Below are 72089 nucleotides of genomic sequence, written 5' to 3'. Positions count from 1 at the left end.
TCCCGATTATGAAAATAATATCCTTTTGTTTCCTTAGGATACCCCATAAAGAAGCATTTATCTGATTTAGGTGTGAGTTTGTCCGATTGCAAATGTTTTACATAGACCTCACAGCCCCAAATCTTTAGGAAAGACAAACTGGGACGCTTCCTAGTTCATATCTCATATGGTGTCTTATCCACTGATTTTGATGGAACCCTATTTAGTGTGAACGCAACTGTCTCTAGAGCATAACCCCAAAAGCTTAGCGGCAGATCAGTTTGGCTCATCATTGATCGCACCATGTCCATCAATGTACGATTCCTCCGTTCAGACACCCCATTCCACTGAGGCGCTCCTGGTAGAGTGAGTTGTGGAACAATTCCATACTCCTTTAGATGATTGCCAAATTCAAGGCTCAAGTACTCTCCACCACGATCAGATCGTAGATACTTGATTGTCTTGCCCAAATAATTTTGTACCTCATTCTGAAATTCCTTGAACTTTTCAAAGGACTTAGACTTATGCCTCATTAAGTAGACATAACCATATTTACTAAAGTCATCGGTAAAGGTAATAAAGTACCCAAAACCACCTCTGGCAGTTGAGCTCATTGGTCCACATACATCAGTATGTACTAGTCCCAATAGTTCACTTGCCCTTTCACTTTGACCCGTGAAAGGTGCCTTTGTCATTTTGCCAAGTAAACAAGATTTACATGTCTCAAATGATTCAAAATCAAAAGAGTATAGAAGTCCATCTCTATGAAGCTTCTCCATGCGTTTCTCATTTATATGACCCAAGCGACAATGCCAAATAAAAGTGGGATTCAAATCATTAGGACGTTGCCTTTTTGCATTAATGTTATAGACTGAACATCCATCAAGATTCACAATGTATAAGCCATTCATCATGGGTGCATGGAAATAGAAAATGTCATTATAATAGACTGAACAACCATTGTCCACAGATCTAAAACCATAACCCTCTGCTTGCAAACAAGAAGCAGAGATAACGTTCTTACACAAAGTGGAATGCAATAACAATTATTTAACTCTAAAACTAATCCTGACGGTAAAGATAATGGCATAGTGCCGACCGCAACAGCAACAACTCTTGCTCCATTGCCCACGCGAATGTCCACTTCGCCTCTTGCTAAGCTCCTACTTCTTTTCAGCCCCTGCAACGATTTGCATATGTGAGCAACTGACCCGGTATCAAATACCCAAGAATCAGTAGAGGAAGTAGCAAGATTAATTTCTATAACATTAATACCTGAGGTGGAACTCTTTCCATCCTGCTGCTTCTGCTTCAGCTGCTCTAGGTATTTCTTACAGTTTCTCTTCCAATGACCTGCCTCCTTGCAAAAGAAGCACTCTGCATCCTTAGCGGGCCCTGTCTTTTGAACCTTGGTCTTAGAGTTGCTAGTACTCGTGATCTCATCAGAGTTTAGCTTTCTCTTTTGACCACTTCTCTTGTTGTTGGGCTTGCGCTTATGCATAACCATCACATGGTTGGAGTTTTTCTTAATGCTTTCCTTGGTAGTCTTTAGCATCCCATGCAATTCTGCCAAGGTCCTGTTCAGGTTGTTCATGTTGAAATTCATTATTAACGGCTCAAAGCTGGGAGGGAGCGACTGGAGAATCAAATCAGTAGCCAACTCTCGGCTAAGGCGAAAGCCAAGCTTATCCAGACTCTCGGTATAACCAATCATTTTGATCACATGTGGGCTCACTGGATTACCTTCTGCAAGCCTGCACGCAAACAACGACTTTGAGGTATTAAACCTCTTAGCTTTTGCTTGGTCCTCAAACATGTTACGTAGTCCCGTGATTATCGTATGAGCATCCAATGCCTCATATTGCCTTTGAAGCTCAGGGGACATAGTAGCAAGCAAGAACAGCTTATATCAAGATAATCATTGCATCGCTTTTCATGTTCCCTACGTTGAGCAGCAGGAGCATTGTTCGGCAAGTTAGCTGGAAAAGGCTCTGTAAGCACAAACTCTTTGTGCTCTTGCCTGAGAACAATTCTCAGGTTGCATACCAGTCCATGAAGTTTGTTCCAGTCAACTTCTCTTTCTCAAGAATAGACCACAAGTTAAAACTGGATGGTGCAGGAGCTGCCATGATCTACAATAGAAATACATGTATGCAAAATCAGCACCATGTTTACATTTAACCTTTCATTAAACAATTTAACAAAAGATACTCCCACTATGTATTGTGAAACAAAATTCCCTCTAGTATCATAGTGAGTCAAGATCCTCATTTTATTAGTGTCTAGTGAGCTTTGGCATCATAGCTAGACAACTATCAAAATAGGTAAGCAACACCTTGCTAATCACATCATATGTGACTCTTGTGCTGTTGGGGTGACATCTCCATGTCCAACCCAACCTATGCCCAAGGTCTAAAACCGTTTTGATAACCTTGTCAAATAAACCAATAATCTCCGCATATAGATGTCCAACATCTATCGTATTTTATCATGATAAAAAGTGACACTTTGCTATGGCAAACCCATCACTTATGATCACAACCGTAATAGGTGCAATTATTGGAAGAGCATAAATTACACTTAATTTTTCTGAGGGAATCTATCCTACCATGTCATATCAAATATACAACAATAATAAAGTAAAATGGATATAAAACCCTAAGCGAAATCTAAGGGGCAACGCACTCGGCGGTCCCGGGGTACATAGATCTCATCTACGATTCGCTATGTGAAAACCTTAACGGCGTAATCAAATTATGCCGAAACCGAGTCAATCTTATTGGCTCGTTTTTTCTCATTGGTGTGCGGTTCCAGTGGACATCGGACTATCCGATAAACACAATCACACTCGGACTTGGTGAGTACCAGACATTCTAGTGAAGTCACCAACACACATACTGATTGATCTCATCAACCCATGCGGCTATCGGTTCATCTCATGTTCCGATCACCTAAGAACTCATATACAACATAATAGATCTCATCTACTACATCCGCATATCAATTATATCCAATGATCTAGATCATAAACTATACAAGGCGGCTCTGATACCACTGTTGAGATACGCGTAGGCTATGATAGCATAAATCAAAAATTTCTATCACGTAAACCAGGAACCATGCAAGTATTAGATCATAGATCGTTACCACTCGACGCGCTGCACGGCGGAAGAAGACGCTGAGAAGTCGAAGAAACTCTCGCGAAGTAGCGCGCGTCGATGTAGAGGAAGTAGTCGATCGCACCGGCTCGACCTTCTCCTCCTCGTGCGTTCTCCTCGCCGTACTCCCACGCCGATCAGCACCACAAACCAGCGGCGCCTCTACCGGTATCCACACGTACAGGGACGGAACGCCACGCGCAGATGTGCTAGCACCCACGCGCGGCTAGGGTTTTGCTCGGGGAGGGAAGTGACGGCTAGGGTTTCTCACGTGATGCAATGCCTCCGCCGGTCACGCCCCTCACGAATATAAAGGATCCATCACTCGGGCCTCCAAGGCTCGTAGGACTCCTATTCGGATCCCTATCCGAATTAAGCTCATATTGGATCTCTATCCAATCCCCTCGTTCCGGCCCATTAAGCGTGCGACCCTTAGGTTCATATATACTCGGCTGTAACCCGAAAACTCATTTTCGGTCCACGCGTCAACAGCGGCCCCTAGTAGAACGTATTGACCCACCGGGCATACATAAAGATCATATCGGCTGAACCTCAAGTGTATACTTGTATGAACCCCTTTGCCTCACGATATCGACTAAGCTCAAGGATAGATATGTGCCATCCTCTAATAGCTCAATCATTCACTCGAATCTGTTGATAGATTATATAATTTGTGATTGACTCCTCAATCACCTTTGGCATGGCCATGCACTTACATAATCTACAACATCGAGTGGCCCGGAGATATCTCTCCATAGGAGGGGCAAATCCCATCTTGATTATTCATATCCCACTACATGTTTCATAGCATACCCGAAAACTACTTTTATAGCTACCCATTTACGGAGTAGTGTTTAGCAGTCCCTAAGTAAGCTACTACACATGTTAAGAACCATGATAATCTCAGGTATAAGGATTCAACACCAACACTAAATGAGATCACTGATGACACAACACATATGGCTCTCGCAGTGTCTCATGTTGGGTCTATCCAACAACATGTTCACCAACATGTGTCCACATTATTAATTTGGTATCTCTATACCATGATCCATGAGACATGATCATCAATTAATACATGTGCTGATCATATAAACATATTTGTTCCACATATGATATTTGATCCGGGATCCTTTAGAAATAGTAACAAACAACATAAAGAGTCTCATGAAAGAATCAAATATTCATTAACCAATAAGGAGTTATCTATTTCAAGGAACAATGTCGGATAAATATGTAAACAAAGTATGTGATATAATCATCTCTATGATTGCCTCTAGGGCATATCATTAACACTTAAATCATAATATTTGACCATCAGTACCTGTATATAATGAAATAAAACATGGTATCCAACTTAGTGGAAGGGTTTATTACTAATCATTTCCACTAGTGTTGGTAAAATATGTGTATGCATATATTTTGAGGAGAAAACACATCTGTCATGCGACAGAATGGACCTCCGCGCATTCAGGACGCGTTTACATGGATTGGAGGGCTCATATGTGAACCAAAACCACTTCGAATTGGGCCAAAACATTTTGCAAGATGTTGGGGGCCCATTAAGCAACCTACCGGCCAAAGGAGAGGCCGGGAGGACGGTTTTTTGGTTCGGCCGAACCACCAGTTCGGCCGAATCAATCCTGGCACTTCCCGCCATCTACTTTCACCTGGACAGCTCGGATTTCTCCCCTAAGGCGGTTGCAGGTTGTTTTGGACATTTCCCATGCCCCTAACCGTCATTTGGAGCCCATATAAGGAGTAGTTCACTCTCATTTCCAACACACAACTTTGAGCTGAATTAGAAGAGGCTCTATTGTATCTTTTGTATATTAGAATAAGGTAGAGAGTGAGGGGAAGCTCTGGAGGAATGCCCGGAAGTTTGGTGCTCATCTGACTTCTACCTCGACGAGTGTAGCTTCATAGGAGGAATTCGGGAGGAGTACCGGAGCTGTCGGTACACTCTGCTCCTGGTTCAGAGAACTTCTTCTATAAAGTAAGCATTCGTGTTCCTTTCATATGTTATTTAATTACTTTGTTTAAGTAAGATAGATTTCCATCTTTGCGGGTTTATTGTTTAGTATTTATACTAAGTGCTCTAGTACTAGGACACTGGATAAAGAAGTTCATGTACAAGTATTAGAGTAGTAATTAATAACTTAGACGTGGTGTGTAGGTTAGAGATTACCTTTGTTTGTTGTGTATTCCACGGATTTGTCAGAGGTAGGCGGCAGCTGGTGACAGCCCTAAATCCCGTCCCAGTAATTCTCCATGTTTGGATACATCATAGAGCTATAGCCGGAACCACGCTGGCAGACCAGCAGGGGTCGGTGCCCGTAGCAACAAATAGGAAATTACCTTCAACATAGCTTAGATAATTAAAACCCATAACAAAACCTATCTAGCCTAGCCTACCTATCATTAGTTGTTGTCCTTGGATCGTCTTAGCCTTAGGTAAATTACACACGTTCCCTAAATTCGATATCCTTTTGGGGTCACCCAAAGGTGAAGTGCTACAGCGGTATTCCATGCGCTTGAGAGTGAGAGAGTTGCCTACTAACGAGAAGAAGAGGATCAACTTCATTATTATCTTTGTCGCTTGAGAGTTTCTAGTTTTGCAACCTGGTGTTTTGATGCCACCCCGAGTGTGGCTATTGTCGTTCAACGCATTGCTAGTGAGGGTGCCCTTTGGTGTTTAGTGAGGGCTTTTCTAAACTTTAAGAGTTATTGTCTAGGGCTTTATTGCTGATGCACTTGGTGTATTTTCGAGCACGTGGGTGTGTGGAGTTGGTGTTGTAGCCTTGGGTGGGCGGGCATCGGAGTGTATTCTCTAATGCCATCCACCTTTTTCCCCTCTTCTTAATGAAATGATGTTATCGGTGAAATGGGCCGGGGGTACGCACAATAGAGGGAAAGAATCCTTCCATCCAGCCACGTGGCCGCGCGGCCTGCTCCTCCCCCCTCGGGGGAGGTCAGGCAGTCGTCAAGTGGCCAAGGGGCCTCGGGTTCCGTCTCACCCCTCGGGCCCTTGGAGCGCGCCGCCCCGAGGCCCTCACTCGGCTGCCACGTGGCGGTCGAGTGGGCGGAGGAAGGGGCGCTGCCAAAAGCTTTAATGAGCGGCGCCCCAACCACCCCTCGCCGCGTTTAATGTGGCGTGGGCAGGCGTGCGGCGCCGCCCGATTGACATGCGGCAATCGGCCTTGACTGGCCTATGACCAGTCGCAGGCGGATGGGACGGGTGGCAGCGCACCCACGTCCCGCCCTGTGTCAGGCGGAGTGGGGGCAGGTACGCCCCGTCCCATCGGCACGCAGCCAAGCGTGCCCCCTGTGCATGAATCCACAAAAGTCTCCATGGAACTAAGAGGGAATGACAGGGATGTCCCCTGTGTCAAGCGGAGGATGGTGCTGGGACCGACCTAGGGGCGAACGACTGCCTTGCTTCTGATTGAAGGCATGGACGGTGGCTTGACCTAGGTTGTGTGGGCCCCTCTCCAATGATGAAATATGTAAAGACGGTGCATGTGGTATCCCCTTGAACTATAAAAGGAGGACCTTGCCCACTGAGAAAAGGAACGACACTTGAGAAGCTTGAGTCTAGGGTTTGAGCTCCCTTGTAACAGCACAAGCTTAATCCGACACACAGGAGTAGGGTGTTACGCTTTCTAGCGGCCCGAACCTGTATAATCCCTTGTCTCTCACTCCCTTGTGAATGACCTCGCTAGTTAGATCCTAGGCGGAGATACGCTCTTGATCATCGCGCCTTATCCCCCGGCCGAACTCACAAAGGGGGGTCTCACGTCCTCCCGCTAGAGAGGATTACTCCTCGATAGATGCGTAGATCTCCTGAATGTTCTAAACAAAATATAAATCATTTGGACTTATTCCACAATCACAACACCACATGCATACACATGTGCATCACTTACTTATGATTGATACTTTGCATGTGCACCAACATCCTCCCCATAGAGATATATAGCTATACTCATACAAACTAAATGTGTAAGTTGTGTTCTCCCAAAATTGTTAAGACATGTGCCAAATCTAACAGACTTGGGACTAGCATGCCCGAGGATAATTCCGCATATTTGTAGGTCCCAGCAAATGGCTGAGGCCATAAGGCTCAGTATACACTCTAGCTAGCTTGGATGCTTTTTGCAGTGGTCTGTAAAAACAATATAATCCTTCAGTCATACGCATTTTACATTCAAAACAAATTCAGTTAAACTTCTGGAAACATTGACTGTTGGTTTCATATTTAACATTAACCTTTTATTTTCTAAACAAAGCATTATATTGGAGAAGTTCTTGGTGATTACAGATTCAAACATTTTCACAGATATTATTCTAAACGTCTAATATTTGTGACAACAAATGTCACTATAACAATACAAAACGGTGGAGAAGCTGAACTCTATAATGCATTAGAAATTCCAGTTTATCATGTCAAGATGACCTTGCAAAACTTTCATGCTGATGGCTTGTAAAATGCCACTTAATTTCTGGACCATGCTTGCATATTCTTCATTATGTTAAGCATAGAACATAAGCTTGCGGAAGTAAGGTTCTTTATCTTCATTTTTTTGGCACAATCCTAAACCACAATATTAGGTAATCTAGGTATTTTCATTGGCATTGAACCGGGAGTCCTTGGTCGAATGGCTCAGTTAGTTAGAGTCAGGTACATAGCTCAGTTAGATAGAGTCAGGGTATTATGTAATCTAGGTATTTGTCATAGCCATTGGGCCGGGAGTCCTAGACAGAATGAGGGACAATATCCGCACCCCACATGATAAAGTATCTCTTAGTACCTACCAGCCATGTCTCCTCATCAATGCCTATATTTTCAAGTCAAATATAATTCTTGTCATTGCAAGTATTTGAACCCAAGACCTCTCCATCACATGGACCAATCTTTACCAACTCACCTACGATCTGATCTAGAGAGAGATGACCCTTAACTGTGATAAACCTGAGCTCCACTCGACACGCTCACGGCTCTAGTTGGCCTGATCTTTCAGTAATTTCATGATATCTATGACTCGGGAGAAACATTGACGATTGTTGACGGTTGTTATAGACCAATTTTGACCATCAATACTTCTAAAAAATATTAGAGAACTCGCAATGCTTGCATGCATACTTAGTTAGAAATAATCTATTTCCACTTGTACTTGGAAAATTATTTGGATACAAGAGATAACCTTATAAATGAAGGAGAAATGATGGAAAATATGCATTCAACTAATTAGAGGTCGACACGTGGCGTACACATGGACGGATGGGCCCACAAACCCAATGAAACACCTACGAATGGGCCCAACAACCAAGCCACTGTACTAAGGATCCACCAAGGAGATTCCTCGAGAAGGCTCTGGGCTAGCAGAACCGGCCAGGAGTCGGCCGACCCAGGCCTACCCAGTGGGCCTAGAACCAGCCAATGGCGGTTACTACCGACCTCCAATGACGGTTGTGGCCGGTATAGGTGCGCCAAACCATCATACTCAAGCTATAAATGGACCTCTTCACCTCCACTTCAAAACACACCAAGAAGGAATCAAGAAGAAGCTCTCCTAGTTATTTACTTTGTTCTAGTACTAGTGGAGTTGGAATTAGAATAGTTTCCTTGTTCTTCAAGTCTTCCGGAGAATTCAGATATGGTTCTAGTAGCTTATATCCCACTTGTAAGACTTTATTCAATAAAGAAATATTCTTCATTATATTGTTTTGGTACTTTACCTTATTTTCATAATTATTCGAGTACCAACTTTCGTTTATACTTATCTCATATTAATTATATGGCTAGCTTACTAGAGATATTGATGAGGACACAACTAACTCGGATATAACCATGACTACCTTATGTATTAATCAACCAAAGGTGCATATGTTCTATATTGGATATACTTGTTATATATTTGATCAAACATTGCTACACAATGAGTTTTGTCTGTTTTCGTTTGCAGAGGTACTTGCTTGGGTGAAAGAAAAGAGACCGAATGTAAGGAATGCATGCATGATTAAAGAAGTTGATTGGGGACCAAACCAAGACCTTCTCCAAGTCTACTTCTACCTCGTCACGTCACTTTTGGTCCATAGAAGACAAGAGATAAAGTTCTACATGTTTTGGATTCGGATTCGGGCCTCCTAACAGCATCAACTTCAAACGGACCTAGCCGCTGATCTAAAAGGAATTTTGGGGCCCATGAGTACTTGTTGGAAATCTTATGGAGTCTAATTTCAGATGGTTTTGGTCCCACATCAAAATTCCTACCGAGCTGCCGGGAATCTGCAAATCAAGCCACGTACCTCATCCAATCCGAATCTGATTTGTGTTTTGGGCCTTATAATTCTGTCGTGGGCTTAGACCAAGGGGGTGTGTGCCCTAGGGCAACCCTAGGACGTTCCTAATCATATTTATTTAGTAGTCATCATTGTTTAGAGTCGGGCTTTGCTTAGATTAATCTGTCAAGAACAATTTCGCCGCTAGATCGGTTTGTGGAACCCCAAATTCGAGTGTTTAATTATTCATATGCAATTGTGTTGCAATCTATCTTGTTCTTGCTTGTGTTCTTCGATTCGCATGCAGGGATTAGCCTTCTCAGCGAGGTCAACCGGGTTTCGGCACGGTTGATATCAGAGGACATGGTGCTACGATTGCGGGGCTCAGTAGCGTATTAATTTAGAAGCCGGATCAAGTTGTGTCATGATTCCATCCAAATCAACTGCTTATCAATACCTACCGGAAGATCGAGACCTAACATCCTTATCAGTTGGTATCAGAGCGCTGTTGCCTGTTAGGTAATTTATCTTCCCATAACCAGAAAATTGCCACACAAAAATATTTATTCTTTACCTAGACAATTTGAGCCGTTGCATTGTTCTATTAGTTTTTGCGTTGTTGAATTCTAGATTGTGTCGTCGTGTCGAGTGTTGGTTTAGTTTTAGATTTAATTTTTAGTTTTGAGTATTGCACTTGTTCATCAGTGATGTCTGTGTGAGTTGTACGTCAGTTTTGGGTACAGTTTTTCATCTCGTCGGTTGTTGCTGGGACCATGAAAAATTGAATCGTCTCGTCGTCAAGTTTCCCTTGTTGTAGTTTGGAGAAGTTTTTATCCAACGGTTTTGGAGTTGCTCGATTTCTAGAGTTACTGTGTTGGGGTGTTAGTGCTCATGTGAGGGGAGAGGAGGATGTTGGTATTTCTTAACGGCATTACTAGAAATATAATTCCCAGCAATGGCGCATAAATACTCCTAGTATATTATGGTTACAGAGTTCTTCCGCAAGTGCACGGATATACCATTGTAGCATTTCACCCGAGAGTATTCCAAGAGTATCATATTTTTTTTATCCCGTGGGAAGATCATGTAGAGAGAACTTGACTAATAATTTATATATTACTTCTGATAATCATATTCTAAGCAGGGGTTAAGATAATCCAAGGGTAGAGTGACACACAAGCATTAACTACTCATTCTCATAATATATTATCTAAGCTAAGTGGATAGAAAAGAGAAAGATAATCTATTCCTATACTTCTAATATACATAGTATGCATACGTTCTAGCTAACTGATATACTAGCTAATACCCTCTATCCGATGCCCTCCTGGTACTTCGAGAAGCCACCCCTAACTGCCGAGTTCCTTACGACAGCCCGTCATAACCATACAACCGGGGCTAAATATGGAGGAATACCCTCCCCAGGGAATTAACTTATGATTATATACCGGCGCGAAGGAATACCCGTACTGAGCTGTCACCATCAACGGCCCACATCTCATCCGCAATATATAACTCCAAATAATGATATCCCGTAATTTAGACACCACGCCTAAACTACCTGATACTACTCTAATATCATCGTCATGACATAGAGTAATTGCATTTGCAAACATTATACCCACACCAAAGCAACTCCCAGATAAGCTAGCCGTATATTCAGTATAACATGAACATAATGTAAAGTAGACATTCATATACTCGAAAAGTATTTCAATACCATAAATGTATAAAGAAGAGTATTCTAATAAAAGTACAAAGCTTACAAAAGAGAAGAGAAAAGCTACTAGATCCATACCCGAACTCTTCCGAAGGCTTCCGGACTCCTGATTTCTAGTCTATTCCTATTCCACCAGCTAGATACTACTAAACTAAACTTGAGAGAAATGAGAGAGCTATTGCTTGAGGTATTATTTATACTACTCTTATTAATTATTTTTATTGGTGATGTGGATATTTTTATAGCCAACAGCAGGCTGTATTATTAGACTTGCTCTAACGCTTCTTAATAAAAGCTGCATGTAAAAAGGTATAGTATTGAAGTATTAATATAGGTATTAGGTAAAGAGTAAAAAGATAAATTTTACCGGAGCAGTTAACCCCCCAAACTTATTTTTCTTTTGCTTGTTTTACACCCTGAACTACTAATAACGATTCACTTTGCTCTCTAATGCTATTTCCCTTTTTCGTTTGTCTCTATATAAAGTCATATTTTGCACGCTGAAATTTGGAAAGAATGATAGATGCATTATAACTGGCATCTCAATATTTTTTTGAAGATTTTTTCTCACTGTTTGAATACATTGGAAACACTTAAAACTGATTTAAACATCAAGATTCTAAAGTTTAAGGAAACAGTCATAAAAAAATTGAAATACTTTTGAACAGAAATAATGGTGTACAACTTGGATAAAGCTTAACATAAAAAGAGAAATATTCTTAACGGCTAAAATGAACCATTTTCTATAGATGGTAAAAGGAACTAAAAATAGTTAGAGGGTTAAGTGATCTAATAAATTAGTTTGGGGAAGTAAAGTGGAGTTTTTTCGGCGTAAAAATTCTCATTGGTTTTCTCTTGGTTTATGTTTATTTCCAAGAATAAGGTAAAACTCCTCCCTTTAATTCTCCTGTACATTATCGTGCAGAGATGAGAGGCTATCTGTGGGAGGTGTTGGTGTTGCGGAGGTTCCCATGAAGGGGCATCGGCATAGTGGTGGTGGGAGCGGGAGGTCCCATGTGCCCTAAGAAGGGTGGGGGCTGGCTTGGCAGAGGGGCGGTATGGTGGAGTTCACATGCTGGCGAAAGCTGTTTGGTGGGGAACGCTGGGGTTGCGGCATTGGGGAGAGATGGGAGGCTGCGGGTGAAAGCAGTGGTTGACGCAGCAGTAAAAAAGAAAGAATTAATCTTTGCACCATACATAATTCATCATACACCAAAAGATAATAGTAAACACGTCAATTTGCTAATATCAGTCAATTCGCTAAGCCTTTAAAAATGATGAATATATAAGAAGACATACCACTAATATCAATAAGCCTTTCAGTGAGCCTTTAAATATTGAATATAAGAAAAGGCTCCTTATTGGCTCATTTTTTATTGTCTATCAAACTGAAAAGTCTACAACAATTCCATATATAACTTGATTTCTAAACCCGGAAACTCTAATGGGCGATCGATCGCCTTGCCCATGGGGTAGCCATCGCCCCGCGCCCCCCTCCCCCTCTCTCCCTCCACTTGGTTTTCATTTTTGGCACCACATTACTTTCTTATTTTAGTAAATTTATGCATCTAAAGTTTATACACCTCAAGTTTATACATCTAAAGTTTAGAGACCCAAAGTTTATAAGTCAAAAGTTATATATCCGATTCAAATTTGAATTTGAATTAAAATATTTTATATATATAGTATTTCTATACATCTAAAGTTTATACACCTAAAGTTTATAGACCTAAAGTTTATAGACCTAAAGTTTATAAGTCAAAAGTTTATATACCCGTTTCAAATTTGAATTTGAATTATATCCGATTCAAATTTGAATTTGAATTCAAATATTTTCTATATATAGTATTTCTATACATCTAAAGTTTATACACCTAAAGTTTATAGATCCAAAGTTTATAAGTCAAAAGTTTACATACCTGATTCAAATTTGAATTTGAATTCAAATTTTTTATATATAGTATTTCTATACATAATTTTTTCTAACTTTTGTTTTTAAAAAATTTGTAGTGTACTGTAATAGGAAGAGAAGAAGGGGAGGAAGGGGAGAAGTGGGAGGAGATATTGCCTATAGGGGGAGGGGGGGCCGGATCTGATCGCTAGGCAATCGCCCTGGCGATCGATCGCCCATTAGGGCCCCCCTTTCTAAACCTCTTGCTGATTATACTTCTGCCACCAGGCATGGCATTCGGACTAAATGGACTTCCTCGTTCGTGGCCAGCAGCGATGATGTTTGTAGGCTCCATTGTTGAATGTGAACCAAAACCATGGCTATGACCACGCACATGTCCATCTGCAATATTTGTTCCTTCACCTTCCGAATTTCCTTGTCCATGTCCATCCATCTCCATAGCAGTAGACTGGCAGCAGGTGAACAACAGGCAATAGCAAGGAAGGTCTAAGGATGAAGGATGAACTGATGATCACCGATGAAGGGGTTGGGCTATCCTGCTAGCCCTAGGCACCGGCCGGCTGGGGGCCGTGGCACTGCCATGCTGCAAGCTGCTGCCGCTGCACAGGTGTGCGGCATGCCAGTGCCGGTAGCACGGGACAGCCATACGGACAAACTGCAGACCGGTGAGGCAGCACGCAGTCACGTCGGTGACTCAGGATCACAGGCGGAACAGAAGGCGAGCGGGTGATGGCGCTGATCGAGGTCGAGGATATATGAGGTGTCGCATGCAACATGACCTTTAACTCCATGAAAAATTAAGTTGTGTAGTTGGACTACTCACTTATAGGCTAATTGTGTATATAATGTGGTGGTAGACGGCGCTATGGAGTTACGGGGTGGGGGGCACAAGCCGTAGCAGAGCCAGCCGACCCACCCTGCCCAATGGGTGGTTCCGTCCCTAGGTGAAACCCTACCGTAGTGGTTCTCATTTGGGATGGGAATGGCGGTGTCTTTATGTGTTGCTTTCCCTCTTGGGGTCTTTTTCGTGAAGCCTCCCTCCTCTCTAGAGGTACCTTTTGAGTAAAAACCTGGTCTAATCCTTGGATGGGCAACGGCGGCGCTCGCAGCGTCGTGACATCCGTGGAGGCATTATCTAGGAGGTCATGTTTTTGTCCCTTTTCAGCTCCATTTTGTTTGACCTTGGGCGATACATTTGGAAGTCTCCTTCGGGGTTGCGTGAGGTATGATGGATCTTCTTCTCTCTCGCCCTCCCCCATGACAACCCTACGCATAGCAACGGCCAGATCGATGTTAGTTCTTTCCTCAAGCTTGTCTTTAGGAGTCGTCAGTTTGGTGATGGTGTGCCTTTTCTTTTCTTTCCTGATTGTAGCCTCCCAAAATTGTAATCTTATAATTTTTTCTTAGGTTTGTTTAAAATTACAATAATATAAAGCGCCCTCCAATGCTGCATGTAGCTGTCCATCCGATCCTCATGCCCTACTCATTAACACTCTCTTCTTTTTGAGCATGCGCTCCCTTTTTAGGGATGGCAATTTCCCCCGCAGGACCGGGTCCCCTGCGGGTTATAATGTGGTGGTAGACGGTGCTATGGAGTTACGGGGTGGGGGGCACGAGCCATAGCAGAGCCAGCCGACCCACCCTGCCCAATGGGTGGTTCCATCCCTAGGTGAAATGCTACTGTAGTGGTTCTCTTTTGGGATGGGAATGGCGGTGTCTTTAGGCGTTGCTTTCCCTCTTGGGGTCTTTTTCATGAAGCCTCCCTCCTCTCTGGAGGTACCTTTTGAGTAAAAACCTGGTCTAATCCTTGGATGGGCAATGGCGGCGCTCGTAGCATCGTGACCTCCATGGATGCATTGTCTAGGAGATCATGTTTTTGTCCCTTTTCAGCTCCATTTTGTTTGACCTTGGGCGATACTTTTGGAAGTCTCCTTCGGGGTTGCGTGAGGTATGATGGATCTTCTTCTCTCTTGCCCTCCCCCATGACAACCCCACGCATAGCAGCGGTCAGATCGATGTTAGTTCTTTCCTCAAGCTTGTCTTTGGGAGTCGTCAGTTTGGTGATGGTGTGCCTTTTCTTTTCTTTCCTGATTGTAGCCTCCCAAAATTGTAATCTTATAATTTTTTCTTAGGTTTGTTTAAAATTACAATAATATAAAGCGCCCTCCAATGCTGCATGTAGTTGTCCATCCGATCCTCATGCCCTACTCATTAACGCTCTCTTCTTTTTGAGCATGCGCTCCCTTTTTAGGGATGGCAATTTCCCCTGTGGGACCGGGTCCCCTGCGGGTACCCGCCCCTACATGGTCGGGGTCGGGTTGAGTTTCTACCCCGCAGGGAGTCGGGGCCGGGGCCCTACAACTGGGTGGGTGAGGTGGCGGGGAAGGCATTCCACCTACGGGGCCCCAGAGGAAGTATATTATACTTCTAAATATAGCGCAACCCTAAATATAGCCCATTAGGCCCAACCCAACTTGGTGAAAACTTTAACCCCTATACACCCCCACCCTCGGCACAGAATCTCTCCATCCTCTCTCCTTAGCCACCGCCGCCACAGCAGTGCGCCCCTCTCGGCACCAGCGACGGGCCCCCTCCATCTCGAGCTCTACCCTTCGGCCCTCCCTTCTCCCCCTGTTCGCATGTGGCCGCAACCACGTGCCCCTCTCCCTCTCCCTCCTGTCTTCACGCAGCGGCGGACATGTTACATAGCGGGCAGCGAGCAGGCGGCGGTAGGCGGCATGAGGGTGGCGTGCGAGCGCGGTGAGCCGGTGACCGGTGAGCGGGTGGTGCACGCAAGCCTCCTACCACGTGCCCCTCTTCCTCATATCTCCACGCTGCGGCGCGCGGGCGCGTCGAGCCGGCGAGCTATCAGCGCACACGAGCCTCCTGTCCCCGCCAGCTCAGACTGCAGGGCCTCGGTCGGGTTGTGGGCCTCTACAGGGTTGATTTGGCCCTTGATAACAACGGGGTTTGGCATCAGATTCGGAGAAGAAGAAGATCGAAGCGGATTTGTTGTTGAATCGAACTGAACTTGGAGTCGGACCGCGCATCGACTGAATACTGTATCGGTTTAAAATAGAGTATGAAGTTGATCTAGGTTGATGAAGCTGGTGGTCGATACAGTATGACTTGGTCTCCGCGTGGGCTTAGATTGGAATAACCGTCATTACCAATTAGAGATAGAGTTCGATTAAGGCCCAGTCCACCTCCCTCTCCCCTCCCTGCTGGTGAGCCAGCCTGCTCGGCCACGCCCCACACAATAGCCGCTGACAAGCGGGCCCGCCTGACTACCCTCGCTGACCGGTGGGGCCCGCCCGTAATTCCCTCCTCCCGCTGCTCCCCCACTGCACCTTGCGCCGCCGCCGCGATTCTCACTGCCCCGGCCGTTCCCACATGAATTGAATGAGGGAAATATTCCCCGTGGTTCCCTCCCTCTTTCCCCCCATTTTCCCTCTCTCTCCCTCATCAACGCGGCCGGAATCGCCCACGAATCTTGTCGATGCCATTGATGGCGGCCGGATTTACCGTCGCCGTTTTCCTCTCTTCCCGGCCCTCTCTCTCACCCCGCCGCTACAAAAACCTGCCCCGCATCCCCCTCTCCATTTTTTCCACTCACCGCCCTCTTTTCCCCTCGGAAACGAGCTCCCATCGCCACCCTCTCTCTCCGCCATCACCGTCGACCTCCGGCTAGGCATTGCTGCTGGCTGGGACCCTCTCTCACGTCGCCACCGCCACCTCCAGCCTCGCTGCGATGTCGCCGACTCCATCCGCCCCTCCGCTTCGCTCGTCGACCGCCGGAACGCTGTTCTTCCTCTTCGGCCGCCTTTTTCGTCGCCGCCGCCGAACCGGGGTGAGTTGTGGACCGTCGGCTCCTTTCCCCCTCTCCCTCCCCATCTTTGGCCATTGCTCTGCCACGCCTATGGTCGCCAGCGGTAACGATAAGGGTGTGGGCGCTACCTCCCGTAAAGATTCAAATTCCACCTCACTAGGCAACATTGCTTCCGCTCCATAGACTAGAAAAAACGGTGACTGGCCCGTGGCCCGACTGGGAGTGGTGCGCAGGGACCAAAGTACAGATGGCAGCTGTTCCACCCACTTGCCGGCATAGGGATGCAGTCGGTCGAAGACTCGCGCCTTTATCCCTTGAAGTACCATGCCATTGGTACGTTCAACTTGTCCATTACTCATGGGATGTGCTACGAAGGCGTAACAAATCTTGATGCCGAAGTCTTCACAAAAGTCTTTAAATACTCCGCCAGTAAATTGAGTGCCATTATCAGTAATGATCCGATTAGGTACCCCGAACCGATGAACAATGTTGATGAAGAAATCTCTAGCCTTGTCTGCCGTGATTGTGATGACCGGTTTAGCCTCAATCCACTTGGAGAATTTGTCAACAGCCACAAAGAGGTGAGTATAACCGCCGACTGCCTTTTTAAACGGGCCGACCATGTCAAGCCCCCAAACCGCAAACGGCCAAGACAACGGGATGGTCTGCAACTCTTGAGCTGGTAGATGAGTTTGTCTGGCAAAAAATTGACAACCCTCACATGTCCGCACAATCTTGTCGGCGTCGGACACAGCTGTGGGCCAGAAAAAACCTTGTCGGTAAGCCTTGCCAACAATGGTTCGTGCGGCAGCGTGATTGCCACAGATGCCTGAATGTATATCCTTCAAGAATTGTCTCCCCTCCTCTAAAGATACACAGCGTTGCAGGATTCCTGATGGACTTTTCTTGTACAGCTCGGTCTCATGAATGATATAGAGCCTGCTGCGCCTGGAGATCCGCTCAGCTTCATCTTTATCTTGGGGGAGTTCTTGTTTGGTCAGAAATCTTATGAGGGGCTCTCTCCAGTTGGCTTCAATCATACCTACGTCTTGAGCGTCCGTAACTTCAATTGTTTCTTTCCTTGGTACGGTTGGTTCGTAAAGATGTTTAACAAACACATCAGAAGGAGCTGCTTCTTATTTTGAACCAAAGTTAGCCAGTCTATCGGCTGCTTCGTTATTGTGCCGAAGAACATGGGTGAGTTCAAGTCCATCGAATTTGTCTTCCAACTTGCGTACCTCTTGCCGATAAGCGGTCATGTTATCATCAAGGCAGGACCACTCTTTCATAACTTGATTAACGACCAACTGAGAATCTCCACGAACTATCAGACGCCGAATTCCCAAAGAGATTGCAATCCTTAGTCCGTGAAGAAGCGCCTCGTATTCCGCCACGTTGTGGGATGCAGAAAAATGTATCCACAGTACGTAGCTCAGTCTTTCTCCAGTCGGGGAAATTAAACAACCCCGGCCCCAGTGCCAGAGAGCCTCTTCGACCCGTCGAAGTGCATGGTCCAATACTCCATCTTCTCCTCGGGCATATCTTCTTGGCACTCGGTCCACTCGGCGACAAAGTCAACTAAAGCTTGGGACTTGATCAAAGTTCGCGGCTTGAACGATATATCCAAGGACATCAATTCTAAGGCCCACTTTGCGATCCGCCCATTTGCTTCGCGATTATGAAGTATATCGCCGAGTGGAAACGATGTGACCACCGTAACTAAGTGACCTTGGAAGTAGTGGGATAGTTTCCTGACGGTAATTAAAATGCCATATAATAGCTTTTGAACCTGAGGATATCTTGTCTTGGAGTCAGCCAAAACCTCACTACCGAAGTAGATTGGTCGTTGGACTTTTTGAACATGGCCTTCTTCTTCATGCTCAACAACCAAGACTGTGTTTACGACCTGGGAAGTTGCCAATACATATAACAACAGCGGCTCTTGCGGATACGGTGAAGCTAAGACTGGTGGAGTAGTGAGGAATTTTTTGAAGTCTTCAAAGGCTTTTTGTGCTTCGGGTCCCCACTGGAAGTTGTCTGTTTTCTTCAACAGCTTGAAAAAGGGCATCCCCCGCTCGCCGAGTCGTGAAACAAACCGGCTGAGCGCCGCCATGCAACCAGTCAGCTTTTGAACATCTTTCTGGGAAATTAGCGGTTTCATGTTGAGGATGGCATCGATTTTCTCCGGGTTGGCTTGTATGCCTCTATGAGACACCATAAATCTAAGCAGCTTCCCTGACGGTACTCCGAAGATGCACTTTTCAGGGTTTAATTTCATCCTGAAAGCGCGGATGCTCGCAAAGGTTTCTTCTAGATCCGTGATCAAATCATCCTTATGCTTGGTCTTGACGACTACTTCATCCACATAAGCTTCAACGTTGCGGCTGATCTGGGTTGAAAAACATCTCTGGATCATGCGTTGATAAGTTGCTCCTGCATTCTTTAATCCGAAAGGCATGGTGATGTAGCAGTAGGCTCCGAAGGGCGTGATGAATGAAGTCTTTAGGCAGTCGGATTCCTTTAGTCGGATCTGATGATATCCTGAGTAGCAATCCAAAAAGTTGAGTAGCTCGCAGCCGGCGGTTGAGTCAACTACCTGGTCAATGCGAGACAACCCAATAGGATCTTTGGGACAGGGCTTGTTGAGGTCGGTGTAGTCAACACACATGCGCCATTGTCCCGTCTTCTTCCGAACCAAGACTAGGTTGGCCAGCCAGTCGGGATGAAGGACTTCCTTGATGAAGCCTGCTGCTAACAGCTTGGTCAGTTCCTCCTTAATCGCATCCTTCCTATCCTGTGCGAAGCGGCGGAGTCGTTGCTTGATTGGTTTAGCGTCTTCCTTAACATGTAAAGAGTGCTCAATCACCTCTCTAGGAATACCAAGCATATCAGATGGTTTCCATGAAAAGATATTTTTATTATTTTGAAGAAAGGTGATGAGCGCGCTTTCCTATTTACAATCTAACTCAGCGCCTATTACAGCAGTCTTAGTAGGATCAGAGGGATCTAGAGGAATTTTCTTGGTCTTGGCGTCGCTTTCTCCGCTCTTTGGCATCTTGGTTGCAGGCACTTCTCCTTCGCTTGCCGTGGTTGCAGCCAGTCGGATATCTTCTCGGGCGATCGTGATCTCGCGGGTTTGGGCCATCTCGCAGCTTTCCTTGTCGCATGTGACGGCTTGTTTGATGTCGCTTCGCAGGGATATGACTCCTCGAGGACTAGGCATCTTCATCATCATGTAGGTATAGTGCGGGACAGCCATAAACTTGGCTAATGCCGGGCGCCCGAGTATGGCGTGATACGCTGTCTCGAAATCAGCAACTTCGAAGCAAACGTTTTCTGTGCAGAAGTTCTCCCGAGTACCGAAAGTAACCGGAAGAGTGATCTGGCCGAGTGGCATAACGAATAGCCCTGGAATGACTCCGTGAAAGGGCGCATTACTCGGTTTTAATTCTGTGCGAGGGATCTGCATGTCGTCCAGGGTTTTGGCGAAGAGGATGTTGAGTGCACTGCCGCCATCGATGAGGGATCTGCGAAGCTTGACGTTGCGAACCACTGGGTCTGGTACTAGGCGGTACCGCCCTGGGTGGACCACTCGGTTTGGATAATCCGAGCGGTCAAACTTAATTGTTGTCTCCGACCACCGAAGATATTGGGGTGTATCGGGCTGAACAGCGTTAATCTCCCGTTCGGTTAGCTTTTGTTTTCTCTTAGATTCATAAGCCAGGGGTCCACCAAAGATGTGATTGAGCTCCTTGCGATGGTCTTGAAAACCTGTCAGGGCATCATCGTCATCGTCCTTCTTTTTTGACGCGCTTTGATCTCCGTCGGAGGCCTTTCGTGCGTTCTTGGCGTATTGTTCTGCAAACTGCTTGTAGACGAAGCAATCTTTGGCCGCGTGATTGGAATTGGGATGATGCGGATATTGGGAGTTCATGATCTTGTCAAAAGTGTTGACACGCGAACGTTGTCGGGAGGAATGTGTAGTAGTTGCAACAAGTTCCTCGGGCTTACGCTTACGGTCCTTGTGATTGGTACTTCCACTCCCTCCCGTAGTCGGCGTATCTTTCTTCGGCTTCCAAGTGGTGCCCGACTGCTTGGACGCAATAATGGCATCTTCGGCTTTGGCATACTCATTGGCTTTTTCGAACATCTGCTTGATCGTCCTGGGGGGTTTGCGCCCGAACTTGCCGACTAGATCTTCGTGACGAATTCCCTTGGTGAAAGCAGCAATGATGACGTCATTAGTAATGTCGGAGATCTTGTTGCGTTGCTCAGAAAAGCGTCGGATATAGTCTCGAAGGGATTCTCCAGACTTCTGAATGACATTGTAGAGATCAAACTGTGTGCCAGGGCGTTCAAAGGTGCCCTGGAAGTTGGCGATGAAGTGGTCGCGAAGTTCCGCCCATGATCCGATTATGCCACGGGGTAACCCATGAAGCCAGGACCGGGCAGAATCCGCTAGAGCCACAGGCAAGTAGTTTGCCATGGCTTTGCTGTCTCCCCATGCTGCGCGAATTGCGAGACCGTAGACGGTGAGCCAAGACTCCGGGTTAGTGGTGCCGTCATTCTTCTCAATTCCAGTCGGCTTGAAGCCGGCTGGGCAATCCACTCGACGCAGGTCGCTTGTAAAGGCAGCAACTCCATCCACGTTGTCGTCATAGTGATCCGGTGAATGGTGGGGTGCGTAGCCTCGTGCTGCGCGGCGCTGGTTGATTGTATCACGAAGATCGACGGGGCGCCTGCGAGGTGGGGAGCGTGGCCGTTCAACTCGGCGCTCCCTGTGTCGTTCGGGAGGCGAGTGGACGGATCGCTCATCGTGACCCCTGCTCCTACGATTGGATCCCGCGCCGGCGATGCTGAGGCTTGGCTGGTGATAATCTTGAGATCGAAGATGGGGAACTCGGCTGCCAGTCGGCGTACGGACGCTTGCGGAGTTAACCGGGACCGAGGCGGCGATCATGGTCTTGGTCTGGTTTAAGATGTTGACGACGTGATCAGCTTGGTTGAGTGCATCTTCCTTGAGGAGGGTGTCGAGGAGAGTGATCGCTGCAACCGCGTTCTGTTGAGTGGTGCGAAATACCGCTGTTCCCTCGACGTCTTGCTGCCCGGTAAGTTCTCGTGCTCGTCGCACGGCGTCCAAGGCCCGTTGTCGTCGGTCCTCAGCCTCCTTTGCATCCCGTTCGCGTTCCTATTGCTCACGCTGCAGCCGTTCTCGCTCTTGTGCCTAGCGCTTCTCTTCCAGTCGGCGTCGTTCGGCTTCCTGTTGTACGCATCGCCTTTCTGCTTCTCGGGCTTGGCGCTGTTCTTCCGTCTCGTTGTCAGCCATGAAGACGCCGAAGTAGAGAGGGGTGTAGTTATCTTCAAAGCCCTCGTCGAAGTCGTCGAGGTTGCAGTTGTCGTAGCGATAGCCTAAGTCATCGTACTCCACGATCTCTGTTGGTCATGAGTCGACGTCGGGGAAGCTGAGGTAGCCGTCCAGTTGGTCCGTCGAAACCGTGCCGAGTGGCTGGAGTATGACGCCAACTTCCCTGGAGCTAGGCCGGACCGGGGCTGAAGCTGGATCCCGCCTAGGCCTACGGGGAGAAGATGCCCTTGTAGTGAAGACAGCAGCCAAATCGTCAGGAGTTTCATCAGGATTGGCGGATAGCCCCATCGTCTTGATCTGGTCATGTTGGAGTAGATTGGATCTCGTTCGAGTGGTTTGAAGCCAACTCGGCGGAGATGACCTTGGGGTAGACCTCGGCCGAGTTCGGGATACCGAACGGAGCGGAGATCTGGCCTCTCACCGACTGGTTCGAACCCGAGTCGAGGAGAGAAAACTTGCCGAAGTCGTTGGTGATGAAGTCGAGGCTGCCGAACCGAAACGCCTGCCCGGGAGGGAAGACGAAGTCGTCGATGCCAGAGACGGAACCCATCGCACTAGTTGGCGAAGAACTTGACGCTACCCCTACCTGGCGCGCCAACTGTCGAAACAAGATTTTGGCAATACTAAAAGGGGGTGGCTATCAAGTTGGAAAAGTGGATGGGTTTAGAGACAAGGAATTTTATACAGGTTCAGGCCTTCTTAATCAAGAAGTAATACCCTACTCCTGTCCGGGGATTGATCCGCCGAGTGTATTATTGATCGTATGATCTGGGAGGAAATCGTGCCCCTAGAGGCACCCGGACCCCTATAAGGGGAAGGGGTCCGTATTACAAAATACAGTCCATATCCCTAACGGAATATGTAATTACGGATAAAATACAATCGTAACCGACTAGGATCTCGGATATTTCATTGATATACAAGTTTAGAACTTAACCCGAGTCCTCTTAAAGATATTCTATCTATACATGGTACCCCATAACTTGTCATCCAGTTACAAAATCATCCCTGAACCACAAAACCGGATATAATGCATCCCTCAACTTACAAAACCAGTGCAAACTAAGTCCCTCGGCGGTTTTAACTCCGGTTTTGTCCGACATGGCAGCTGACTCAGCGTGGGACCCACGTGGGTCCCATGTGTCAGCCTCTTCTTCTCCTCCCCTCTCTTCCTCTCTCTCTCTCCTCTCACCACGGGCGGCTGACAAAGAGTAGATGGGAGCGGGCGGCGGCGGCGTCACCAAGCTCGGGCGTCACCGGATGCTGCCCATGCTGACGTGCTTGGCTCATCACCAGCCCGCAGTGACAAGCCAACCGATGACGACGATGACGACACAACGGCGGCAGCAGTCGCGGCCTCAGCTTCCGACTCCGAGCAGCCGCCATTGTTGCCGCACATGGGGGGCGGCGAGCCTAGGAGGCTCATAGTTGCGTGCGCCGACCTCGTCGACCGGGGGAACCTCGACGGGGCATGTGAAGGGATGCGGAGCGCCGTTTTCATCCATGTCGCCATGAGCCCGACACGGAGCGCCGCATCCACCCGCATGTCGTCGTCGTCGCCGTCTCCACATCCATCGCATCCATCTCTCTCTCTCTCTCTCCGAACGGCGAGGAGGATTCGCCGCGCCCGGAGGCGTTCCTGGAGATCCTCGGCCAGGTCTAGCCGAGGGATGCGGAAGCGGAGCTCTCCTCCTGCGGCATCGGCCCGACGGCGGAGGTCGCGGAGCAGGTGCTCAGGTCTCGCGTCTGCTACTCCCGCCCCAAGTCCGCCGTCCGCTTCTTCGTCTAGTCGGGGCGGTCGGTGAATCACACCGGCTACGCCTGGAACCTCCTCATCGACATCTCGGCAAGGCTGGCATGGAGGAGCCCATGTGGGACGCCGTCTTCACCATGAACAAGGAGGGCGGCGGCCTCGTCACCGTCACAACCTTCGCCTCCATCTTCTCTTCCTACTGTGCCAGCGCAACCTCAGGAAAGCCGTCAAGGCCTTCGACGTCATGGAGAAGTACGGCGTAGAGCCGGACGCCGTCGCCCTCAACTCCCTCCTCTCCTCCATGTGCCGCGGGGAAGGCCGCATGCCGGCGGCGCAGGACCTGTTCGAGCGCACCTGCCGCTCCTACCACGGGGGAGCCCGCGCCGCTCCTCCCCCCGCTGCCCGCGCGCTGCTCCACCGCCGTCGCGTTGCCTGTCGCCGCCATCACCGCCGAGGCATTGCTGGCCGCAGCAAACAAGGGAGAGAGAGATAAGGAAGGGAGAGAAGAGGGGAAAAGAGAGAGGAGGCTGATGTGGCCACGCTGACATGTGGGGTCTACATGGATCCCACGCTGACTCAGCCGCCACGTCAGATAAAACTAGGTTCAAAACCGCTGAAGGACCTAAAGTAAACGGTTTTGTAAGTTGACGGACGTTATATATCTGGTATTGCGGTTGAGAGACGATTTCGTAACTCGATGACAAGTTGAGGGACCTTTGGTGTACTTTTTCCTTTTACTGTGATATGCACAACTCTCTGATTTTGGGCTGGCGATGGATGTGCCTACTGGTGACAAGAGCCATATGTCTATACAAGGGTGCATGATGGGGGGGCCCTAATACGCGACTAGTCGCACGCCCCCCGCGTGATCAGTAGTACTAGTACTAGTCCAGTACTAGTACTACTAGTAATACTACTACTATACTACTATTACTATATTACTGTTGTTATACTACTAGTAGTATTACTACTATAAAATATATATTTTTTTATATATAAAAAATATACACGTATATAAACTTTGTATACGATGTGTACAAACTTTGTATACATACGTAACTAAAAAATAAAATAAAAACTAGAAAATACATCACATATACAAAGTTTGTATATGCGTATACAAACTTTGCATACGCGCATACAAACTTTACATACGCGTATACAAACTTTGCATATGTACGAATACAAACTTTGCATACATACGAATACAAACTTTATATTCATGCATCTTTAAAAATAAACGGGAAAAGAACCGAACAGTAGAGAAACCCAAAAAAAAAGAAAAAACAAACCGAAACGAAACGAGAAAAACGGTGAAAAAAGGGAAAAAAAGAAAAAAAAACAACCGAACAGAAACGACAAAAAGGGGAAAAAACGGAAAACTCGCTACTCCCTCCTCTCGCGTGGCACGTCCGCCGCCCCTCTCCGCGCGCGACACGTGTCCAGTCGCGCGGGGAGGGGCACGTGTGACCGATCGCCGAATAGCTTTTTCGCATGATGGGGACTTTTGGTATGCTGCACCAAATACCTTGCAGCAGGTAGCGTGTTGCTTCCATGTTCCGAGTCTTTAGAATGCAATATGAATAGGCACAATGAGCATGCACTACAGATATTTGAGCTCCATTATTACATATTCCGTTTACTGTTAATCTATGGTTCTTTTGCCGGCATCTGTGTGCCAAACTTAGAGTCACTGTATTGTGATTGAGCTGAGCATGTCAGGTTGATCTTTTCTCGGAGGCAAGCCACTTGGGTGAAGTATTCTGTTTTTCAAGGCCTGGTGTGTTTTGCTGGCTCTTCTTTGTGGGTAAAAAAAAATCCTTATAAGAACTGACCTGCAGCCCACAAATCTAACTTCTGATAGATGTGGTTACTGAATTTACTCCTTTTTTTTTTTGGTTCTAAGGCCTTATCATCTGTTGCTATTTTTTTATGAACAAAACATATAACGGCCTATAAACCCAGGGTTATCACCCATTACAAAACACAAAACGGGCTTACAAAGCCAATATCCAACCCGACAAGCTTACATACAATGGGGAGCGTACAGTGCGCGGGATCGATGAGGTGAGCGCGATGCGCTCGTGGGAGGTGGACTAGTGGGGCGAGATATGCCAACACCTGTATCCATCCTAATTAAGGTCCAAAATTTGAGTTCAATTAGAAAAATCACCAGAGTGATACCTAGAAAGTTCTTAGGTTGAAAACTATCTGTTTTGTATATCAGAGTTGAAAACAACTTTGATTATAGTTTAGGGCGAAAAATATTGGATTATAGTGCAACAAGCGTGATCCGCATGGCGTACGTACGTACCTTCATATCATATGCATGGTGCTATTGTGTCCATCCACGTACTCTAATTAAGCAATATAAAAACTACATGGAAGTGACAATAGACGTCGATCCAGAGTTAGTTAGCATGAGATATGCATGTACACATTAATTATCGAGAAGAGAGAGCTAGCTAGCATGCCAGCACGACGCACTCGATCTGCATGTGTTTTCGTGCAGTTCACCACAAAATTTGACAATTTGACCCCTTCCAAAACTAATTTCACAAATAAACCATAGCCAAAACTTATTTTAAAAATGACCCTTTTGTTTAGCGTCAAATCGTATAGCGCTAAACTTAAACGACTCAGCACTACGTCAACTAGCTCTGAATACTGTGCCACCGTGGATGGGAGGCTGAGTCGGTATGCCAACGTGCATTCAGCGTCGTGCTATTCGGTGCTGATATGTCTAAATTCAGCGCTATACGATTTGGCGTTGAAAAAAAAGTTATTTTTGAATAAGTTTTGGCCACAATTCATTTGTGAAATTAGTTTTCGAAAAGGGTCAAATTGTCAAATTTCGTGTGCAGTTCACGGCCTCCTCTTGACATGATTAGTTTATAATAACGCTCTTCTCTATAAATTTACTTTAATTATCTGCAACAGATGTGGCTTTTCAACTGATCACTACTAACCATTTTTACATTAGTGATGCCATGGGTATTTTTAATTTCATTCTGAATAGTAAATGCATCCATCCCGAGGATAAAGAGTGGTATTTGTTTCTACTAAGATGAAGACGAGGATAATATATGTTTATGTATTAAGATCAAGACTGTGTTTAGATCCAAAGTTTAGATCCAAACTTCAGTCTTTTTCCATCACATCAACCTATCATACACATACAACTTTTCAGTCAAATCATCTCTAATTTCAACCAAAATTTAAACTTTGCGCTGAACTAAGCACAACCTAAGGATAATTTAGATCACATCAATTAAAACACTATGCATATACTCTCCCATAATGTATGCATCGATTAAAATACCATATCAATTACATCTTAGCATGCACACATTCTCCCATATTACTTCCTCCGTTTCACAATGTAAGACTTTCTAGCATTTTCCACATTCATTTAGATGCTAATGAATCTAGACATATGTATGTGTTTAGATTCATTAATATCTATATGTATGTGGGCAATGCTAGAAAGTCTTATATTGTGAAACGGAGGGAGTACATAATTGTATTCTGATGAAATCTATGTCTATGCGGTTATATGATGATAAAATTTGAGAAATTTTAAATTCTATTATATGATGATCAATTTCAGAAGGAGGGAGTAACAAAGCTATGACTAATTAAGTTATAATTATCATAAATTTAAAAAATAGATTTATCTATTATTTTTAAACTACTTATATATAAAACTTTTCGCATAAAATACTTTAAAAATGTGTTAACGTAAACCGAACTAAAATCCAAGAGCGGGCAGTAGTTGTTACATTTTGAAACCATTGCAACGTTCATACTAGACCCCACCTTATTATACGCGTGCTACCAATAGATATAGGTACAACTGTATAACTGTACAGGATAGTGCAATAAATGTGGTCCGCGTGGCTGCGCGTGCCTGCATATATCCATCCACGTAATCCTAGTAAGTAATCTTATATGGGTGACAATATCTGTGCAAAAGATATGCATACACAGATTATATTATCGATCAGAGGGAGCTAGCTGGCATGGAGATATTTTTATAATGGAATTTAATTAGTCTATTCTATACATCACTACAATAGTACTTACCCGATCACAGCCACATGCAGGGATATGATTCTACGTACCCTTCACTTATTTGATCATTTACCAATCACGTGCCAACCGACTCTACTAAACTGATGAACCTAATTGTCCTAATTGTATGGTTAGGACACCATTAGTGTATCATCCCACACAACTCATCTATCATCCATATAATAAATACCTATAAAATGGAGAATGCATGGCTATCCAAATAGTAAGTACCTATAGAAATGAAAATGCATGGCTCAAATCTATTATCCATACACAACAACAAACTAACACATACCTTCAATTGAATGCCTAAATTCATTTCTCCAAATATTTATCCATTCATTTTTCAACTAAAAATTTACAATAACACCTATATATCTGAAAAATTCTAAGAGCTTAGAAGCACATTACATACAAGAACCATTAGAAGCACATTACATACAAGAACCAATACAAGGCTAAAGTCCCACATTGGAAGGCCTAAAATTTGGGGGAAATTTTGGGGGGCGCTAGCGACGCTGGTGCCAAAAAGGGTCCATTCCCGCAATAAGTTTTTTTGTCTAATTGTAAAATAAATTTCCAAAAGGATCAAAATATAAAAGATCCACCGACTTCACCTACCCAGAGGTTCACCGGAGAGGCTTGAGGGACTTCGTCCTCTACGTCCACTCTGGTCATCACTGAGCAGTTCACGATCGAGCTACACCAGTGATGGCTTGTCAAGGTACCGGACAGATCACCACTAATTTTTGCATAAGGTGACCACGCTTTGGCTAAACACCTAATCTAGAAGATAATATACAGAAACCGGATCTAGCCTTCTCACCTCGGTAATGGCTTATTCTCCTCGTCCCATCCCCAGGCTGAAGCATCTAGGCCCCCATTGTTAATTTTGGTTATTAATGACATGCACTAGTTGTGGCCGTTGTCTTTGAGATATTTATTTTAAGTTAGATTTACTTGTTGTGTGCGTATGGATGATCACCGAAGGATTAAAATTGACGGCACAATGCAAAAGGAAGAAAAGACGGTAAACTAGTGGTTGAATTCAAAATTGATCGAGGTGTTGGGTGATCAAAATTGTGCTAGTTTATTTATAGCTTTGTCGTACTATTAAGGGGGTAATGACCTAGCAAAGAGATGATTTAAATTGCCACATTAGGTCATTTGCATTTAAACTTGTGCTCTCATTTCATATCACATTGTTTAGTTGCTGTGTTGTGTGACTAGGGACGGTCAGACCGGCGACATAGTGGCGGTCTGACCGGTGCACCATGGCCGGTCTTCCATAGAGGCAGTCTGACCGGTGTGCACGGCTGATCTGACCGGCACCTTATGGGCGGTCTAACAGGCCCCCCGATAGCCGTAGATGGTGTGCTCTAGGATGGCTGATATAGAGCCGCCAGAGCCGAAGTCAGTCAGATCGAGCCGATGGAGGTCTGACCAAGCCGGGGCCGGTCTGACCAGCCGTACCACTGCGGTCTGACCGGCAAGGCCGATGGGGCCCTCTAACAGGGCTACAACGGCTAGTTTTCTAGCCGTTGCAAAGTAGCACGGTCTGACCGGCTACATACCTCCGGTCAGACCAGCAGCACGGTCTGACCGGCTAGTTTTGGTTGGTAGGAGTATAAATACTCCCCCACCAGCAGCAAGGGGACTCTCTTGGCACCCACTTCAATTGCATACACCCCTTGCACCTCTCTCACACTCTTTTGAGCTTTGTGTTCATCCATCTAGTGTGTTTGAGTGTTGATTTAGCGAAGAGTCAAGTGCATTGCTTCATTGTAGAGCTAGTGAGGCACTTGATCATCTCCGAGCCGCGTCATCGCTTGTTACTCTTGGAGGTTGCCGCCTCCTAGATGGCTTGTGGAGGAGTTGTCCGGTGACCTCTCCGAGAAGATTGTGCAGGAGGCCCAGCGCCGGTTGTAAGTGGTTTGGAGTTCACCACCTTCGTAGTGAAGGAAGAACTACCCCGAGTGATCGAGGCTTGGTTAGTCCTCTCCGTGGGCCGGCTCCCGCCTTGCCCACCCCTTGACGAAGGGGTCGTGCAGTGGCTTCGTGGTTGAGCGGTGGAGTTGGGCTCGCCTCAACAGGGAGTAGGAAACCGGCGAGTTTCTGAATCTCGGTGAAAAATCTCTTATCTCCTTGTCTCATTTATTTGCTGCATTTACATTTGTGCAATTTACATTCCTAGAGACTTTCTTGAGATCATATCACCCTAGGATTGCTAAACTTAGCTTAGGAGTGTGATTTACTTTCCTAGAGATATACTTGAGCCACTACCACCCTAGGTTTGCAAAACATAACCTAGTTGCTTAGTTAGAATTGACACTCACCGAGCCTAGCAACTTAGGTTAGTTTTGATTAGGTGACATTTAGTTTTAAATCACCTATTCACCCCCCCCCCCCCCCCGCCTCTAGTCGACATCTCGAACCTACACAGGCACCCCGACAACGAGCAAGCTCCATTCTAGGGCAACCGAGGGAGGATGCAAGAGATTACAACAATAAAAGGTGCTAAGGACATGGCGCTCTACTGGAGAAGTGATCTATTATCATGATACAAAAAACACAAATATCTTGGATAGATTAATAATCGGAACTGAAGATGTTTTTAGTATTGCTTCAAAAAGTTGAAGTCCCAAAAACATCTTTAGTCCCAGTTGGTAACACCAATCCGGACTAAAGATCCTTCTAGGGTTTAGTTCAAAAAGAAAGCATCTCTATCCAAGTTAGATGTGTGTGGTAGGCGAGATGATAACGCGCTTGAGGCTGAGGTGAGAGATCTTAAGTTCGAATCCCACATCCCGCATATTTTTTGACTGAGTATGAATCTTTAGTACCGGTTATTTCAAGTCTCGAAAATTTATTCTAGGTTGCTATAACCGGTACTATAGGGGGTTGCAAACCAGGACTAAAAATCACTTCTCCAGTAGTGGCAACTACGACGACGACGGCCGACAAGGATGTGAGCTCAGTATCGTTAGATATGAGACAATGAATATGATTGTTTTTCTTAAAATTTTAGTGCAGTGTTCTTTTGATATATTACCCATGTGTTCTTGCTGCACTACTAGAGAAATGAATTTTCACAACACATGGATTTTATTTTTCTAGGCAGACCAAAAAAATCCCAATTGTAAAAATAACAATTGTCGGTGAAATGGGAACTGGGGTACCCCTTTCCCTAGAAACTTAGCGCATATTCCTTGTTAACTAAAATAACAAACCCTAATTTAGGCCATCATTCGAAATGGAGGACCCGGGACCCAACCTACCCGTGACCCGCACCCCCCCCCCAATTGCCCTTGTAGGTTTCACGTTCCTCCTTGAGAGGAGGAGCGTAGAAACGTACAAGATCTACATATTAGGATTAAAAACATAAAGGGATCTGAATCCTAGCTTTGCCTAGGATCCCGGGTCCCCCTCTATTCTTATTGGACTTGCATTCTCCACGGAGAAGAGCGTAGAGACCTACAAGATCTACATCTTAAAGTTTGTAAGCAATATGGTAACATGGGACCTGGCCCCTGGTTGCCCTTGTAAGTCACACGTTTCTCCCTGAAAGAAGCGTCGAGACATACAAGATTTATTTCTTAAAGATTGCAGGCAGTGAGGAGCCTGGGGCCCAACCTGTTTTGGGACCCGACCACACGTGGCCCTTGTAATCACACGTTTCTCCTTGAGAGAAGCGTCAAGACTGTTAATATTTCTTAACGACATTACTAGAAATATAATTCCCAGAAATGACGCTGAAATATTCTTGGTATAATTATGGTTACAGATATAATCCGCAAGCGCATGTATATACCATTGTAGCATTTTAGTCGGAAGTAATCCAAGGTATCGTATTTATTTAACCCGAAGAGAGTACTATGCTAATAATTTATATATTACTTGTATATACCAAAATCTATGCAGGGGTTAATCAATTCAAAGGGTAGGATAAGGTTTACACATAGAAGAACTAAAAACTACTCTGCTAAAATATAACCTAGGCTAAGTGGAGAAAAAATAAGAAAAGATTCATTCCTATACTTCTTGTATATAATTAATTTAGTTTACACTTGGTAGTATACAACTTGCTAGTATACAATCATGCAACCAATACCCCCTAACTATGCGCTCCTAGTGTTTCGAAAGACCACCCTTGATTGCTGAGTTCCTTACGACATCCCATCATGGCCATCCGACCAGTAATGAAAACGGAGGAGTACCCAAACCGGGAAAGTTCCTTACAATGCTAACGTGGAGGAATATACGTACTGAGCTGTCACCATCAGCGGCCCACCTCTACTGACCTGTAGCATATAACTGCAATTAATGGTATTTAATAATCTAAGCACCATGCTCACATTACCACATACTACTCCATATCGCTGTAGCAGACATAGATCAATCATAAAAATGAACATTAAACCCACACCAAAGCATATCTCTCGTAAGCCAGTTACACAATTATATCGAGATAAGTGCGAACTAAAGTCGGTACTCGAGTAATATGAAGTAAGTAAAAGACCGAAATTATATAAAGAATAATATTTCATTAATACTATAAGTCTTACAAAAGAAGGAGGAGCTATTAGAGCCATACCCAAAATCTCCTGAAGACTCGACGACTAAGAGAACTATTCTATTTGTACTCCACTAGCACTAGAACAATAAATTAACAAAACTGGAGAGAGAGCTTCTTGATCTTCTTCTTGAGTGTGTGTTGGAGTGGAGTGAGGTGACCTCCATTTATAGGCTGCCAATGACGGTTGTGGCAGTCGGAAATGTTAGAAATACCCCGCAACCGTCATTAGGAAGCAATCCTGGACGTCCATGTGAAAGGAGACGATCAACGGCGCTGCTGAGGGTTCGGCCGAACCCTGGCCTGGCCCAATCGGCCCAAATCTTGGCAAGTGCGTCTCCTGATAACTCCTCAGTCCAGTGGTGTAGTGGTTGGCCCTATTTGATGTTATTACATTGGATTTGTAAGGCCATCCACCCATAAGTCTTCCTCTTGATGGAGTTCGATTGATTGCTCAGTTATTTTTCCATCAATTCCCCTTCATTTATGTAGCAATCTCTGCAAACAAATAATTTTACCAAGTGCAAGTGGATATAGATTATTCTTAAACAAAATATGCATGCAAGCATAACTAGTTCTCCTTTATTCCGGATATATTGACGGTCAAAATTAGTCTATAACTACTGTCAACAGAGACATACAAGATCTACATATTTCCTCATCAAAGACATCATCTAAAATATCCAATCTCCGTGTAAGGGGCACAGGGGCGTAGGCGAAGACTTGTGTACGTCAAGTCCTCGACCCCCCCTCCCCTCCCACCGCGACAGTTGTAAAATAGGTTTGTAAAAAAGATTCCAAATCGACCGGATTGAAAAGACGTGGAAAAGACAGTGGCGTTGAGTCATGTAGGACATGCGCAGGTCTAGACACGGGTCGTGCATGCCCAGCGACACCCATTTCTACCAACTGGGTGAAAAGGGAGCCGTGCCGCCATCTTGCTGAGGTTGAGGCTTCACTAGGCCCACCACTGTTGGTAATTCTTACGATCACAGATAAAATCCGCAAGCGCACGGATATACCGATGTAGCACTTCCCCTACGGAGTATTCCAAAGGGTATCGAATCCAAGGGATATGTATGTGGTCAGATCTTCCTCTGGTTGATCCAAGGACACCAAGCAAATGATAGGCCAGGATAGAGAGGATTTACTGGTGAGAAACAGTGTCTAGGGAAAGCTTACGTTTAATCCTAACGACTTTAGGCACTGGCAACCCGCTGTTCCCAGATGTCGCTCTACTACGTACCCGAACAGGGAGGACTTAAATGATTTCGAGGGCTGTCACCACCTCTACACCTACCTCAAACGTATTGTGAGATACACAGCAATTACTGCATAACAATTACCTAAACACCACGTCTAAGTAATTAATATCTACTTTAGTGTTTATAACTCACCAAAGCAATCACTATATTTTAGTTGATTATAGTGAACAATAATCCCTTATGCTATTTAGGAACTAACCAAGAAATAATTATCACAAGATAAATCTAAATTACTCAGGAAGAATATTATATTGAAATCAGAGTAATGAACAGAATAAAAGAAATGAGAGAAGATTACCGACAACTCCAGAATTCTTCTGACTTCTTCTACTCTACTCTCTTCATATTCTAGTATACAATATAGAACAATAGAGCCTCTTATAATTCAGCTCAAGCTTGGGAGTGTGTGTGAGAGTGAAGGAGTGAAGCTCCTTTTATAGGGCAGTTATGACGATTGTGAGAAGGGGGAAATGTCCGAACTGCCCCGCAACCATCATTAGGAGAGCATCTAGAGCGTCCACACCAAACCCCAGGATCAACGGTGATCAGGGGGGTTCGGCCGAATCAGGGGGTTCTGCCGAACCTGGGCTGGGCCCACCCGGCCTGGCCTTCAGCCTGTGGACTCCCCTAACTCTCCTCTGCCCATTTCTCGGAGTGTTGGGCTGAGTCTTTGATATTTCGATGAAGTTCACAACCCATCCTTGTGTGGATATACATTTCTCCTCACTTTAGTCTGATTTTCCTCCTAACTTTAGGGTTTATCACCTGTATACAAATATACACCAACACATGTAAAATATGTGAGATTAAACACCTATCACTATGTTGGATATTTTATTATCTGAACTTTATGCAGATGTTGGCGGTATAGAATTGACGTTTAACAGCCGCCAACAACCACATGACACGTGGTCAACAATGTGAAATCCCAGTTGGCCCGTCCGGTGCTTGGAGAGCCCAGTGCAATCTAACAGTAGGATTTTGGTAGGTTTCTCGGGGAGATCTGAAGGGAACCAACTGGCAATGACAAAACAACTCAAGCAACAAGTTTTAAAAGGAACAGGACATGCCAGTTAGAAATGGTTCTAGCTTGTACTTTGCCAGATCTAGATAACAACAACCACCGAACAGGAGTAGGTTGTTACACCTCTGGGTGGCCCGAACCTGTATAATCCTCTGTGTTGGCTTGGATTTTGCTAGCTCGTGCGCATCGGCGTGACATCACAATTTGTCGTTCACGACTAACCCCCGGTCAAATCTTCATTAGGGGTGGGGTCTGCACAACCCCCCCCCCCCCCCCCCCCGAGTCCGGGGAATCGTTTCTCCAAGAACAATAGGTCAAAAAGTTCTACCCCTCCAGCAATTACAAGTGGGGCTACAAAAGGGCCGCCTGCAAAAGTACGGCATGCGCTCCTTTATACTATCTTGCCTGTAAAATATCAGTTTTTATAGACAAGGACTTAAGACGTCTACGTGCAAAAATGGGAGGGGCTTTAAAACATAGGATCACGGCCAACGAGCGCACCCGCCACTCCCTCACCCTAACTCCTCCGCCTCCCAACCCCTCACACCTCTCAACTCTCTCAGGCATCACCACTCTCCCTCACCCTGTCCACTCCCCACTCCTCCACTTCCCCTTCCACTTCACTCTCTTCCTGATATGGCCAGAGGAGAGGAAGCCTGTGGTAGAGGAGGAGGAGGCGGCGGTGGCCCTCCCTTCCCCTCCCTATCCTAGATTTTCCTGGAGGAAAGGAGGGCGTCAGCAGTAGCATCAAAGGCCAGCGGAAATGGCCCTCCTCTCCCCTCCCTAGCTCCCTCCCTCTCCCATGCAGTATTTTACTAGAGGGGAGGAGGGCAGCGATGGTAGTGACAGCTGTAGCAACAGGAGATTCTCGAAGACGGGGTGGCGTGGCTCTCCTCCACTACACTCGATCATGTCCCCTTGCTCTCCTAGATCTGGCCGAAGGGAAGGTGTCCATGGTGGCAACGGGGGCGGGGATGGCAACGGCAGCATGTGATGACAGGGGGGGCGGCGGGGGGGGAGGGGGGCTGCCCAGGTTTCGGCAGCGGATCTAGCCATGGAGGTGATGGCGAGCAGTTCAATTGGCGACCACTAGCTCCTCGATCCCTCTGGCACGGCAGTGACATGGTGAAGCAGCAGATCCGGCAATAGCGTGTGGCATGCATCCTGACCCAATTAGGACGAGACCACTGAGGTCCATCAGAACTATGTGCACATTTTTAGTACCACCTTGCAAGTTTAGCAAGGGTGGAACAAACTTAAAAGGCTTTGTTCCTCCAACCATAACACTCCTAGATTAACCCTTTTAAATGAAGCAATGATGAAAGTATAAGTGAGGTGAAATGTGCAAGTGGGTCTGCTCATCAGATTAGCTCAGCTATGTGGTTCTAGAGAGTAGGCTATTACACCACGGTTCCTCCACTTCCTTTCCCTACCCTCTCCTGGATCCGGTGATGAGAGGTAGATCCGATGAAATCTGGGTACATACCTTCCCCTTTTTCAATTCCTAGTTTCTCTGTTTCCAATTCATGGGGTTGGTGATCTATCTTACAGGAGATGAAAATATCACTGTTGCTGTGGCTAAGGAAGCATGCAGATCATTTTTTGGCGTTTGATGTTGATTGAAAATTTATGAATTCTGTAAATTCCATCTCTCGTTTTTCTAGTTACTAATTTGTAAATTTGTGCAACCGGTGAATGGTGTAAATTGTGATGTAAACTGAGGTGCTATGTGGATTTGGAAATCTGGGGTTCATTTGGAAATAATTGTTATGGATTGGATCTGATCCAGCGGATCGAGGCACCGCGTATGCTGTCGGTGCAGGCGGAGCAATGCCGGTTCATCCCAGTGAATTGTTTTTTCGCTGGAACAATTTTCGTAGGCATATGGTATACTTTAGCCGCCCGTGAAAATCGGTTTTGATAGGCGGCCACCCGCCTAACCTAAACAATACATTACTTTCATAGGCGTTAAAAAGATATATGGTGGAGCGGCTGACCGCCTAATTAGGATTGATCTTTTTTGGACGGAGTGAGTAATTGAGATTTTCTTTAATTAAATATTTAATAGCGACATAGCTATACAGGCTGTTACTACTAGGTAGATGCTAGTAAGGCAGAAGATGCCATGTGATTAAGCTTTAGAGCCTATTTAGGGGAGTTTCTAACTGCTGTAGCTTCTTCCAAAATAATGGTTCATATTATGTGAAACTGCAGTTGTAGAATCCAAAAAATGAACTAGAAGCTAGAAGCTGGGTTTTATTTCCAGCTTCTCCAGATTCTCACCATGTTGCTTCCCATAATTTTAAACTCCCCCAAACAGAACCTTAATGTCACATCACGTTCACCACATGGGTTGCCAAAAGTTTTGCATGAAATGGGAGTTACAGTCTACACAAGACAGTACACAATACACTCTTGATCTGCGGGAAGCTACAGGCTACTTCCTCCGGTTCCATAATTCTTACATTTTGGCTAAGATTGAGGTTAAATTTTTCAAACTTTGATTATCAATAACTGTGAAGCAATTTAGTTTAAAGTTATTAGAACAACATATATATCGATTTGTCTTACACAGTATTACAATAAAAGAAAAAAATTATTAATTTACTGTATATATTATAATAGGAAAACAAGTCAATATACATTTTAGAGATCGTGTCATTATCAAAAACATTAAGAATTATGAAACCAAATGGAGTAGCTGCTAAGTACGTAGACCAAGCCATCCATATGTGTCATGCAATTAAGTGGCTTGATCACAAAACAAACACATACAGAGTACAGATCAGCAATATATGACTATTAAAAACTAAAATAAGATAATCATCTGTATCATGCAGATGCAGCTTGGACGTGATCCTGGCTTTGCCTATAAATAGGCGTGCCTCATGCTAATCGTAGGCACAAACACAAGAAAGCAGTAGCCTTTGAGCCCTCTTGCTTTAACTTGTTGATCCTCGAGTAAATCTTATTGAAAACTAGATAGGAAACATGGAAGCTGTGAAGAGTTTGATTGTGTGTGTTCTGGTGCTAGGGTTAGTCCTGCAGCATGAGCATATCCAAGTGGAAGCTAAGAGCTGCTGCCCATCAACCACGGCAAGAAACATATATAACTCATGCCGTTTTACGGGTGCCTCAAGGGACAAATGTTGTAAAATCTCTGGCTGCAAAATTGTTGATGGGAAATGCAAGCCTCCTTTCATTCACCGCACCCTTCACCCTGACTCCGGTAAATTAAACACAGTAACTCTCATTGTCTACTACTATACTACTTCTTTGTTACATTCACCCAACCAAACTAATGTATATTAATTCCCCTTCTCTAATTGTTTGGGCTGTTATTTTTCGTAATATTTGCTGGCACAAACATTTATGAATGAATGGAATTAGTTTTACTAAAAGCTATATCCTCATGCATGGTTTTGCAGAGGAATCGGATGTATTGGACTTCTGCAAGCTAGGATGTACTTCGTCCGTATGCAGCAACATGAACACTTGTAAGTTATAGTAGAGAAAACATCAAACTAATTTACCATTTTCAACAAAACATACGTAGAAAAAAAATAGCTAATGAATAGAGAATCATTTTTTCCTTTCAGTTGCTGGCAACGAAGAAGGGAATCATGCCGTTGATCGTTGCAACGAAGCGTGCTACCGCTTCTGCACCAATGAAGCTGAAATTGTCACCGTTGCTTCCTAAGCAAAGTGCATCGATCATGCAAAGTTATGCCGCTCTGGAGTAGTCATAAATAAGTTGGATATGATGATATCCAAAGCTAGAGTGCCATGGATCTCTATCTTGTCTTGTGCCACTTTATATTTCCAATAAGCCATGATAATCGCGTGATCTGCCATCTTTTCTGTATCAGTATGTGAGCATATGTAGAGTGATAATATCATTGGCTAATAAATAAATCTTATCATCATTATGGATCCCTTAGAGTTTTTAGTCCCCAATAATGTGCTTATTAAAGTTATATAATGCATTGTAAATACATCGGATCTAAGGTAGTATATTCGAATACTACTATATATTTAATTGGAGTACATGATCAATGGAGCTAGATAGTCCATAACAGGGTATACGCACATACATATACATGCTGCAGAAAAGAAATAATTTATCGTTTAGGCAATGGATAATTACTTAATTAAAAGGGTAATTAAGAAAAACACAATGAATACAGTTAATGTTCGCTCAACTTAAGCACCATGTCTGACATAGAAAGCACCTTTCTTGTGTGTCATGAATTAGGGGCTATTTGGATGGGAGGGACATAGTCCTCTCACAGAAATATAAGTCTTTTTGGAGGGACTTAAAAATTTTTATGAGGGACTAACTCCCATCCAAACAGGGCCTTATTATATATTGAGCTCATAAGAAGAAGATTAAAGTCAGTCAATAACACATAATGTAGCTATTCCCTCCGTTTCACAATATAAGTCATTCTAGTATTTCTCACATTCATATTGTTGTTAATTAATGAATCTACATCAATATAAATATGGGAAATGCTAGAATGACTTACATCGTGAAATAGAGGAAGTATTATTCATCTCTTATATATATGCTTATGGACCATCCAAAATACTCCCTCCGTCCGACGCCGTTAACTTTTTTAAATATGTTGGACCGTTCGTCTTATTCAAAAAATTTGTGAAATATATAAAACTATATGTATACATAAAAGTATATTTAACAATGAATAAAATAATAGAAAATAATTAATAATTACTTATTTTTTAAAATAAGATGAACGGTCAAACATATTTGAAAAAAGTCAATGGCGTTAAAGATGGAGGGAGTATTTCACATGCCTTATTGGCGACAACAAAATCAGCTCAACAACTACCCATATATTTATACTTACCTTGAGAACTTACAGATCCAACTTCTTGTTTAACATATGTCTGCTTGGAAAGCACCGGAGCATTATAAAATTATTACACCTGCAAGCCAGTAATGAACTAACGCCTGTATTTTTCTGTATTTTTCATGGGCACCAATAATACAAGGGGAAACATATCTTACTCAAGTAGGGGAAACATGTTCTAGAGGAAAAATATTCTGGGGAAATAAATAATACAAGGGATGGTAGAACCTGTTAGTAACCGTCCAAGAAAGCAACAGCTGGTTCATGCCCCACAAAACAACAGAAAATGATTGAGTTACCTTACAGCTGATTCAGGCTGTGTCTCGTGTGCCAAAAAAAATTTTTAAGTATACTGACAGAAACTTGAAGTATTAAACATTGACTAATAACAAAATAAATTACAGATTTCGCCTATAAACTACGAGATAAATCTATTAAGTCTAATTAATTCATCATTAGCAAATATTTACTGTAGCACCATATTGTCAAATCATGGTGTAATTAGCCTCAAAAGATTCGTCTCGCTATTTACATATAAACTGTGTAATTGTTTTTTTTTCACATTTAATGCTCCATACATATGTCCAAACATTTGATGTGACGAAAAAGTTGGAAGTTTGAAAAAAAAAAGTTTGAATCAAAACACGGCCTCGGTATATTTTTTTTCTGATGAACGATACACACCGATTTTTTTCTCTGTACAGGCCAAGTTGAAGGAAGTATATAGATGCACTGATGCTTATCACCATGAAGAACACTAGATACAGACATCGCTGAGTTGTTCTTTTTAATGCTTGTTTGGGTACGTACACTCGTTCAGGGCTTCTCAATTGTGCTGGGCAGCTGATAGCAGTTTTTTTTTTTTTGGCTATAACCTCAAAATTTAGGAACTAGGGATGGGGTCGATGTATGTTCAGGCTGACTGACGCCCTGACTCAAAGCACGACTAGAACAAGATGATGTCTGAGGTATGACTGCCATTTGGAGCTCCGTGGAAGATGAGCATATGAGGTGAAAAAACAGGACTTTATGTTGAATAAAGATGATGAATTTTAAAATCCTCATTAAATTAAAAGATCATTGCAGGTGAAAATTGAGGAAATTTCAACTAACAGGAGCTTCAACAACAATAATTGGGTTAACGTCAAGCTCATTATAAATCAATTAGACTTATTCCACAATCACAACACGAAATGCATACACATGTGCATCATTTACTTATATATGCTTCAAACTTTGAAGGTGCACCAACAACCTCCCTATTGATATATAGCTATTCTCTTACAAACTAACTGTGTAAATGTGTAAGTTGCATCCTCGCAAAATTGTTCAGACATGTGACAATCTAACAGATTTGAGACTATAGCATCCCCGAGGACACTTCCACATATATCTAGGGCCCAACAAATGGCTGAGGCCGTAAGGCCTAGTACACACTCTATCTAGCTTGGATGTTTTCACGGTGGCGTGTAACAACAATTAATATAATCCTTTGGTCATACACATTTGACATACAAAACAAACTCAGTTAAACTTCTGAAAACATTGACAATTGGTATAACATGTTCATGATACTATGGTACACTAAAAACACCTTATATAGAGGCACTTTTTCGTATAGACGGTTTTCATGTGCCACTAAAATCAGGAGTTCAATAAAAGAATAGAGAAACTTTTTAGAGACACTTTTTACTCTGAAAATACTTGTTGGTATTTCTTACGACCACAGATAAATCCGCAAGCGCACAGAATACCGTTGTAGCACTTCACCACCCCAAAAGGATATCGAACTCACGGAACATGTGTAATCTACCTAAGGCCCGTTGTAGCACTTCACCACCCCAAAAAGATATCGAACTCACGGAACGTGTGTAATCTACCTAAGGCTAAGACTATCCAAGGACAACAACTAATGATAGGCAGGCTAGGCTAGAGAGGACTTTCTATATGTTTTAATTATCTAAGCTAAGCAAAGGTAATTTTCTATCTGTTGCTTCGGGCACCGACCCCTGCTGGTCTGCCAGCGTGGTTCCGGCTATAGCTCTACGATGTATCCGAACGTGGAGGATTACTAGGACGGGATTCAGGGCTGTCACCACCTGCCGCCTACCTCTGACAAATCCGTGGGATACAAAACAAACAAAGGTAATCTCTAACCTAGACACCACGTCTAAGTTATTAATTACTACTCTACTACTTGCGCATGAACTTCCTTCTCTATCCGGAGTCCTAGTACTAGAGCACTTAGTATAAATACTAAACAATGAACCCGCTAGACAGAAATCTATCTTACTTAGAAAAAGTAATTAAATAACATAAGAAAGGAACATGAATGCTTACTTTATAGAAGAAGTTTCTCCGAACCCAGAGCAGAGTGTACCAACAGCTCCGGTACTCCTCCCAAATTTCTCCTAGGAAGCTACACTCGTTGAGGTAGAAGTCGGATGAGCGCCAAACTTCCGGGCACTCCTCTAGAGCTTCCCCTCACTCTCTACCTTATTCTAATGTACAAAAGATACAATAGAGCCTCTTGTAATTTAGCTCAAAGTTGTGTGTCGGAAATGAGAGTGAACTACTCCTTATATAGGCAGGTATGATAGTTACAGCCTATGCGAAATGACCAAACTACCCTGGAACCGCCATCAGGAAGTAATCAGGGCCATCCACGCAAAATTTGGTGATCAACGGCCACCAAAAGGGTTCGGCCAAACTGGTCGGCCGAACCCGGGACGGCTCCGTTCGGCCCGTTTTTCGTCGTGGACACTAATTTTGAGGCCCTCAGCCCATTGGCATCATAGTTGGGCCCATTTGGAGTTGTTTACTTGACTTATAGGGCCTCCAATCTGTGTAAATGTGTTATGAATGCGCGGAGGTGCAGTTTGTCGCTTGACGGATGTGTTTTTTTCTCAAAATACCTGCATACACATATTTCACCAACACTAGTGGAAATGATTAGTAATAATACCTACCACTAAGTTGGATACCATGTTTTATTTCATTATATGCGGGTATTGACGGTTAGATATTATGATTTAAGGACCGTCAACCATACTTTATGTCACGCTCGGAATTTCTATCCAAAATTCCAAACGCTTACATGTGTGTGAACCCTCGTCCAGGAATCAGCCAAGGCACACAATAACAAATTGATAATAGAGTACAATTATTACTCTAATTAATAAGCGAATAAAATGTCATTACAGAGGTGGATAGTTCCTCTCAATCAATAAAGATCTAAGCAGCGGAAAAAAATAAGATAAACGGCGCAGACGACTCCACTCCACAGACAGCTTGACCAGGGCTACACCTAATCCTCCACACCATCAGCATCGCTGTAGAATTCATCCTCTGATGAATGATTGCAAGGTGAGTATATGACATACTCAGCAAGCCACGCAGCAAATATGCAAGTGCACAGGATAACAAAGGATGGCATAGTAGGGTTTCGTTTGCATAAACAGCATTTAATAAACATTTCAGAATTTAATAAAACAGTTAAGTAATAATTAAACAATATTAACCCAACGCTATACAACATACCCTGTTGCATAGGCCCAACCATTCTGAACAACCAATCCCAGCTGCACAGTTCTATCTCCAAACCAGGAATATACCATTCCAAACCAGGAGCTAATCAAATTATTACTAGTTATAGCATCTTTTATTATGATGAAAGGTGTGAGACTAATCACGAAAGACATTGTTAGACCCGCCCATAACCGCGGGCACGGCTATTCGAATAGTTTTACTCTGGCCAGAAGTGTACCACTGTACCCACAAGACACAGCCCCACAACATGTCACCATGTGCCTCAATACCACCACGGTACCTCGGAAAGGAGCTGTGACAGTACCCCTCACACAACACAATTCACCACAGCGCACCGTTCCTGGATCATAATCACCCCCTTATAAACAAGGCATGGACTCCCCAGCGACCCCCGTGGGCTTATCTCCGCCACTTCTCAGTCTGGTGCCCCGCAATGAACCACGCTATACAAAAGGTAAAGCCGTTGCCCATGCTGGCTTGTGGTTGGCACGGTTAATGTTTCACAACCGAAACTCGTGAACCGGTCCTTAATTGTCATGAGCACGACCATCAAAACCATGTGCTCACAACCCACCATTATCAGGTTTTAGTTGGCAAATCAATTAATTAACTAATCATGATTAACCATCACGAGCTATCATTAAGCCATCATTAATTAGTAGTGAGTCATAAGTTATCCCAATGGTGTGCTAAGGTTTCTAAGCATGGCTAAGCAATCATATCTAATATCTAGCTGAACCAATATATAAAGCTCAACTAGTCAAGTTATAATAACTCAAGGTATCAAGGAATAAAGTAATCAAGAACAAAAGGGCTATAACAAACAATAGGTTAATTCCACCCAATGACATTCGAAAATAAATGCAATAGTTGAATAGAAACAATAGCTTTAAACGGGATCAACATGCTCAAAGCGTTGTTTGGGATCTGTGTGACTTGCCTTGCTGGCCTTGGAACTCTTCAAATTCTTCTCCTGCGAAAACGGACTCTCCAGGAACGTCGGAATCTAAAGAGAAAAGAGCAAAAACACCAAAACAGCACATAAACAAGCATGAACAGTACATGTGGATATTTTTAACATGTAGATCTCAATTTTAGAAAAATTTAGAGACTTGAACCAACTAAATCCGAGCTAAGATGAATTAGTTATGAATTTTTAAAGATTAAATCGGATTAAAACACTTATATGGATTTTAATTGAATTATGACGCAATAATGAATTATTTTTTAAAAGAAAAAGGGGATTATTGCGTCAGCGTCTAGGGTTTGCGGTGGACCGGGCGCACGGCTACGGTTCACAAGATTGGACGGCCGAGATCGATCCATCCAAAACGGACGGCCGAGATCGATCGGTCCACAGCCAGACCACGGCGGTCGGCACCGATGACGTCAGCGGTGACGTCGCCACCGGCGGCGACTCGGGCGCGCATGCTCGCCGGCGAACGACGGTGCGGCGGCGCGAACGGTGAGCACCTACGGGTAGCGGACGGCACGGCGAACTCACCAGTGACCAAAACGGCGGCGGAAAACCAACGGACGGCGACGGCGACGAGGAAGAAGCGGCGGCGACCTTCGGCTTGACGACGGCGACGGTGCTCCGGCGGTCTACAGCGACGACGGAGGGGCGGACGAGGTCGGCGACGGCTTGGCGATCACGACGGCGGCCTCCCCGAACGACGGCGACGACCGGAGCGACGGCGGCGCACGGCTGGAGCGATGGCGGCGACGGCGGCGCTTAGCTACACAGTGCTAGGGCTCTACCGGCGACGAGAGGCGTAGGCGAGGGTGGCGACGGGTAGCGGAGGACCTGGGGATCCTTTTAAAGGGGCAAGGAGGCGGCGGCGAAGGCCCACGATGACCGGCGACACGAAGGAAAGGTCTAGGGTTCGGGAGAGAGAGACGAATCCGATTCGAGATCGAATCCTTCGCTTTCCAAACGATTTAGATGAAGTTTCCAAAAGGGAAAAGGTAGAGGAGGTCCCGAAGATCATTTCCCCTCTATTAATTTCACCGGAGAAGGAAAGAAGCGGCCGGATTTGGAAGGAGACGGCGGCGACGCGGCGCTAGGGTTCGGGCGCGACGGCGGCGCAAGGAGGACGACGAGTCCGACAGGTGGGCCCCACCTGTCAGCGAGCGGACGCGCGCGCGCGAGCGGGCGGCTGCGGGCCGGCTTGGGCCGAGGAAGAGAGAGAGGGTTTTGGGCCGACTTTCGGCCCAAAGCCAAAAGAGACTTTTAAAAACCTTTTTCAATTTAAATTATTCATGAAATGCAATTCCATTTATTAAAAAAAATACTTCCTTAGCTCAAATAAATCCCAGAAAAATCTAGGAATTATAGAATCAAGCAAAGTATTTAATGAAATTTTATCTGGCCCCATTTTATATTGGAATTTATTATTTAAAATTAGATCTTCTCTTCTAGGCTTTTAAAATTATTCTATTAATTCTAATTAAACAACAATTTATATTTTTAGGATTTTTAGGATGTGACACTTTATCAGCATTTTTGTTTGTTAAATTTATATTATAGAGGCATATTTTGTCACGACCGGAAATAACCCAACAGGCATTCTATACGTTTGTGCATAATTCCTTGTCCCAGGAGGCAAGGTACACACAATTTGGTACAAACCAGAGTTTAACAAGCAGAAGCGTAAATAGTACTTATATTACATGGGCGACCAAAGGCCCAGCACACACAGAAAAACAAAGAAGCGCGGAAGACTAGGGCGAAGACCACAGGCACATGACGACAGGCACAAGCTAGACACCAAACCCCTTATCCTCCGGGAACTTCTCTTCTGGGTTGGGGAAAAATTGAGCAAGATTGAGTACAACCATCGTACTCAACAAGTCATACCGACAAATGCACAATAATTGCAAAGGGGTACAAAGGGGGTTTGGTTTTGCAGTAAACAACATTTAAAAGTCACTTAGTTGCTCAAAGCTATTTTGTAAACTCAAACCTAAGTCTACACATTATTATTAAACAAGGTCGTGAACCCACCCGAACCTGCCTTAGCCCAAGGCCTAGGATGAGTCGGACCGAACTGGCAGCCTTAAACTGGGCCCCAGTTCGTCCCAAGCCAACTCAGGCCATCCATTCCAAATTTTAGTTCATTAGCAAGTTTTAGGTATTAAACCACTAACTTGGGTACATTGCTAGGCTTGCCCATAATCGTGACATAGTTCTTAACCCATCTTAGCCATGAACAAGAGTACTGACGACCTAACGCCTGCCTACAGCCGGGGTTCCCGGGACAGGTAGGTTATGGTTGAGCCCCATGGCATCAGGACATCCCTCGGGAGTGACCAACTGGATGCCTGACATGTGCCACGACATCTCGACTATCGGACAAACCGCCTGTGTAGCCTTCGTTTGCCTCAGAGATATCCATCGCCTCGACTTTATCCATCTCTATTCGTGTCCTTTTGTTCATGTCCATACTGACATATGAACTAAGCCTTACCCATTAGACATGTGGAAGTACGGTAGTGCTTTGCAACTGAGGCCCGAAGATCGGTCCTTATGATGGCCGAGGTGCTACTATCAAAACCATGCACCTCGAGCCCAGCCTAAAACCATTTGGGGATTATGAATAGAGGGGGAGGTGTACGTCCAATTCTAACATAAGCCAACCATTCCATAATATCCAAGTGATATGAAAATTCCCGAAGTCTAAAGTTATAAAACCACCTAGTTTTGCCTTATTAAAAAGCGAAGCATCTACCTAAATTCATACTAGGGTTTTATTTTCCGAGAGTAAGCAAATGATAATAACAAAAGCAATGATAAGGCTATAATAAGGATTAATAGGAATGCTAAACAAAACATTGATAATGCAGGAATTTAAATAAAGCGGTAATACAATAATTTAAAATAAAACAATTTCAAAACATGGGACATTAATATGTTCAATGGAGATGTGACTTGCCTTGCTCACTTTCCCAAACTTTGGCTTCAACTCTCAAGTAGAGCGGTTCTTCCGGAGCTACAACATCTACACGACCAACGGAAAGGAAAAAGGCTTTTACTCTAATGAAATCCACATAAGAGACAAAAAAAAAGCACAAAAATGGGTTCTTGACTTCCTAAGGAAAAATTAGATACTTGAACGGTCCAATTCCAAGTTCAAACGGTCAAGTCATGGGCATTTGAAATTTATGTGTTGTTTAGATGGATACTTGTGTCAGCACCGAGGGGTGATGCGCGAGCCAAGTCCACGGGTGTAGGACCCACGCGGCAGCCACACGGTCCACGGTGGACTGGGTGCACGGGGTCGCCATCCATCGGCGCCATGGGCCCCACGCGTTAGCCACCCGACAGGTAGAAGCGGCTAACAGGCAGGCCCCACTCGGCGCGCTTGGAGACAGCCACGATGGCGCGACCGGCGGGAGGCTGCGGCCACGCCCCTATGGTCCCCACCGATGACCATAGGCGTGGCAGAGCGACAGCCAAAGAGGGGGAGGAAGAGGGGGAAAGGAGGGGACGGTCACCTCGGTTCGGCGGCGGCGACGAAAAAGGCAGCCGGAGAGGAGGGAGGTGGCGATGCGGCTTTGGTCGACAGGGAGAACACCGTTCTGGCGGTCGACGGGCGAAGCAGAGGGGCGGACGGAGTCGGCTACATCGCAGCGAGGCTGGAGGTGGCGGTGGCGACGCGAGAGAGGGTCCCGGCCGGCAGCAATGCCTAGCCGGAGGTCGTCAACGATGGCGGAGAGAGAGAGCAGCGATGGGAGCTCGTTTCCAAGGGGAAAAGAGGGTGGTGAGTGGCAAAAATGGAGAGGGGGATGTGGGGAGGGTTTTCATAGTGGCGGGGCGAGAGAGAGGGCTAGGAAGAGAGGAAAATGGCGGCAGCAAATCCGGCCGCCATCAATGGCGCTGGCAAGATTCGTGGAGCGAACCCGGCTGCGTTGATCAGGGAGAGAGAGGGGAAATAGGGGGAAAGGGGGAGGGAATCACGGGGAATATTCGCCCCATTCAATTCATGTGGGAACGGCCGGGGGCAGTGAGAATCGTGGCGGCGGCACTAGGTGCAGCGGCGGGAGGAGGTTACGATGGGTGGGACCCACCCGTCAGCGAGGGCAGTCGGGCAGGCCCACTTGTCGGCGGCTATGGCGCGGGGCGCGGGGCGTGGCCGAGCAGGTCGGCTCACTAGCGGGGAGGGGAGAGGGAGGTGGACTGGGCCTTAATCATACTCTATCTCTAATTGGCAATGACGGTTATTCCAATCTAAGCCCATGCCGAGACCAAGTCATGCTGTATTGACCATCGGCTTCATCAACATAAATCAACTTCATACTCTATTTTTAGCAGATGCGCAGTCCGACTCCAAATTCAGTTCGATTCAACACCAAATCTGCTTCGATCCTCTTCCTTCTTCTCCAAATCTGATGCCAAATTCCGTTGTTAACAAGGGCCAAATCAACCCCCGGCCCCAGCCCCTCCAGGGCCTGCAACCTGACCAAGGCCCTGCAATCTGAGCCGGTGGGGGCAGGAGGCTCGTGTGCGCCGCTAGCTTGCGTGGAGATATGAGGAAGAGGGGCACGTGGCAGGAGGCTTGCGTGAACCGCCCGCTTGCCGGTCACCGGCTCGCCGCACTCGCACGCCACCCTCACGTAGCCTACCGCCGCCTGCTCGCTGCCCACTATGTCACCTGTCCGCCGCTGCGTGAAGACAGGAGGGAGAGGGAGAGGGGCGCGTGGCTGCGGCCACATGCGAACGGGGGGAGAAGGGAGGGCCGGAGGGTAGAGCTCGAGATGGAGGCATGTCGCTGGTGCCGGGAGGGGCGCACTGGTGTGGCGGCGGCAGCTAAGGAGAGAGAGGATGGAGAGAGTCTGTGCCGGGGGTGGGGGTGTATAGGGGTTAAGATTTTCACCAAGTTGGGTTGGGCCTAATGGGCTATATTTAGGGTTGGCGCTATATTTAGAAGTCTAATATACTTCCTCTAGGGCCCCGCAGGTGGAGTGCCTTCCCCGCCCACTCACCCGCCCAGTTGTAGGGCCCCGACCCCGACTCCCTGCAGGGTAGAAACTCCACCCGACCCCGACCACGTAGGGTCGGGTACCCGCAGGGGACCCAGTCCCGCGGGGGAAATTGCCATCCTAAAAACTGGAGCGCATGCTCAAAAAGAAGAGAGCGTTAACGAGTAGGGCATGAGGATCAGATGGACAGCTACATGTAGCATTGGAGGGCCCTTTATTTTATTGTAATTTTAAACAAACCTGAGAAAAAATTATAAGATTACAATTTTGGGAGGCTACAATCAGGAAAGAAAAGAAAAGGCACACCATCACCAAACTGACGACTCCCAAAGATCAACAAGCTTGAGGAAAGAACTAACATCGATCTGACACTGCTATGCATGGGGTTGTCAAAGGGGAGGGTTGAGAGAGAAGAAAATCCATCATACCTCACGCAACCCCGAAGAAGACTTCCAAAAGTATCGTCCAAGGTCAAACAAAATAGAGCTGAAAAGGGACAAAAACATGACCTCCTAGACAATGCCTCCACGGAGGTTACGATGCTACGAGTGCTGCCGTTGCCCATCCAAGGATTAGACCAGGTTTTCACTCGAAAGGTACCTCTAGAGAGAAGGAGGGAGGCTTCACGAAAAAGACCCCAAGAGGGAAAGCGACGCCTAAAGACACCGCCATTCCCATCCCGAAAGACAACCACTAAGCTAGGGTTTCACCTAGGGACGGAACCATCTTTTGGGCAGGGTGCGTCGGCCAGCTCTGCTACGGCTCGTGCCCCCTACCCCATAACTCCATAGTGCCGTCTACCACCACATTATATCCACAATTAGCCTATAAGTGAGTAGTCCAATGACACAACTTAATTTTTCATAGAGTTAAAGGTCATGTTGCATGCGACACCTCATATATCCTCGACCTCGATCAGCGCCATCGCCCGCTCGCCTTCTATTCCGCCTATGATCCTGAGTCACCGACGTGACTGCGTGCCGCCTCGCTGGTCTGCAGTTTGTCCGTACGGCTGTCCCCGCGCTACCGGCACTGGCATGCGGCACACCTGTGCAGCGGCAGCAGCCAGCAGCACGGCAGTGCCACGGCCCCCAGCCGACCAGTGCCTAGGGCTAGCTGGATAGCCCAACCCCTTCTTCATCTTCATCGGTGATCATCAGTTCATCCTTCATCCTTCGACCTTCCTTGCTATTGCCTGTTGTTCACCTGCTGCCAGTCTACTGCTATGTAGATAGGTGGACATGGACAAGGAAATTCGGAAGGTGAAGTAACAAATATTGCAGATGGACATGGGCGTGGTCATAGCCATGGTTTCGGTTCGCATTCAACAATGGAGCCTACAAACATCATCGCTGCTGAACACGAAACGAGGAAGTCCATTGAGTCTAAATGTCATGCCCGGTGACAGAAGTATCATCAGCAACAGGTTTAGAAATCAAGGTATATATGGAATTGTTGTATACTTTTCAGTTTGATAGACAATAAAAAATGAGCTAATAAGGAGCCTTCTCATATATTCAATTTTTAAAGTCTCACTGAAAGGCTTATTGATATTAGTGGTATGTCTTCTTATATATTCATCATTTTTTAATGGCTTAGTGAATTGACTAATACTTGCAAATTGACATATTTACTATTATCTTTTGGTGTATGATGAATTATGTATGGCGTAAAGATTATTTCTTTTTTTAATCCAATGTCAACCACTGCTTTCACCCGTAGCCTCCCATCTCTCCCCAATGCCACAACCCCAGCATCCCCCACCAAACAGCTTTCACCAGCATGTGAACTCCACCATACTCTCCCTCTGCCAAGCCAGCCCCCACCCTTCTTAGGGCACATGGGGCCTCCCGCTCCTACCACCACTATGTTGATGCCCCTTCACCGGAACCTCTGCAACACCAACACCTCTCACAGATAGCCTCCCATCTCTGCACGATAATGTAAAGAAGAATTAAAGGGAGGAGTTTTACCTTATTCTTGGAACAAACGTAAACCTAGAGAAACCAATGTGATTTTTTACGCCGAAAAAAGTCAATTTTACTTCTCCAAACTATTTTATTAGATCACTTAATCCTCTAAACTATTTTTAGGTTCCTTTTACCAACGATAGAAAATGGTTCATTTTAGCCCTTAAGAATATTTCACTTTTTATGTTAAGCTTTATCCAAGTTGTACAACATTATCTCTGTTCAAAAGTATTTGAATTTTTTATGACTGTTTCCTTAAACTTTAAAATCTTGATGTTTAAATCAGTTTTAAGTGTTTCCAATCTATTCGAACAGTGAGAAAAAAATCTAAAAAAAATATTGATCATGCCAGTTATAATGCATCTATCATTCTTTCTGAATTTCAGCATGCAAAATATGACTTTATATAGAGACAAATGAAAAAGGGAAACAGCATTAGAAAGCAAAGTGAATCGTTATTAGTAGTTCAGGGTGTAAAACGAGCAAAAGAAAAATAAGTTTGGGGGGTTAATATAAGTGCTCCGGTAAAATTTATCTTTTTACCCTTTACCTAAATACCTATATTAATAATACTTTAATACTACATTTTTACATGTAGCTTTTATTAAGAAGCGTTATTGAGAATACCATTTACTTTTTTAAATGCAAACACAGTGAAAGCTTCGATACTGTTCCATTGCAGAAGTTACTGGCTTCCATGATCCACGTCATCATTCAAACACTGTCCTAGAAATCAAAACCGTTCTTTCAATTCATTTCCTTCCCATTCCCTATCTCACACTCCATTAGAGCAACAAATTAAACTCACTGGACTACTTGGAATTGTAGAGTGTTGGGACTCAACGACATCGGCATCTTGCTCGGGAGGAGGAACGGCACCGGGGCCGAATGCTGCTGCTTCATCTGCCGCCACCAACAAGGTGGGCTTCCCCTCCACGTTGCTGAACTTGGAGCCGCACCGCTCCCTACCGCAGCTGAGGTTCACGCGGTCGAAACGCACCCCGCTGCACGGGCGGTCCTCGCTGCACAGCAGCTGCACCGCCACCCTGCTGCTCGACGTCCCCTCGATCCTCTCGTACGTCACATCGCTGATCTGCACCAGCGATGGCTGCGAAACAACGAAAATCTTAATCTTAATCTAACTCTTATTGAAGAAAAGAACGGAACGTAACTTGTGAATGGGAGATCGATCAGTCGGAGATGATCTATACGGTCATGGTATATTAAAACTACTACAAATCCAGCCATCCGTGACGGATCATCTGTGACCGATCAACGTCAAAACATATCATGTTTAGTCACTGACCAACCCGTTCATCCATCAGAGATGAGATTTTGTCATCAGTGACCACTGTGACGAGGCCCTATACCTGTCACATACGAGATACTTTGTGGTGTGTATATACCTTGCCGATGTCGGAGCAGTGTGCGTGGGGGCAGTAATGCTGGTCGATGATGATGGGGTTGGAGACGTTGGACATGACGATGTCCCTGAACGTGATGTTGAACGCGCGGCTCGGCGGCGACCCGGGCCACGTCTTGATGCGGAGCCCGTTGGTGGTTCCCGTCACGGTGCAGTTCCTGACGACCAGGCCGCGCACGTCGTCCTCGCCTTCCTCCCTCCCGAGGCTCCCCACGCTGATCCCGTGGCCCGGCCCGCACGCGACGCCGGCGACCACCACGCCGGAGGACCCGGGCCCGATGGAGACGCAGTCGTCGCCGGTGCCGATGAGGGAGTCGGCGACGGTGACGTGGCTGGACAGCCCCACGTGGATCCCGTCCGTGTTGCGGCTCGCCGCCGGCGCCTCGATGCGGAGGCGCTCCGCCGCGACGTGGCTGCTCCGGTGGAGGTTGAGGTGGAAGCCCCGGCTGTTCAGGAACCTCAGGCCCCTCACCGTCGCGTTCGCCACGCTGTCCAGCTCCAGGGTCTGCACAAATGTTCGCCATATGTGTGTATTCGTCGTCGTCGTCGTCAACCTCGCCATTTCGTTTCACAAGTAAAAAGAAAATCTCTCTCACCGTCGTCGTCTTGGACTTGCCGCCGCCATTGCTGTGTCCGTGTTCGCCGCCACGTCCATCGAGTGTGCCGGCGCCGGTGACCAGGAGGTTGCTGACGCTGCTGAACGTGATCCAGACATCGTCGTCACCGGACTTCTTCCCGTGGCAGCTGCCGCCTGCCGGCGCAAGGATGCAGAACGCCGTCGACGACCACCACGAGAGGCGAGCGGCCGTTCTTGCACGGCCCAGAGAACTCGACGGTGCTGACGGCGAAGGTGCCGTCGGGGATCAGGAGCGTCTCGTTGCCCGCCGCGGAGCCGCATGCCGCGCGCCAAGCAACCAAGAGAGCCTTCACGTATACAAGGTACCAAACACCATCAGGTTTCTTTTGGAACAAAATATTTCTACTCATATTTCGTAAAATTTCTTCCTTCCAAATTAAGGTTCGGGAAACCATATCAACGGTTCATGCGATGGAATTCGAGATGGAATTAAAAGGATTATGGAATATTAAGAAGCAAGGCGCTTACATCTTTGTTGTCAACGTTGCTCGGTTCTGCTCCATACTCAGTTACATCATAGATGTGTCCATGGACGCCGTGAAGCATAATGAACAGGTGCAGGATAAACACCTTGAGGATGGCTGTCATGGCTGCCAGATCAGAGTAATGTGAGAAGGAAGCTTCATATATACATCATATAGAAAACATATGCGTACCCTAAACAAGAATTAGTCTCTGTTAATTCCATGAGCATTAATTCCATTGTGTAACCTCAAAAAAACTGATGGCGTGCTTAATAGTATAGCCCTTAGTTACTCAGCCAAACATAATAGCATTTTTACTGCTTGTAACTTCCTCCTTTGATGCATTGTCTTCATAGCTCAGAAGCTGAAACGCGGATGCCGTCCGTGTTACAGCTTGCCGCCGGCGCGTTGATTTGCAGGCAGATTGACCAGTTTTTAAATGCCTCATTTATTATGTCAAAATGTGTTTTATGATCTAAGAGAAATTTTACAATTTTACAGTACTTAAAAGATACCAAAATTTTTAACATAAATTTTCTTCGGCGCTGCTATACATACGATTAGGACATGATTAAACAACTAGTGATAGCTGGTTTATGTCTAAACTAGCTATCATTCTATCTATAAGAGACCCTATCCACCTATACTTCAAATAAAATTCTCTTAAACTACTCATCCGATCTACGATCCGATTACACCATTGTGTTCGTAACAATTAAATCTTTATAACAAGATCTCACATGATTATATTTTGATGAAAAATTATAAATTACTTTTAGATTTCACTAAATTACTTCTTCGATATATAAAAGTAAATTCAATAAAGTTTAAAAGTAATTAGAAGTAACTTATAAAAAAGAAAGTAAGTTTAGTGCATGTCTTTTTTCATTGGACTTGACTGCTGGTTTGTACTCCAATAGTATATATCTTTTTTAATCTCTTTAATAACTTATATCTTTTAAATCACATATTGTTTTTAAGATCTATTTGCATCATTGTACTCCACTCAAAATATGTGACAAAATGATATTCATATCGGATATATTCTCATTTTATTAATTTAAAAGTAATTTATTACATGTTAGAAAGTAACTTCCATGTTATCAGGAAATAACTATTACATCTTATACATGGTTAATTCTTATTATTTATTCCATCAGTGTTATTTACAATCCATCAAAAGTTTTATCTTCTTTTCTTATTCTACATGAAAAACAAAAATGAAAGGGAAAAAACAATCGGTGATTAAACAGATGTATAGGGTTACTTATGAACCATGCAAAAGTTACTTCCAATTAATATTGAAGTTACTTTTAAAAATTGTTAAACTTACGTGTGTTAATCTGTGCTGATAAAATTTAATATCTAGATAAAGTCATATTTTTATCCCTATAATGAATTTACTTTTAATGTCGTGACAAAGTTACTTCCGTTTTGTTTTAAGATACTTTTATAATATATGTAAATTATTTTTAGACTTTATTGAATTACTTTTATATGTCTAAGAAGTAACTTAGTCAAATCTAAAAGTAACTTATATATATATATATATATATATGTATATACATATATATATATATATGTATATATATATATGTATATATATACATATATGTGATAAAAGTAACTTACGTATATAATAAAAGTAATTTACAAATACAAATATTTTTTCATCGTAATATAATCATGTAAGATCTTGTTGTGAAGATTTAATTCTAACGAATACAATGGTGTAATCGGATTGTATATCGGATAAGTAATTTGAGAGAAAACTTTATAAAAAGAAAGAAAAAGACATGCATGTCTAAGAGGAAAAACAGCATGTATGTCAGCACGTGTAGCAGTACTTCTTCTCACAATTGTTTCGTCGCCGGTTAATACTAAACCGAGAGGCTTCTCAGTTTAGATTTTGCCATACGAATACGTGTTACATTATTTGTACGATGAAACGGTCTTTTCTAAACTCAGCGTTTATTAACGTCACAAGTCCTGATCCCACACGGAACCTTTTCTAGGCTCATAGCGTTTATTAATTTACTTTTTCTAATCTCTAAAATTATAAAAATTAAAGATGTTTCCGCTGAAATTTTGGTACGTCGTGTTTAAGCTGGTTATACGTCGCCCGTATCCAGTTAGACGTGAGTCTAAAATAACTATTATACACATCCCCCAGCCCAATGCAACCCAATCGACCTACACCATCGTGCGCCCCTCCACTCGAAGCGGTGCGTGCCGCACCGCCCCTTCCCATATTTTTTTTCTTGTTCACCTTTGCTTTTCTCCCCGTCATTCTAATCCTCTCCCTCTCCTTCCAATCTCCTTTCTTTTTGCCTCCTTTTCTCTTTAGTATTGATATTTCTATTATTATAATTATTATTATAAAAATTAAAGATGTTTCCGTTGATACTTCAGTATTTCGTACGTATTTGAGTCAGTTTTTAAGTTTATTCGCTTTTGAAAATACGTAAGAAATCGTATAAGAAATTCTTTTAAAAATCACGCATGCTAACTTAGGACAAGACTCTAATTGCTTCAGAATACTCGCCAGGCCATAAGAAAAAAATGTACAGGATGTAACCATCATTCCAATAAGGATTCCGAATTAGATATCAATACTATGGAAATAAAAATCCCATATACTTTTTAGATAAAAAAATTTAACAATAATACTATTGAAATAGCCTCCATCCGTCACACACAGCGTACGGGTATTTTTTTTCTCCACTCGTAGTCGACAACAGGGTAGCCTTCCTCCTCGAGCTCGCGTCCGACGGAATCAGAGACAGTGCTAGATCCCTACGGCCGGCCTCTGAAGGTACCGGATAGGGTCGATCCAGGCGTATCTCTGATGTCGATATCCGGCGGCTTGTCTTGGCGTATGTTGGCTTGTATGTTGTGGCTTCTGGTGGGTGTATGTTGGTTGTGTTGGTTCTCCCTGGTGGGTGTCCGCTCTTTTCCTCTCCTAGGGGGTCTTGTATTTATATCCATAGGTGTCCCCTTATCCAAGTAGAACTAGGAAAACCAATATGAATACATCCGAGTAGTCCTTGTCGTTTCCATGTAGAACTTTGGTTGTCTTTTCTTATCGGAACTCCTCCTATATCCGAAGGTTGTTTCCGTATAGGACATGGTATATGATAGGTCCTGCCGAGATTTAGTCAACTACTATTAGGTATGTGGTATCCATAACCATGACAGGCCATAAGAAAAGAATGTACAGGATATAACCATCATTCCAATAAGGATTCCGAATTAGATATCAATACTATAGAAATAAAAATCCCATATACATTTTAGATAAAAAAATTGAACAATAATACTATTGAAATAGCCTCCATCCGTCACAGCGCACGGGTATTTTTTTCTAGTCAATCTTATATATACTGATTGTATCGCTCAACACTTATCATGTTACCCGGCTTAAGCTAAGTAAATTATTATGATGTGAACCTAATTTAAGTAAATTACCCATACAAATATGTCACTTGCACCCCGGACCATGGTATAGCATCACCCATGGTTGGAAGTATTCTAAATTTACAATAGCACAAATCAGGACAAGATGCAGCAACGTTCATGTATGAACCAATGTTTGACAAGGTTTGTAGTATCTGTTTGGATACAGAGAAAATGGCAAAGGAAAATTATGAGTACGTATGTGCGTATGGGCTTCGGGGTCCATGAGCTCTTGGGCTCCAGCATACGCGTGCACCACGTAACGTGACGTACCAGGCGCCGTCCTCGTTTGAACGTACAAAAATCGTTAAAAAAAAATCATATGTGTAGCATTTTCCTAATTTTGTTACCTCTTAGTATCGAGTATCAAAGAGATACAAATTTTAGATAGAAAATATGGTATCCCCTCGTACCTCTCTAGAAATTGTAAAAACTAAAAGTTTAAATACTTCCAAATCTGAATTGAAAATTTTCAAATCTTGACTTGAAAGTTTTTAAAGAGCTGATAGTTTTCAAAAGTTGACTTGAAAGTTTTCAATTTTCAGTTGAATTTTTTTAAATATGAATTGGAAGCTTAAAATTTTGCGTTGATAGTTTTAAATTCAGAGATGAAAGTTTAAAATTGAGAAAGTTTCAAATTTTAGATGTAGTTTTTAAAATTTGAAATTCAATTTGGATTTTTTTAAAAGAAATAGCACAACAAGAAAAAAATGTTCATGGCTAATTACTAAGAAAAAAAACGGAATCACAGCACTACGTACTCACATGCTAGTTACAGCATTAATCGCACGTTAATTAATTATGGTGCTAATCGCATGGAGGAGGGTGACGTTAGCGTGCATGGGCAGTGGGCCTCCGCGTCCGAAACGCGCGCTACAGTTTGCTCGCCCGCGCGTACGCCCGCAACAGCAAATCCGCCCTTAATAACCTGTTTTGTTTTGCGTTGAGGGACGCGTATTAAACTATTTTTGACGGATCTCAAGTGAACTTATTCCAAATAAAGTAGAGTTATGGGCCAGTCGGCCCACTATTACCTCAATAGAATTTCATTTGACAACACCAAAGGACAGCCTCCACTCCCCCCACCTGCTCCTCCCCAACCCTAAACCTCCTCTCGTCTACCCCATGGCGTCGCCGCCGCCGCCGCCGCCGAAGCTGCCGGTCCCCGGCCGCCGCAACATCCTCGTCACCAGCGCGCTGCCCTACGTCAACAACGTCCCTCACCTCGGGAACATCATCGGCTGTGAGCCTCCTCCCTCTATTTCGCTTTTTGTTTGTTAGCTTCCTTTGTGCTGACGGATTCAGCTTGTTCTTGCTGCTGATTGATTGATTGATTGGTGGTGGTGGCGATGCAGGCGTGCTCAGCGCCGACGTGTTCGCGCGCTACTGCCGGCTGCGGGGCTACAACGTCATCTACATATGCGGCACCGACGAGTACGGGACGGCCACCGAGACCAAGGCCATGGAGGAGAAGTGCTCGCCCAAGGAGATCTGCGACAAGTGAGAGAGGCTTCACCTTCCCTCTGCTTCTAATTTAATTTGGTCTCTCTCACCCTGTTAGTAATCGTATATAGGATTTTGTCTGGGTTTATTATAATTTTGGTTGCGATGGCACTAGTTAGTACAAAAACAGTGTGGTTTAGCTTCAATATGAGCTGACGAATTGAATTCACTAGTCGCAGCGGATGCACTTATAGATTTTTTATTTTCCATGACACTCATCGACAGTGGCGGTTGGTGGTCGCACTCTCTGCTTACAACCATAAGATTATGCGCATTAAGTAATATGACGTGCCAAGTATGTTCGTAAACAATTGAAAGTGATGTAGAGTGACAGATCCCATAATTTTTGGAAAGACCATCGCAAACTTTTTTTTAGTTGTAGTTCACAAATGCATGAGTCAGTTGCCTTTCTTTCATGTCCTGTAAACTTAGCACATGAAAAGTGAAGGCATTTTCTTCATAGAGAGCTTTTCCTGTTGAAAATAGGTATCATGCTGTCCATAGTGAGGTTTACAAATGGTTTGACATAAAGTTTGACAAGTTTGGACGGACATCCTCTCCCCAACAGACTGAAGTCTGCCAAGCAATTTTCCAAAAGTTGATGGAAAACAATTGGCTCACAGAAAACACCATGCAGCAGGTATAGATGATTCTTGGTCTTATCCCTGTGTATCTGTCTTTGCATATTCTATCTTTTACACAATATATATTCCTTTTGCAGCTGTACTGTGATACTTGCCAACGATTTTTAGCGGATAGGCTCGTGGAGGGGAAATGTCCAACTGAAGGCTGTAATTATGAGGCGGCGCGAGGTGATCAGTGTGAAAACTGCAGCAAATTGTTGAATCCAACTGAGCTAATTGATCCCAAGTGTAAGGTAAGCTAATTTGTTCGTTGAGCATCATTTTTTTATTGCTGCATGATACAAAGCACAGAGTACTGTGAAGTTTTAATTATGCTTTCCTTTTGCCCTCTATCTTTCTGTAGGTCTGTAAGAATACTCCACGTATCCGTGACACAGATCACTTATTCCTTGAGCTTCCTCTTTTGAGCGACAAGTTGGTAAACTATATCAATGAAACTTCTGTAGCTGGTATGTGGAGTCAAAATGCTATTCAGGCAACAAACGCATGGCTGAAGGAAGGTTTGAAGCCACGCTGTATCACCCGAGATCTCAAGTGGGGTGTTCCTGTTCCACATGAGAAATATAAGGACAAGGTTTGTGCATATCAGATCTGAAGAAGTCCTGCTTATGTTCTATTTACTTTATCTCTAATGATTTTTTTTTTATTTTTAGGTGTTCTATGTTTGGTTTGATGCACCGATTGGCTATGTATCTATCACAGCTTCCTATACACCTGATTGGGAGAAATGGTGGAAGGATCCTGATAACGTAGAATTGTTTCAGTTCATGGGTAAAGATAATGTGCCATTTCACACGGTATGAATTGTTTCTGTTCATGGCATATGAATTATGAACAGTTTTAGTTTTTCATTACGTTTTGGATGTGAATGTATGAATAATTAGTTTTCCATGAGTACATGTTTGTAAATATTGTTGTATTTAACTACTTAGTCAAGATAATATTATCTCAAATGTTTAACTGAGTTAGCTTTCTCTGAAAAAAAGACGAATTCTGACTTATATCTTAAACGCCTGATTGGTCTCTATCCAACTTGGTTATATGATTGATAGTATGGTATTAATTTGTAATTTGATGATTTGTTTGATATTTCAATTCATGAACTTGATGGTTACTACGAAAGGACTATAAACCCACAAGCTTTATATCCTTTAAGCCTTCAATGGTCAGTTTGGGGGTTGTTGTACATGTGCTTTGTGGACCTAGTTATGGCCTTATGAGAATAGTTGCCCCCTCCATCTAATCTACTGCTATAGCAAAATATACTGTCAGGTAGTTTATCAAAGTAAAAAATACAAGATCTTTTGCAAATGCAGCCATGTCAAAATGGAGCCTAATATATATGTCATTTACTCATTTTGCAAATACTAGTTATTGTTCTCATGCTTCTAATTATTAACCATGAACTACTTATTTAATGAAAGGTCATGTTCCCTTCTACATTACTTGGAACTGGCGAAAAGTGGACAATGATGAAGACCATAAGTGTGACTGAATATTTGAACTACGAAGCAGGTATTGCTGCTACAGTTTTTTTTAACCAAAATGCTTGATTGACAAAGAGTCCATATTATTGGTAACTGGTAAATGGTAAATACTTGTTTGCTTATGTGAGCTCAGGAGCCTGTGGAATTCATAGTCTTTTATCAACCAAATTTGCCGTGCCCATTTATTTGAACCAAAACATGTTATTTTCTCTCTGCTGAATAATATTAGTTACTCCCTCTATCCCAAATTATAAGGCCTATATTTTTTTACACGGTCTTCAGTGACATACTTTGACCAGTAATTTATTCCATGTTATGTTCCCAACTAATATAAAAATTAGCATCACATGAAAGTACATCAAAATATGAATCTAGTGATATAACATTCATAATACTTAGCATAGATATGTTTAGTATGATTATTAGTCAAAAGCTACCGAGTTTGACAAAGAGAAGTATCGAATTGGATTGAAGATTCTCATCCCAAGAATATTTAAGACATTACATTTTATGGCACCCTCAGACCTGAGTTTTATTACCTGTTTTATTCCACCAATCTCTTTCAAACATGCTTCTTTTCATCCATTACACTGGACTGCAAATTTAAGCAATGGTGACTAAAATTTAACGGTGTCTGTAGACTAAAACTGTCATTTGATGGAAGTCTGATATATGCCTATGTTCTAACATGTAACTTTCCCTCCGTTTCAAGTTACTTGCCATTCTAGCTTTGTTGTAAGTAAACATTTATATCTTTGACCACCAATTTCTAGAAATTCATATAGTTTAACAACATGCAAATTATCCAATGAATAACATAAATATTATGATGTTAAATTATATGGATTTCCAGAAATTGATGGTCAAGGTACAAACCTTTTGACTTACAACAAAACTAGAATGGCAAGTAATTTGAAACGGAGGGAGTACTTATTCACAAAGGATGCCGTATTTCCTTGCATGAGCATTATCTGAACAGAAAATCCCATACTGCTTTGCATGAGCTTTATCTAAACATGCTGAGTTGCTGACCAAGATGCATGCATGATAAGACAAACATGCACATCTATGTGGATAATAATTGAATATTCATTGCACTTGAAGGAAAATTCTCCAAGAGCCATGGTATTGGAGTCTTTGGTAATGACGCGAAGGATACAAATATACCTCCTGAAGTGTGGCGTTACTACTTGCTTACAAATCGTCCTGAGGTTTGTATTGAATGGTACACTGTAACGGTACAGTGTTTAAGTTTTTTGTCCTAACTATCATCTTTTTAATTCAGGTATCAGATACACTGTTTACTTGGGCTGATTTGCAAGCCAAATTAAACAGTGAGTTGTTGAACAACTTGGGGAATTTCATCAACCGTGTGCTCAGTTTTGTTGCAAAACCAGCAGGTCAGTCTAGATGTCTTAATACCTGGCATCTTACTTTCTTTAAGGACTATTAATTGAGTTTGGTATTTTTCTCATAGAGTTTAGATAGGCCATAAGTGATCAGTCGCCATTATCTTGTTCTTACCTCCAAACTTTTGTTTTATGTTCATTATGTTTCTTTCTTTTTTTTCTTTTTTTGTTAGGAGCCGGATATGATTCCATTGTACCTGATGCTCCTAACGCTGAGTCGCATCCACTGACAAAGGCACTTGCTGAGAAAACTAATAAATGGGTTGAACAATATCTTGAAGCAATGGAAAAGGTTATCTATCAATCTGTTATCGTAGGAAATGACACATTCCTATGCTTCCTGCTTAACATCCTGTCAATTCTTCTTCCTTTTTTCTTTTTTCTTTTGGTTTAGCAAGCTAGTAAGTTTTGGAACATATGTTTAATAGTTTTTTCTTGACAGGTTAAATTGAAACAAGGACTGAAGAGCGCTATGGGCATTTCTAGTGATGGAAATGCATATCTGCAAGTAAGTAATTTGTTTTATTGTCATGGTTTTCGTTTAGTCTATTTTAAGTAACACTTTTATATCTTCAATTCGCTAACTGAGTGCAGGAGAGCCAGTTTTGGAAACTTTATAAGGAAGATCCAGCAGCCTGTGCTGTTGTAATGAAAACTTCAGTTGGTGTGGTCTATCTCCTTGCCTGTTTGCTGGAGCCTTTCATGCCTTCATTTTCCAATGAAGTATGATCCTTGTCATCACTGAAACATGTCTGAGTTTTTATAAGAGAGCCGAATCTCACTTCATTTTTTTCATAAGGTGTTGCGGCAATTAAATATGACCCCTGAAGAAAGCTTGTCTTTCTGTGACGATAAAGGAGAAATTGCCAAGGCAAAAAGACCTTGGGATTTTGTATCAGCAGGCCACAAAATAGGAAAGCCTTCACCTCTATTTAAAGAACTGGTACATATTTGCAATTTTTGTAACTTCTTGCAACTTTTGTGACTTTTTTCTGTAGTCTGTCAAAGCTTTACATCTCTTGACCTCATTGGATGCAGAAAGATGAAGAAGTAGAGTCCTTCAGGAATAAATTTGCAGGCAGCCAAGCTGAGAGGAGCTCAAAGGCACAAGCTGATGCTGAAGCTAAGAAGGTTGCTGACAAGCTCAAGGACACAAAATTATCTGGTAATTATCTGGACATTGTTACACTGTTCTGATTAAATTGCTTGCTTGAATCAGAACAAAAGCCAGCTTTTCTTTGTTTCACGTTCAGCAAGTGGATGAAATCCATTGTTAATGGAGTTAATAATTAATATAATATGAATGAAGCACTAAGAGCATCTCCAACAGAGGCCCAAAAGTTAGTTCCTAAAACCTATGGATTGAGACAATTAAGTTAGTTCCTAAGACCTATGGATTGGGACAATTTCAAAAAAATTTAGGTCCAAAATATGTTTATCTCCAAGAGACCCTAAAAAATATATATATCTCTATCTCCAAGAGATGCCTAAAAATAGAATCCCAAATATTAGTTTGTTGACACGTAGGATTAAATTAGTTAATTGACCAGGTAGGATGGGATGTGCCATGGTTGTTACCGATTTTTTCTTATACCTGCACACAGGTCAAATCGCTCCCCTGCCGCTGCCCTTCTGAACGCCTCCAGCTCCTGCCGCTGCTAGAAAAACCTCACCCACCAGCCATTGTGGTATTGACGGATGATTCCACATCTAATGTGGAAAAACAGAGGGATTAGTTGATCCTCTACATGACCATGCGATATTAATATGTAGATTGATGACATCGTCTAGAGGATCAACTAGGCCTTCCGTTTTTCTGTGGCATTCAGAAAGGGCAGCGGCAGGGGGAGCGATCTGTTCTGATCCATGCGCATGTTAAAAAAAAAAAATCGGTAACAACCATGGGCCCAATCCTACGTGGTCAACTAACTCATTTTTGGGATTCTATTTTAGGTATCTCTTGGAGATGGAACATATTTTCCCAATCTATAGGATTTAGGAATTATTTTTGGGCCTCTCTTGGAGATGCTCTTATGGCGCGATTTGCTCTTATAGCGCGATTTGTGCGATTGGGAGGGTGCACCGCTCTTATGGCGCGATTTGCTCTTCTAGCATGATTTGTGCGATTGGGAGGGCGTACCGCTTCCCAAATCCTGGGTGGGATTGGCGTGGGTAAATTTTGGGACCATGATTTAAAGTCTGTTAGAGCATCAGCAAGAGCTTCCTTATTCTATTCCTTATCCTCATTTAGGAAATTTTGGTCCAAAATCGCATCCAAGAAATTCCCTAACCTATCTCCCAATAATCCATGTTCCCAACTCCAGATATCTCGTTACCCACTTCTAGCGAGCGACTTTTTCTTCCCAATCACGTTCTTCGCTCTCGCGCGCGCAGGGGGAAAATGTGCCCGCGCTCCTTTTCTCGCCGCACTCGGTCGCGACTGCAGCGACCGTCGTCGGCGGAGGCGAAGCAGCTAGCGGAGAGGGGAATTAGGGGAGATCAGCGACCATTTAGCGGCTCGAACAGATCGGTTTCGGTGGAGAAAAATCGCGAGAGAGATGAGGAGATCGGCATCTGGTGCACACTTAGGGGAGGGGACGGGAGAAAAACTTTTTTTTTATTGGTGGTTAAAGGGATTGCCCACTTTTAATTATAGGAAATCGGCATCTGGCGCACACTTAGGGGATGACAGGAGAAAAACTTTTTTTTTTCTATTGGTGGTTAAAGGGGTGGCCCACTTGTAATTATAGGAAATCAATTTTAGGCTATCTCTTGGAGAGATATGCAGTTCAGGAGATTAAAAAAAAGTTTAGGGAACGAAATATTAGGAGCATCACCAAGAGTATCCCAGTAATCAATTCCCAAAACTATGTTTTTTGGATCTCCTAAACTTAATATAGGAAGTGAGAAAACCTATCTCTCCAAGAGAGAGCCTTAAATTGATTTCCCTATAATGAAAAGTGGGACCTCCCTTTAACTACCAACAGTTTTTCTGCTCCTCCCTACGCCAATCTCCTCCCCTATGCACGCACTGCGCCAAGTGAGCTCCTCCATCTCACGATTTTTTTTCTCTGTGCGCGCGGGAGAGAACGATTGGGAACAAAAAAATCGCTCCCTTCAAGTGGGGAACGAAATATCCAGAGTTGGGAATTTGGATTATTGGGAGACAGGTTAGGGATTCTGTTGGATGTGAATTTTGACCAAAATTTCTTAAATCTGATGATAGGGAATAGAATAAGGAAGCTGTTGGTCATGCTTTAGAAGACTAAATTTAACCAAAGTCCCCAAAATTTAGTTTTTAGGAACATGTTTGGTCCTCTCTTGGAGATACTCTAATGAGCGGGATCGGTTTTTAATGTGTGATGCCATTGACTTTTGGAAATACGTTTGACCATTCATCTTATTCGAAAAATGTGTAATTATGATTTATCTTCTTGTGATTTGTTTTATCATTAAAGATACTTTAAGCATGACTTTATTTTAGCTTGTTTGCACAAAATTTTTGAATAAGATGAATCGTCAATGGCATCAAACATTAAAAATTGGAGGGAGTAGTTCATATACTCCCTTTCATTTTTCCAAATACAAGCATTAGTAGGTTATTTAGCAGAGATAATTTGAGAAGAAAAGATAATAAGAGGTGGTTGGGATGGGGTGGTGGTTGAGAGTAAGATTGGGGAGAAATTTGATGATGGGACTATTAGTACTTTAGGAATGCTTATATTGTCTACAAAAATTGAACCCTAGGAATCCTAGGAACGGAGGGAGTATTTCCTTGCAACAATGTATGGGACAGGGGCATCTGTCATGGCAAACTGTGTACATATTGCATCTGTTTGATGTGCTCAATTTTCTTGAGTCATTTGAAAATTCCATCAACTCATTGGCTAGTTTCCTTTTCATCATCTTATCCAGATGGAGGTCAAAAGAAGGAACAGAAAAAACAATCAGGTGGTTCAAAATCAAAGAATGCAGAGGTGGATGTCACGGTGGCAAAGTTGGATATTCGAGTGGGGCTTATCAGGAAAGCACAGAAGCATCCAGATGCTGATTCGCTGTATGTAGAGGAGATTGATGTTGGAGAGGAAGCACCAAGAACAGTTGTTAGCGGCCTTGTCAAATTCATCCCTCTTGAAGAAATGCAGGTTAATATTTTTAACATCGTGTGTAGTCATAACATAGATATGGTCATTTGGTTGCTTGAATTTCATTTATTTTTCATTTATGATAAATTTTCAGAACCGGAAAGTGTGTGTTCTCTGCAATCTGAAACCAGTGGCGATGCGTGGTATAAAATCACATGCAATGGTTCTGGCTGCATCAAATGAGGACCATACAAAGGTAAGAAATCAGAAATCTTCAGCAGTACATTACACTGTGTGCGACCAGTAGCATTCAGCTCTGTTTATGGATAAGCTGACATTTGAAATTCAGGTTGAGCTGGTTGAGCCACCAGAATCCGCAGCGGTTGGGGAGAGGGTGACCTTTGCTGGGTACTCTGGAGAGCCTGAGGCGTCTCTCAACGCAAAGAGCAAGACGTGGGAGAAGCTATCAGCTGACCTGCACAGCAACGGCGAGCTCGTGGCGTGCTACAAGGATGTACCCTTCACAACTTCAGCTGGAGTTTGCAAGGTGAAGTCGATAGCGAGTGGAGAAATTCGCTAGCTTGGCGACGCCCCTAACGGTGGGGATATACTCGAGTGACTTGTTTGACTGATTTTTATCGGAATTGCTGCTGTTTCTTTATGATGAAAATTTTGATCCTGCCATTTGAAAGGTGTTGTATTTGACAACTGCCAGTATGAAGTACTGTCCGCATTTGTGTCATCGTGATTATGAAGACGCATGGATAACCGTTTGTTTCCCTTGTAATGTTGTAGGCTTCTTGTAGTAACCTTTTAGCCACTTTACAATTCGTCGTACCCCTAATGTCTTCAATCGTGTCGCCGTGTGCGTTGGACGTGTCAGGAGCATAGTTGGGCTAAATATGTGCTGATTGGCCACGTTCCAACCCAGGCCCAAGTAAGCACAACTAGTACCATACTAGAAAATTGGGCACGCACATTGGCAGGCCAGCTATTTAGCCCGTGTGTGCTGGTTAGAGTTACTTAGGTCCCCATCGTTTGGCATATTCATATACTTATCAGTCAAAATTTGAATTTTCAACGTTAAATTTGGAGCTGATTTTAGGGTTTTTTCATCGAAGTTTATTTTTCAGCCTTTGCTTTTGAATCGCTAAAAACACATATATAAAAGTTTTATTCACAAATTGATTTTCGTTTGTAAATATGCCATTTGGCATATTATATCCGACGAGGCCATTAATGCATGAAAAACGATCGATTTGTCAGCCATCAGATTCACGTCACGAATAGCAAATGTGAGTTACATATACATAACTATATTATAGGTATACTACAATTATACTATGATTATGTTTGAAAGTTTCCTCATATTCGAAAGGATTTTCTTTTGGGAGAATAACCAATATGGTCCCTAAAGTTTCACTCCTGGGTCATTTTAGTCCTTAATCTTTCATATTGTCCAAACAAGTCCTTTAAATTTGTCATATGGGCTGATATAGTCCTTGGTCCCACCAAAATTGCCACATTGACATGCCATGTCACCTTCCTATGCAAAATCTATATGATTTGTCCAATTTACCCTTACATGTATCATAGGAAAATAAAAAACAAAAGGAAAAAGTTTTAAAAAATATATGGTATATGTAAGAGTAAAAATATACCTCAGAAGGGTGAAAAAAGGAGAAGCATTTTTTTTCCTATGGTTATGTCTAATTCACCCTTATATTTATTTTTCTAGGATATACATAAGGGTAAATTGGACAATTCATCATAGATTTTGCATGAATGATGACATGGCATATTCATATGATGATTTTGGTGGACCCAAGGACTATTCTAGGCCTTATGATAAAGTTTAAGGATTTCTTTGGACCATTTAAAAGGTTAGGGACTAAACTGATCCTACAGAGAAACTTTAGGGACTAAAATAGCTATTCTCCCTTTTCTTTTTATCAACTATCGTTGTAGCAAAATCTGTTCAAATTAAGAAAATGAAAAACATCACATTTTCTATCCACGTTCTTTTGAAATTCACACCTTTTAATCAAATTCATGAAAATCTTCTGATGGAAAGATTAATTGAAGGTGTAGAAGAATGGTTTGGAAAGTTCTGGATTTAGTCTATTAGGCTCATCTTATTTTTCTAGATTTTTTCTCTCACGAATAATTTGGAGATTCATTTCAAAAATTATTGCGCCACGTGGCACGAGCGGCTGGCGGTAACAACCGCCAGCTTTAGTAACATAGATATGAGCAACAAAAGCAAGTACACCATCCAGGGATTGGTCAATTGGACTTAGCAGAGCTGAAGCTCTTAGTGGGCACCTTTGTCGATCTCTCTCCCTATCTCTCCTACCTACATCCTTCTCTCTTAGTTCTAGAAGCTTCCAGAACACTCTATTCCATAGTTTCGTCTTCTCCTTCTCCCCTCAAACACTTGTTGCTTTATGGTGTATGCTAGCTAATTGAATTAAAAGAAGTGGGTTCCTAACAGGGCGCTCAAAGGAAGAAACCGATCAAAGCGTTCATGTCACGCTTTCAAAAAGTACAATATCAAAACTTTTCTATACGAGCATTGTTTACCACGTATTTAAGCTATTCGTTAGATTTATAACATATAAAATATTTATTTCATTCATATAAATAAATTCATCTGTCGTCTTTCATTCACATTTTATTCGGGCTTTCATCCACAATTCATCCGAAAAGAAGTTGCAATTTTGTAGGCTTCTGGATTAGTAGTGACATGCATATGTTTCCAAAAGTATGATGTGTCAAATAGTGTTCTACATTAGTGTTGTTCTGGATAATTTCTATGGGCAATTGCTTTTAACTTTTCTGTAAGCAATTGTACCTCATCCGTCAATCATCATAGAATGTGTCTTAAACAGTGTAACTAGACATTAAACAGCTCTCTCTCTCTCTCTTCCTTTGCTGGCCATAAACTGACATGATGGCATCATTAATCCTACAAATTCACTAATGCCTGTCTATACATGGAGGGCTCACGTGCGTGCTACGGACCTACCTAGAGATACAAATAGCCAACGACGAGTTAACAAGAAGAGGTGCTATGCTTGCCTTGCCCTACCTAAAATTAATATGGATTCGTAGGGCAGGCCATCATGCAGTACAAAGGAGGCAGCATCACGTGGAGGTGATCAAAAGCAGCAGCATCACTTCAATTCTTCTTCCCCCTCATCTCGTGTTGACCCGATGCAACAACCTCACCGCATGCAGTTGGCTACGCCTCACCCATTACGCACGTAACTCGATCGATCTCCGTCTCTTGGTAGTTGGTACGCATCACTAGCCAGATCGATCCGCTGCTCGATCGTACTCACGTCGTGCAGTACAGGGGGACAAGACAGTAGCTGCAGTGGCGGAGCCAAATCAGAGCGGATCTAGAGTGTTACCACCGGTATCAGACAACACCAATAACTTTCTGTAAATGTTATGCTTAAACCGTTTATCCATATATTATGACTTTATATTCTAAATATAATTAACATGCTATAATATCGATAGATACGTTATGACACCAACGAACTAATTAATCCGTCAAAGTTTTTCGTCCTGCTATCGTTCTATATAAATTTAAATATTTTTTCCTCAAATTTATATATAATTTGTATGCAGTTTGTTGGATCCTAGGCCGAGGGCTTGAGCCATAGCTGCCCTAGGGCTGGATCCACCCATTAGTAGCTCCAGTATTGCCACAACGCACCCGAACCAAACAACCGACTTATCTCTATCTTTCGTTTTTGTGGCTTCAAGATAGAGTAAAGTGAGGATGAAATCGACCAACGCACGTAAAATGAGAAAACCATTTGCACATAATTAATTGAGTTTTAATTATTATAAACTCGGAATAGAGTATTTGATGTTTTTAAAGGAACTTTTATATAGAAAATTCTTATAAGAAATGGATCGTTTAACCATTTAAAAAGTATGTTAACGAAAATCGAGATAAAACGTACATCTTAATAAAAAAGAACCGGTTGGATAAATTATGAACAATTGAATTGAATATTATTGTCTTATACACTAAAACATAGCAAGTTCAGTTTAAAGTGATGCTGATGTAAAAAGGGTTTGGAGAAGTCGTAATTTGAAAATCACGCATGCTGCGTATAGTCCATAAGTTAATAAGCTTAAAAAAACTCAATTCTTGAAAGATTAAGATGAACTGAGATCGTCCCTTTTGACCAGATCTTGTATATCTATAGGCCAGCGTCACTCAGAGCTGTGAACTGCTTTATGATTTGTAATTTTGTATACACAAATACTAGACAAATATCCATGTACTCCATATTTATTAATGAGACTACATGCATATGCCTCCTCAAATTAATCTATCCCCAACTTGCATGTGGGGACCGGTTGTTCAAAATTTTGGTTCTACATGCAGGGTCTGTTCTGGATACACAATAAATTCATGTCATAGTTGATTTCGTTTGAGTGTTTTGGGATTCCAAATCCTAATAAAAACCTTCATAAGGAAATTCTATTTCAAATTCTGTATGGTGCCGTGCATGCTCACATTTCTAAGCTGACTTGGTTTGGGGCTTTAGTTCTTGTACTCCTTGGAAAGAAAATGCAAAGGGAAAAAAAGCAATAGGAAGTGGGGCAGCGTGGAGTTGTCACTTCGGGCCTGTTTGGCACAGCTAGCTGGAGCTCAGCCAAACAGTTTCAGCTCCACTAAAACTGGGAGTGGAGTTGGATGGAGCTATCTCACAAAATGAACTAGAGTTGTGGAGCTGGGTTTAGACAGCTCCACAACTCCACTCTAGACCCAACTCCTAAAGCTAAATTTAGGAGTTGGACCTGTACCAAACAGCCCTTCATGAACTAGATGGTCGGCGGCATGGTGGCGGAGAGGTTTGGGCATAGGTGGAATGGGCAATGAATTTGTTGCTCGAGGAAGCACATCGGACTACAGTTGGGAGGAGGAGGTGCCGAGCGAAGGAGGGCGTCGGACAGCGTGGATGTGCCGGTACTACAGATGGCGCCAAGCAAGAATATGTTCCTAGAAAAAGGTAAAAAAATGTTTCATGTCTCTATTTAGACTCGAGATGTGTCTATGATAAGTTATATAATATATTTATCTAACTTTTACTTTCTTATTTTTTACGTGCACATTTTCTGTATATATCGTATTAATCTATTTTTAAAAAAAATCTCTGCTAATCTTCACTTCATTTTATGTGCCGAGAAAAGTTAACTAACGAATTACAGAGCCTAACCACTGTACGTACATCTCCTGAGATGTCAAACAAATATTTTTGTTCTCTTATATTGCACTACCAAACAAGATGGTAAAAGTAAGCACGAAAAGACGGTTAGGTTTCATCGTTACTCATTAGTCTCGCTAATCGGAATGCTGAAAATAAATTAATCGTTAGGGACCGCACCATCAAAAGGCTAAGTATATTTGCTGCATTGACCAAACCATAGGCATCACCGGCTCGGTGGACCATGGCTGGCTATTATTCTACTCCATATAAGCTAGAAGTAGCGCCTAGCGAGGCCCCCTTTACTTTGTCGTGGCAGCGAGATGTTCGTACGTACGTATTTGGCCACATGCATGGTACCTAAAATATACGGATTAGTCCCCTTCGAAATCTAAGGTGGCTGAGGCTGTGTCTAGTTCAGCGTAAAGTTTGGATTTT

At 43.6% G+C, this 72089-nt stretch overlaps 2 protein-coding genes and 1 pseudogene across 2 annotated transcripts; 2 read left to right on the top strand and 1 right to left on the bottom strand.

The window, feature by feature from the left end:
- Positions 1-37861: 37861 nt before the first annotated feature.
- Positions 37862-38781, top strand: LOC127777813 (leaf-specific thionin-like). The gene is made up of 3 exons (XM_052304432.1): positions 37862-38163; positions 38363-38431; positions 38534-38781. Exons 1-3 carry the CDS (start codon positions 37926-37928, stop codon positions 38632-38634), a joined length of 408 nt encoding a protein of 135 aa, XP_052160392.1. The 5' UTR covers positions 37862-37925; the 3' UTR covers positions 38635-38781.
- A 13275-nt stretch (positions 38782-52056) lies between these two features.
- LOC127776960 (exopolygalacturonase-like) lies at positions 52057-53957 on the bottom strand (annotated as a pseudogene).
- Positions 53958-58350: 4393 nt separating this feature from the next.
- On the top strand, positions 58351-67196 carry LOC127776751 (probable methionine--tRNA ligase). Its single transcript, XM_052303283.1, has 17 exons — positions 58351-58532; positions 58645-58789; positions 59279-59432; positions 59514-59669; positions 59780-60010; positions 60090-60233; positions 60861-60951; positions 62028-62134; positions 62209-62323; positions 62506-62624; positions 62775-62840; positions 62927-63055; positions 63132-63275; positions 63371-63497; positions 66248-66477; positions 66572-66673; positions 66767-67196. Exons 1-17 carry the CDS (start codon positions 58415-58417, stop codon positions 66995-66997), a joined length of 2409 nt encoding a protein of 802 aa, XP_052159243.1. The 5' UTR covers positions 58351-58414; the 3' UTR covers positions 66998-67196.
- Positions 67197-72089: the final 4893 nt, after the last annotated feature.

The sequence above is a fragment of the Oryza glaberrima genome, chromosome 6, assembly GCF_000147395.1.
Source record: "Oryza glaberrima chromosome 6, OglaRS2, whole genome shotgun sequence".
Lineage (NCBI taxonomy): Eukaryota > Viridiplantae > Streptophyta > Magnoliopsida > Poales > Poaceae > Oryza > Oryza glaberrima.
The sequence above is the reverse complement of the archived record's forward strand: the minus strand, read 5'-3'. Positions and strand labels throughout refer to the sequence as shown.

Bases quoted from the DNA above. Each gene is read 5' to 3' on its own strand.
- LOC127777813 (XM_052304432.1), top strand. From the start codon at position 37,926: ATGGAAGCTGTGAAGAGTTTGATTGTGTGTGTTCTGGTGCTAGGGTTA. The intron at 38,164-38,362 runs GTAAATTAAACA...ATGGTTTTGCAG, and splicing joins CACCCTTCACCCTGACTCCG to AGGAATCGGATGTATTGGAC. The intron at 38,432-38,533 runs GTAAGTTATAGT...TTTTCCTTTCAG, and splicing joins ATGCAGCAACATGAACACTT to TTGCTGGCAACGAAGAAGGG.
- LOC127776751 (XM_052303283.1), top strand. From the start codon at position 58,415: ATGGCGTCGCCGCCGCCGCCGCCGCCGAAGCTGCCGGTCCCCGGCCGC. The intron at 62,135-62,208 runs GTTTGTATTGAA...TTTTTAATTCAG, and splicing joins TGCTTACAAATCGTCCTGAG to GTATCAGATACACTGTTTAC. The intron at 66,674-66,766 runs GTAAGAAATCAG...TTTGAAATTCAG, and splicing joins CAAATGAGGACCATACAAAG to GTTGAGCTGGTTGAGCCACC.